Here is a 72,089-nt window from a genome sequence, read left to right as displayed (position 1 = left end):
CTTTGCATTCTGTCTGAACACACTGTAAGATGCATACCATGTCACCGCAAGGTCCTGACTTCAATTCTGAACAGGGATCTTGTATATCTGTTCAGTTATAAAAATAGAAAAAAAATATGTTGCTGCGCACACAAAAAATGCGGTTTGCTTTTCAAGATAAATAAAAAAATATATTATTCTGTATGAGAACAAACAGAAATATGTTCTGTATGGGCTGACAAAGTGTTAAATGGATTCTTGTCTAGAGGCAACACACGCAATATCAACAATATCCATTCTTATCTATGTAAACTTGATTGCTGGCGGTATCAAAACACACATGTTGACACTGCACAATTTACCTGACTCCTCTGCTGATCATGGCAGTAATTCACACCATCATGTAACATCATCAACCCCAGATGTCTACTTCTATTATCATTTATTATGGATGGAGTCCAGTTGCAGTCTCACATAATCATAACCAATTGTTTCTACCTGAGCTTTGTGACCACCAGAGAAAACAAAAAAAGCCTTCCAGTGCAGTTCAGTGCCACATAAAGTGACTGTCAGAAAAACCTTGTGTTTTACTTCACAGGTCCGTTGAGCATTGATTAATCTGGTTGACATCAAACTGTCCAGTGAACATTAAACCCTTAACAGACTAGAATTGAAACCCTCAACAATGCATATTTTTGTTCTTGTGACCACAGATGTAAACACAACATAACACTGATTAAAACAAGATAGAGTGAGAGGAATCTTTCACCATACTGCTACAGCTGCGTATGCCCAAGGCCAAAACATACGGCTGACGAATACAATTACAAGTTTAACAAACAATGAGTCAGCTAATTAGTTTGCTGTGGTGTAGTGGGTGATTCATTTAAAAGCTTAGGTGTGAAATCAGTGTCTGAATAGTAAAAGTTAGTCACATAAACAATCAGAAGGCGTTAAGGAGACCTTTGTTAATGTTTCCTACAGTAATGTCGAGGTTAGACATTCTTGTGAATACAGAGTTTGATGTAGGCTTTGTTTTCACTATATTACTCCAACATGTACTTTTGCGTAATCTTTTACAGTAAAAAAAGACTTTTATAGTCATAGTCATAGTCCTCCCCTCTATATCTTTCCCTCCCTCTGAGAATTATATGTGTCTGTATCAGGGTGTGTGTTTTAAACAATAGGGAGAGCAGATGTGGCCCAGAAAACAAGACAGAAATTGAGCTTGTTCTGTTCTTCTCATACTGCATAGAGCCATAAGTTCCTCCTCCCAGAGGCATATGCCAGATTCACAGAGTTTGAAACAGCTGGAGCAGTGTGGGGTATTCTCAAATTAGAGGAGGAGATTCTTAAGACACGTTGTACTGCACAGATGATGCATTTTTTCTGCAATGCTTTTCCTTTAGTGGCAGGAAGTGTTTGTAATAGTCGGGTGATTAGAATATTGTGTAGACTTATTTTGTGATTACTATGGTGATGTGTTTATTTACAGTTCATACATTCTCTTCAATCAGTGTGTCATTTTCATACCAGCAGGGAACTAATGGAAGTTCTTGGGGCTGTAAGATTTTAAATGAACAATACATTTAACTTGGAAATGGGCTGCTTTTGAGAACAACATGAATAAAATTAAAATAAAAGTTTTAAAATGGACTATTATTTATATTATTGTCATCATTACATTAATGTTGTTACTGTGACTATCGTTGTTCCTCCTGCCTAAAGGTACCATGTGGAGTTTTAGACCTCTGGTAGAGCTATAGAGCAATGCTTGAATGTTTGAGTCCCCATTTTCTCTGTTCTTGTACATGTATGATGCAATTCTCGCCAAAGGTTTCACACTATTCCACTGACATACAAGTGGCGCTAATGTGCCATGAATTGCATCAATGCGCAAGCAAAGGCAGAGAAGAAGACAGCTAAGTAAAATTTTCTGTAGAGGACACCTTTAAGATCCAGGGAAGAAACACAAGGTAGGAAGCATTAAGGAAACTCATACAGATATGGCTGAAAATATTGGTATCCTTAACTTAATATTTTGTAGCTCAGCCTTTGGAGGCATTAACTGCAGTCAGGTACTTTCTGTAACACTGAATAAGGTTTCTACACTTCTCCACTCGTAATTCGGTCCACTCTTCTTGAGCAAACTGCTCCAATTCTCTCAGGTTTGATGGGTGTTGTCTCCCAACTGCAAGTTTCAGCTCTTTATACAAATGTTCAGTGGAATTCAGATCAGGACTCATAGCAAGCCACTTCAGAACAGTCCAACATTTTCTTCTCATCCACTCGTGGGTACTTTTTGATGTATGTTTGGGGTCATTATCCTGCTGGAAGACCCATGACCTGCAACTAAGACTAGGCTTTCTGACACTGGGCTGTATGTTTCGCTCCAAAATGCCTTGATAGTCTTCTGATTTCATTGAGCACAGGACCCACGGGATCCCGAACCCAATGCAGTCCACTACTTCAGACCACTCTCTAGTTTTCCTTCTCTTTTCCACATTCAATGTGATGCACACAATGGCACAAAACAGCTCAGTGAGTAATTTTCCCTTTTAAACTGGCTGCATTATTATAAGATTGAAAACATCTGTGACAGTAGTTAAAACACAATAGTCTGTTTAAAGTATCACTACAAATCCATTATTTCTTACAACTTCTAAGGAGTACTAATAATTTTGTTGAGGCTGTTTTAGAATGACTTTGTAGAATAAACATGAATTCAGTTATTTTCACAACTTTTTTGTGAAACTTTTTTGTTCCACTGCAAAGCAAACACAGACATGCATTGGTAATAAAATATAATTTAATTTTAACACTGTTCAGGACGAATGGTGCATTATTTTAATAAAATGCAAGGGTACCAATAATTTCAGTCATGTATGTATTTAGTGAAATGAGATCCTTCTGAGTCACCATCTGAATGTGAATCCCTCAGACTAAGGTAGGCAATCTGAATCCAGTGGGGGAATGGCAGACTCTGCCACTGCTAATCAACACTGTTAAATAGGATTTGATTTCATGAAAATTGTAAGGATTTTAACTATATTTTGTTCTAATCTTTGATTGTTTTTGATCAGATAATGTGATATCCCCAAAAATAATAACAGAAGACAACAAGAGTTGACTGACCTAGCTTTCTAACAGCAACACTGTCATTGGGTTTGCAAGCCACAGTTTATGGACGTAATGAACTAAACATATAAGGTGAAAAGTGAGAGCTGTAGGAGAAAAGTCAGACACGTTCACATTGAATGGCTGAAAACTGCTTGCTAGTTAGTTCCCTTGCTATCTAGTTAGTTCCTGTAACTTAGTGGAGCTTGCTTACTGGCTGTGGAAACTACTGGCTTGGTTGCTTAGCAGCTAGCTTTTATTTTGTATACAATGACAACCTTTAAGGCATTTTATTTTATGGGAACTTAACCACCTGGAGCTGCCAGTCCTGCTCACTCTCTGCTACCATCAAACCAGCCAACCTCTTGATTATCTACTTCACAAGATAATCAAGAGGATTGGAATCAAGGAATCAAGAAGATTTTTTTTTTTTTTTTTTTTTGCTTTAAGAGAAAATGAAATATAAATACAAATAAAAAAAAAATAGCTCACTAATGTTACATGATTTTTTCCTAGCATTACAAGGAAATGTTTTTAAACTAGTAGTCTACTCCCCAACAGTGAGCACATACATCAGATATTCTGAATTAGAATATCACCTATATATTGCAACACACTTCCTTTCGGTGCTTAGCTAAACAAATGTCCTGGTTTTCAAGGGGCAGGGAACATATATTGTTACATATTGCTGTAACCTGTATTGACACTGTGACATTATCCCTACTCACTATACCTCACACACATTATGTGACTAACCATCTGGCTGGATGACTCACTAGCAAGGTGATTCAATATTTATATGGAAGCTACTTTTTCTCCTATTCTAACTCACGTAGCATACAACTTGAGAAAAAAAAAAAAACCTTTCCCCAGCGGTTCCCTCTGCCACCACAACAAATGTCAGATATATCAGGATTCTCTTCTCCTGCACACAGAGCCAACATGAGAATAACACTAGTTTTGCTAACAAATGTCAGATATATCAAGAATTCCACTCCCCCAACCAGAGTCACACAAATGCGTAACATATTGTGAATAATAATGGGGTATTATATAAATCTCATACAGCCTCTATGAGATTGACATGTCTCAGGGAAGATGCTTGGTGGCAGAAGCTGACAGGAGTGTGTGAGTGTGTGAGTGTGTGTGTGTGTGTGTGTGTGTGTGTGTGTGTTGTGTGTAAGGCATCGCTGGCAGGTATGTGGGGGGGTGTCTGTAAGTGTTAGTTGGTGAATTTTTTTGTATCGTGATCCATATTTGTCTACATGCATTTGTATACTGCAAGTGTCATGTTATGCCAGTGTCGGTGTGTGGTTTGTGTTGTTGGAGCACCAGTGTATATACTGTATGTGTCATAGGTGTCAACTGGCAGTGCTTCCTGACTTATTGTGGGTGTTTAATGACACTGGATTTCCTGTATCATTTTCTTATCTCATGAAAAAGAAAGTAAATCCAACAACTGACTTGTTTTTGCTATTAATATCTGAGCCATGTTTACTACTCTGGGACACAGGTGGGACAAAGTCATTGTTTTGCATGTCACAGGTCTCATCTTGGTGTCTTCAACTTGACAATGAAATCACAAGTCAAGACCAGCAAGTCCCAAGTAAAGTTCCAGATCAAGACCAAGTCCTAAACTTTGTTTTGAGTCTTACACAAGTCATTAAGCACCCTTCACCAAATGTAATGCCATGTGAAAAGTAAAAACAGTGTAAAGAATTTACAGAACTATTTTTCTTATTTGTATTTACAAAGTAAAAGTGAAGTTTCACATCAAGACAAACTAGTCTAAAGTTAAGCTCCAAGTCAAGACAAACATGTTCCACATCAAGACCAACAAGTCCCAAATGAAGTTTCATGTCAAGACCAATTAGTCCCAAATATTGTTTCAAGTCAAAACCAAGTCCTAAACTTTGTGTTTTGAGTCCTACACAAGTCATTATGCACCCTTCTCTAAAGTGTAAAAACAGACAAAGAGTTAGTGCAACCATTTATAGAAATAATGAAAGCTTTTTACTTGTATTTAGCAAAATGATCAGGTGTGCCATGACATAACATTCCTGTGACCACATATAGGGTTCAATGGAATTTTTATGAAATATGAATCTAGTTTTAATCCCATATTCGATTCATTAGTCTTCAGCTTTTAATATTTGTGAACAAAAGTTAAAAATAAAATTGAAATCTGTACTTTTTGAAGGCAGATTGAGTTTTGTGTGGCGGTGTACTTTTCAGTCACAACTCATGGGTATAATCTGAAAATGAGCTGAGGAGCAGAAAAGATGAAATCTGAATAAAAAAATATGTGACTGACATATTGAAGTAACAGCTGTAGGCTTGTTATTTGACATACTTTTTTCATGAGCTACTTGCGCTAATGTCCTGATTCAGAACTACTGAGCTGATCAACTTAAAATATTGATATGAATGAGTTTTACTGGGAGATTCCATCAGTTTAAAATGACATGAAGCAGCTAGATTGTTTTACTAGAAAAGGCTTGTCAGTCTTTTAGTCTTCAGCAACAAAAACAAACTGTTTATCAACTTGTAAAGAGCACACTAACCAGGCAACAGCCAAAAGTTTTGTCAAACAGCTTACACCATTAATGATAACTAAACTACAGCTGATACTATTTGCGTCCAGAGAAGGTTGTCATTTAAACCAGCAAAAGATTTTTTTTTAAAATGTAGTCTGCTTTCTTTTTGTACAGAATTAAGTTATCCATGTGTATTCCTCCATGATGAATGTGCATCAGAACACTGTTTATGTAAAGTGGATGATAAGTGGAAGGTATTTATTCCTCGAGTCATAAGAAGGCATCACGTACTCGAGCCACAGAGCAAGTAAAGCTGTCTGAAAGGTTTCCATTGGGATACCTTCATCAAGGTAAGAATATTAAAATGCTTACAGGTCATGCATATTTGAAAGAGAAAAACAGATAAAACGGGTCCAGTTCCAAGGACAAGTGTCCTCAAATGCATTTGCATGATTTTCAATCTATTCTTGCTGTCAGATGGTCAAGTCAATATAATGTTTCCAGCATACGAAATACAATATGAGGAGCTGTGGTTATTTAAAAAATAGCAGCCACAAATACTACGAAATAGAAGAAAAATAATGTCTAAAATAAATTATTTTTCTAAAGATGCATTCGAAGAGCTTTCAAACCAAACTCAATAAGCACCAAGTGGCTATCTCCTCTGTGTATACTGTAGGCCTATATCCAATATCTATCTTATTAGTAGATGCATATTCAAGTTAATTCACCTTTGGGGTTGAGATACCTTTTCTCTCACTATATACAGGGGAGTGAGTATTATTATATCTTATTGAGATATTACAAAAAAGATGTTAATCTTGACTGCACAAAAAGGTTTGTCCACACTATATTTCCTTCATTCCTGTCAAGATGACACCATTTATGGGAGACTTTGTGACTGGAGTAAGAATAACATCTTGATTTCATCAGACAAGGCTGCATCGCGTTCTGGCTGTGACATGGTTTTGGTCCGTCCTCCACACAGCGTCATACCTCACCAGGAGCATTTTAGAAACAAAGTGTTTTGATCTGAAGAAGACAAGAGAAGAGAGCCACGCCTCTATCTGGAGAGGAAGTCAGGGATCGGGGCAGTCATGGCAGCAGTGGTGTTGTAAAATCTTGTGATTTTCAGCTCCCAAGATGAACCTCTCATCATCCATGGTGACAAATATCCTCTGACTGGTTGACTTCTGGCTAGGTGCCACCAGTTATAACGTAATGTTGATGTACTGATGTGATATATGATCGGGAGTCTGCACAGGGGGGTTCATTTTGAAAATTGACTGGATGCTCTGTGCTGTTCCTGTGTCTGACTTCCTGCCCTGATCATCTGCTCTGTGCAGCTTGATGCGGCTTCCGTCAAAAATAGACTAGGCGCATACGTTTAGCAGAGCAGAGAGCTGCTCCTGAAACACGCTGTGGCATGTCGGTTGGAATCAGAAGCATTGACTAGAGTGGCCACGATCAGCTCTGGTGGAATCAAATCATAACTGAAGTCATAACATTAACAGGTACAAGAAGCAGTGATAGCAATCCAACAAAGCACAGTTCATGGCGAATACTAGAGACTACAGAATAAGGCAACGGTTATAAGGCAAAGCCTGCGAGCCAGTTCAGGCGGTCAACTCAAGCTACACTGCTACATTGACACATGACATTCCTCACTCTCTGCATCACCTATCAAACGCACCCTTTCAATCTGGTGGTTTATTTCAATTGTCAAAAGTTCCCAGTTCTCGCTCTGCTCTGCCAGTGTTGCTGCTATTCATTGCACCACAAGTATCGATGCTTGCTTCGTTCTGCCCCACCACCCCAGCATCCACCTGCACGCTCTGACTTTAGTCCTGGGGGGATAATATCTGCTGTCACCACGCCCCAGTCTCTCTGTTTGCGCAAGTGTATGCTGCAGGGAGTTACGATGTCTAGATACCAAACATTAAATAATACTGTGCTGTATTTGCATGTTAATGTCGGATTTACATCTGTTCTGAATGGCCACACTCAAAGACAGGGTGAAAAGCCTTCTGTCATAAAGAGGGGCGACATGTGATTAATTGCACAAATGCGAGACAACTGCACACACTTTCTTCGCAAAAACGTTCAAATCCTACCTTTCTCACCTCTGCACACCTGACCAATCACTGCATTAAATGGGCGTATTTGTCAGATTCTCAGTTTCAGAAAGTTACAAAAGGAACACACACCTACCCCAGTGTTGGACAATCAGACAAGTGCACTGTTTGTAGAGTGCTGAGGCCCTCACTTTTTATTCATGTATATCATGCTGAGTGATAGTAGGCTTATACTAATGGTTAGTATGCAATTAATGCTAGTATTTTAGCATCTAAGTTCATTACATTCACTAAAGATCCATAAAGCTACATAAAACTATTTTGGTATTCTATTGTTAAATGTTGTGAATAATACAACTTTCATATAATTTACAGTGTTTTCAAACATCAGTTTAGAGGAACAGTCAACAAACTAAACTTGACATTACCAGTCAGTGTTATAAATAAAAAGATCTATAATATCAAAAATAAAGCAAAATACATAGGCTAGTTACAATCTCTTTTGCCTTCAAAGAAAACTCACATTTTCCATTTTCTCCATTTTCCATTAATATAGTCTGAGTTCAGAGTACTGCTGCATTAATGAATCCTCATTCAGTCCATTAACTGAGCTAGTGTTTCCACTTAGCGCACAACTACCTAAGAGAAAACATTACTATTAAATGTAGAATTTCGATCTTCTCACATGTTCCCTTATTTAACCTCACTCATAATGCAAATGAAAAATAAAAAAATAAAAAACCAAGCACATTGCTAGTAATGACTATGTCAGTTCAGTAAGAATTAAGGAGCTGAAGACTTGCACAGTCTAATTTTTCAAAGTGCTTAAAATGTTCAAGAATATATACATCACACTGTAACACCGATAACATATTAATTTAGAACAAGCTGTTATACCAAGAAAAAAAGTATTTAACCCAAAATGAAATGTGCTGGAGCCAAAAACTACAAAATGCTTGGATTTATTTTGATCTCAACGAAAAGTTTACAGCCAGCGCCATCTTGGCTCACACACAACACAAGGAAAACCATATTTCCTCTACTTGTTGGCAAAACCATATAAATGTACTGATTACCCTTACAAAATCCATCTAACATTAATTTAAAAGTTAAACATTGTGTGTATGTAGTTACACAAGTTTTAAAACTTTTAAACTTTTAAAACAGCTCGCAAAGAGTCCATTGGAGAAGCAAAGCACCACACTGCCTCCTGCTGGCAACACTGACATGCTCAAAGTGTATCATAAAGAAGCCTTGTAGTTTGACCAAGAGGAAATATTTGACCATTATGGTGAATATTAGAAGATCCCTCTCACAGAAACAACATTCCCAAAATAAAAACATAAGCAAAATTACATCAAATGTGACCATACATTTTATGTGCTTCACATTAGCTCTGTGTTAGGTTAAGCAATTGCTGTTCTCATTCTTGATAAAGTCAGAGAAATGGTCACTTCTGTGTTGTACTTAGTCAGAAATCAGACAGAGGAGGGTTGCTTGTGACTCAAATTATGTAACTGTTGACAGACTTTTGACCAGACTGATCAACTAGTAATTATTGCTATTACTATCTGATTAAGCCTCAGTGCTCATATAAAGAACTATTATGTCTGGATGGTATTTGGGGAGCTCAGTAGAAAACACTGCAGTCAATTTTTCAGTGAAGTAAGGCTTATTGTATTGGTGAAAATGTGAAAAGGATCCCCTCTCATTCAGTGGCTGTTGTGCTAGCCTCTAGATAAGGTTTAGGTTAAGCAATGGTTTTTTTTGTTATTTTTTCCTGCACAAAGTGAAACATGTTGTTTCTAGTTGTTTCATAAAGTCTGTGCAATACGCACATAACTTTTGGAGAGTCCAATAAATAATCACTTCAGAAAGTATGTGACCCTGCCTAACCCTCAGGTGTGCATTCACAACATTTTGAAAATCTGGTGAGATTTTAAGTGTTTCAGAATGTGTCCTCACAAAGACCTGTATAACACATAATTGGAATTCCATCAAAAGAAAGTAGTCTGTTAAAGTGTTTATGTGGCAATCAAAAAGGATTATTCTCCTATAACACATAAAGCTTTAACCATCCATTTCACAGCAAACCAACTTTAACTGGGTATGGGCTAGTCTGACTCTGATTGGCCTATCATTATGATTATTCATGGCCTATTAGTCTTCATGTAAATCCAGATTCTGAACTGTGCAACTTTCTCATGTAATTCCAATACATAAAGCTTAAATGTGTGGCTTTGGAGCAAGGAGAGCTGGACTGATCAGGTAAGAGTAATGGTGTGCTGGCGACCTGTGAGTGGAGCGTATCAGTCATGCAGCGTGGTGTTGGTCCTCCATCAGAGAGATCTTTCGCTTCATTGCCTTTCAGTGCTCTGATCCCGCAGGGAGCAGCAGCAGGGCAGCGGCTGGCCAGTGGATCATTGCTCTCCAGTGAATTTCATTAGTTTCTTCAATGGATCCTCCCACTGTCTCAGCATCAACAAATCCCGCTGCCTTTGCAATAACAGATTCTCTTTGATTCTCTTCAGCTCTGTGTGAAGGTCAATTTTTGTTTCAGCTTGTTGAGGTAACAAGAATATAATGGATTGCTGTACCTGCAGTTTAAAGTAAAGACTATTAGCTATTGTCTCTAATTTAATTATAATTTCTATTCTTTCTTTCTTTGATACATGTATTTTTAAATGTTTAGTTAACTTTTTGATTACTCTTGGGATTTGACTTGATTTTTCATTTAATATTGATTTTCTCAACTTTGTGCTGACTTTCAGTTTGCTATATTTTTGATAAAGTTATACAGTTGTAATTTAAAGGTTCACCACAATAGAAGCACAGCAGAAGTTTATTGTGTTTATTGTGTGTGTGTGTGTTTTAAGATATATATTTAAATTTTTTTGAATGCATTAATAATTCAACTAACTTGAAGTTGGAAGTTAGTAAGTTACTACTGTATAAGTTAAATGTAAGGCAGGGGGGATTCCAGCAACAACAGTCACCTGCTTGAATCAAATTGGGGACATAGCACTGCAAATAAACAGGTTAGTGACCCATGTTCTAGTCTAACAGGACTAGTAGGCTACAGCCAATGGCTGTACTAAGGCACAGTGGTGCTTTCAGCTTAACAGTAATGTCAGCATGCAAACATAACTAACAATGATTATAAATAGCAGGTAATGTTTACCATGGTCTCACCATCTTATTTACGCATGGTCATAAAGCAAATTGAATAAAGTCAAATGTTGTCTTGCAGGTGGCACTATATAAAAAGTCAAGAGATAACCAGAATCATTAGCATGTATCTTCTGGGCACCATGGACATCTGTACCAAATTCCATGGCAATTCATCTGATAGTATTTATTTAATAGTATTAGTCATAATTGATTTAATAGTATCAGTAGTAATAGTATTAGTTTTCATTTAATAGTAACATTTCTGTTGTCTTCCATTGCCTACAGTTACAGCTGAAGCACAGGTTTAACTATTTCCTCTGCTTCATATGCATGCACCATTACACGAACATTATTAACACATTCTACCTGTGACACAGATTTCTATTTCATTACTAAGTGTTTTCTTCTCAAAGCGTCTCTGCATGAGTCTATCAAATTACAGTGGAGAGTGACAGGAAAGACTGTGGAAAGTCAATTACATCTGACAAGCCATCCAGCTAACGGCCTAACACTGCAGGCTGCCACACTGAAATGTGTTTCCAGTTCATTTCAGGTTATTTCTCATATGCATGAATTAAATCTGTGTTATGACTCCCTTAGATTTTTGAATGATATTGCAAAAATCAATTGAATACAGTCTGTGACTCGTTGGGAGATGGAGAATGAAGAGTGACAGAGAAGTTGAAATAACTTTAAAATTCACCATATAAAAGAATGATAACTTCCAACATATTTGGCTGTTGAAAATGTAATAACATGAATACTTCTAGTAAAGTTTACTACTTCTATATAAAGACAGGAATAAGGAGTGGAAGTACAGTGCATTTGTCCACTTGTTAGGACTCCTTGAGCGAATGCCTCCATGCAACATACTGTTGCAAAACAAGGACATGATACCCCCTCAGTCACATTATGGTGAGTCAGATAGGGCTAGCATTTGTCTGGTTGAATACATTTCCAATTATCTGACAAACATCTTGGAGCAAGTGTAATTGCAGCCAAAAAAACCCACTGCGGGGCAGAGATCGGCATGTCACAGCAGTGGACAGGCGTGTTGTCCCAGCATGTCTTCAGGGGCTTTTAGGAGACCAAATTCAGCAGGGAGGACAACATAGTAACATACTAAATCCCTTTAACGTGCTGCCATTGCTGGGCTCTTTTGCTTCAGGCTCAAGCCGAGAAAATAAATGCTGTCTGAAAAGGGGAACATTCACTTGAAGTCTTGAGGCAAATTGTATCCTTGCCTGAAACCAGGAGTTCCTAGGAGAGTCCTCTGGCTTGCTAGGCTGTGCTGCTGGCTCCTACTTTATTTTTATACCCAGCAAGCATTTCAAGGAGGGTTACCTGCAGGTCAAAGTCAACCAAAATGAACATTTGTATTAGTGTATTACTTTTATTTTAGAGCCAGATATTCGATGCTGGTGCAGACTGTTATAGAAGAAGTTGTGTTAAAAGACCAGTGTGTAGAATTTAGTGGCATCTAGCGGAACAGACTTTGCAGAAATGGAATATTCAGAATTATGTTTTAATTAGTGTATAATCCCATGAAAATAAGAATCATGTTTAATTACCTTAGAATGAGACCTTTATATCTACATAGGGAGCAGGTTCTCTTCCACGGAGGCTGCCATGTTGCACCGCCATGTTTCTACACTATCCCAGAAGAGACAAACCAAACACTGGCTCTCGAGAGAACCTTTCATGTTTTTCATGAGTTTCGTGGCAACTGTAGGTTCTCCTACACATTTGGAAGGGTGTAGGATTAAATGGTTAGATGCCACTAAATCCTATACACTGGTCCTTTGAGGCATGTTTCTCTGTACTTGTATCTCTGATGTATTCTGATGGTAGCCTGCAAAGTGTGAACTAAAAATTGGTATCAAAATGAGCCTACCAGTCTGAAACAACAGGCGGTCATAGTAATGGATACATGGAAGGGAAAAACTGACATTTTCTCTGAAGGATATGGGGAAATGGATCACCTTCACTGCAAACAACAAGAACATTGTCGTATCTGGACCTGGATAAATACAAGGGCAAAATGGACACAAATCCAGTAGACCAAGAAATGTGTACCACTTGGTGCCCATGCTTTGTTGGTGTTTCTTTTTTTTGTTTCTTACTTCAGTAAAATATACAAAAATTGCTATAAATAAAAAGTGACAAAAAAGTAAAGAAAATGCAAATGTTTTCTAACTAATCAGAAAAGTGTAACATTATATAAAATGTTATGGGCAGTATATACAGCACATGAAAAGCTCTACACAAGTCTGAGTTGACTTTCCACTTGATTCTGAAATCTGGTTGCAGGGATTTACTGTCATTCATCCACAAGAGTATTAATGACCACGTTATACTCAGCCATGGTAGTACTGCAAACTTTCTCTACTATTTACCCTTACAGAACTGATTTCAGTATTAACTAATATGATAACCAGCATGTACATGCACTTATGTGTGTTTTCAACATTTCACAAATCTGTAGAAACAGGAGAAAGAAAAACACTCTGTTAACACTAAGTAACATTGTCCCTGACATATAAACTCACCGGGTCTCACACACAAACACTCACACATATACATTACCTGCAGTACTGTAACTCAAACCGTTAGCTCCCCCTCACGCCCTCCCCCAACTTTGCTTTCCATGCAGATTGTGAGAAACTAGGAGAAATAAATGGAAACTTTTTGTCCATTACAGAACTTTTGGCCGATATGAACCTGTATTGCAGAGGTTAATTACTAGTGAAAGTAAAACAAAATACTTCTGGGCTCTCCTTGACATGAAGCTGCGGGGCGCTCTGTGGGCTCCTGGTGATCACTGTTTTTACAGTCAGGTAGGCCCGTTTCATCCTCATTGCCTCTGACCTTGCTGCTAAATCTTCCTGGCTGGCTCTGTGTGGCTATAACATTTCAGAAAAAGTTAGGTTAACATGCCGGTTAACATGATTTTGATTGTAGCCTGCATTTTTCTTCATATTTATATTCTATATGTATGATTCATTTGTGGTAGCCTATTTTTCTCACAATTTTTTACCATAGCAAAGAGAAATTCCCTTGTAGGCTATGTGAAAACCTAAAAATATTTATGATTCTGAAAAAAAAACAAAAAAACAAAACCTCTGCATTTTTCTTCTGATGTAAACTAATGTAAACTACTTCATATGGCTAACTTATATAAAATGGAGCAATAACTTTTTAACTGTTGATCTTGTCGGTGTTGTCAGATTGTGGTGATGTCACTGAGTTGTACTGATATGAATTAGCCACCTAATGTATCAATTAGACCAAAAGTCTTTTTTAATTATTTTATTTCTACACCAATATTGCCTCTGAAAATACAGTCTACATCATGCAATTGTTCTTTTTAGTCGCACTTTATTTTACGGTACACTAATAAGACATAATAAGTTGTACTTTGTATCAAATTAGACAAAACTAGAAATAATATGTTCTTTATTAGACAGTAAACAAACACAGTTATAACCTAATTAGACACCACACACCTAAATTATGCTGTAATTAGAAACTGCATATAATGCCCTATTAGACCCAAAATACACTATAGACATTATTATACCAATTAGAAACCAAAGAAGAGATCCTCAAACACTATTAGACACCATTTACAAGATCATAGTCTAATTAGAAATCAAATGCAATGCCATATCAGGTTCCAAAATATGCTACAGTTAGATGCTATTCTATCCTTACTACCAAATTAAGCTGTAATCAAACACCACATTTAATGCTACCAACATGCGCCTATGATAGCTTAATTACACAACACAGGCTGTAATTAGAAAAATTGAATGCCATATTATATTGGGCATAGCTTTTATAATAGTCAGACAAAACACAGAGTTCAGAGGACAATACATTTATTTTGCCTTTATTTAACATAGTTTCTCTTTCTCACAGGGTCATTTGTTGCTCTCTAGAAGAAAACTGCACTGTAAACTAAAGCCAAACCACATCAAGTCACATCTGGTCACTATTTCACATGTCCCTCATAGCCTGGATGTTCTCTGGAGTCCCGTGGAGTTCGTAGGTAGTACATAGCCAATGCTCTACTCCCATACCAGTTATCAGACCATTTAATGCCATGTCACTATCTGACCCAAGTAACATCAGGCTATGGAAGCTGCCAGGACATTGCATCTTTCTTCCCCACTGTTAGACCCTTATTAGACTTTCTTAGAGGGTAATTTGCAATACATTACAAAAGAACTGTACCATAAACTAAAGTGATATCACATATCAAATCTCTAGGATTTGATTGTCTTTTACTATGTCTTAATTGATATTTATCCCCTGTTTTAATATGTGTATGTATGTATGTATACATGTATGTGTGTGTGTATATGTCTGTATATATGTGTGTATGTATATATGTATATGTATATATTTTATATTTCTTTTGTAAAGCACTTTGAGCTGCATTTTATGTCATGAAAGGTGATCTATAAATAAAGCTTATTATTATTATTATTATTATCATTATCTGCTACGTCAGACACATTTTGGATCTGATATGGCATTGTATTTGATTTCTAATTGTATTCTATTTCCTGTAAAATGGTGTCTAATAGTGTATTAGGATCTCCTATTGGGTTTCTAATTAGAGTATAATTTGGTATAATAAAGTCTAAAGTATATTTTGGGTCTAATACAGCAGTATATGCAATATCTAATTACAGCATAAGTTAGTTGTGTGGTGTCTAATTAGGTTATAATTGTGTTTGTTTACTGCCTAATAAAGTACATATTATTTCTAGTTTTTGTCTAATTTGATACACAATATGGCTTATTATATCTTATTAGTGTGCTGTAAAATAAAGTTTGGTTCCTTTTTTGAATTAAAAAACTAAATAAATTCTGATCATAATAGTTACTGACAGGCGAGGCCAGGCCCCTTTGGACCCCCTTTGGACTTTTAAGTATTTTTTCTTTTGCTGAAGGGAGTATAGTGTGACTTTTTAGGGAGAACAGAGGAGGGCCTTTTCATTTTTTCTCATTCTGGATTTGTATTTATTTGGCCTTCCCTTATGAAATGAATTGTAAAACATAAAAGGAGAAAAAAATAATTACATATAGCTTTGGCTCTATGAACGGAACAGTAATCCTATCTCTGTGTCAGGGCTTTGTTTTTCCTAATCAAGACTGACCAGTAGTAACAGTAATTTGAGAAAACAAATTGTTCTTAAAATATTTTTTTTTAAAAGCAGGCAGAGGAGGGAATCATGTCACTGTCATACTGCTTCATTTGTCCCCTGCAGTCTTCTGTCCACCAGCCTTATTTCTCCTTGGCTGGACAGACAGATGTGCCGCAGTCAGCGTCCTCTTTCCTCAAAGCTCTATAACTGATAGATCCAGCCTGCCTTGTGTGTACTTGTGTGTTTACGTGCTTGCGTGTGTGTCATGATGATATATTGGTTCACACAGTTAACGCACCCTGTAATCCGTCTTATTTGTCAGTATCCTGATTAGCAGGTATGTTGGCAACAAGTTTTGTGAGATGATGTTGCAGAGCCTCCTCGACGCTCTCAGACCTTCGCTGCCTCTCCGTGCTCTCACAGTGCATGTTGCTGCTGTGGAGTGTCATTTTTCAAGACAACTGTGTATCTTTACTCATTTTTTATGTGTGTTTGCCTTAATGTTCTTACATGAGTTCATAAAACTGTGATGATGGGTGAAGGTGTGAGAAAATTGAGAGAGCAGGTATGTTCTGTGTTTGAGCGTGATGTGTCAATTTACTGTGACAAACTGTGACTTCATGTTCAGACTGAACAGGAAAAACAGCAGGTAGTGCAGGAAGTAGAGTGCTGTAACAGAAGACACAAAATGAAGGTTGGATATGGGACAAATTTGCTCTGATGTGGGTGATAACAGGTGGTTAGCATTAGCACTGTAGGATGAAAATACAAAAGGCTGTTATTGTTGGCACAACATCAAAACTTTGAGGATTGGAGTTTAGAGAATCTCCAAGGAAGCAAACAGGTGCGGGAAAAAAATTTCTATGTAGTAGCTGTGCTGGATCTTCACCAGCATCATGACCATGAAACAAGAGATGATTCTAAGGTCAAGAATGAACTTTGATCTCTGACAATTCTATGTGTGAATCACTTGACACAGTGCAATGATAGTCAGTGATTTTCCAGCAGAAGTCTAGATAACTGTCAGTTTCCAACTGTGATGCTAATTCACAAAGTGAGACCATGGAAAGCAGGCAGCCCGCACTGCTGCTTATTAAAACTAGACAAAATCACACAGTGAGAGCACAGATGTATGAACGAGACAGAGGGAAGACATCGACAGGAAGTGGTGTTTGCTCAGACTGCCTGACCATCAGGCCATGCTTTCAATTACTGTTATGAAGCCTTTGCGACACAAAGTTTAGCTCTGCAAGGTGCCAAGTTTTATGTTTGAGGCTGTACCCATACATACATATATACATACATACAGTACACACTCTGTATCAGTGTAGAGAACTCTCTCCCTGCCATTCTAATTGTCATTCTAATTGTCTCTAATAGCTATTATCATCACTGTTCCGATCTGATAGTCATCTTAGTTACAGCTTGAAAGACCTAATTACAGTTGGCATTTATTTCTAGAGGTGACTTGCATGTCAAAGCCAAAATACTATTTAGGTATGAGACAAGGGTGTGCAATTTGGATCTGAATCCCATTTGGATTGTTGAAGTGAGAGAACATTAAGTAGTGGTTTAAAGGAGCAATGAGTAAAAAGTTTTACACAGCCTTAAACTTAGAAAAAAAAAAAAAAAAGAAAAAAAAAATTTGTGGGGTTGCTGCAGAGAAGTTTTGACCAGATGCTGAGCTTTCAGACTTTCACATTTATATTGGCAACATGTGCTTTTAAGCAAACCTCACCCACCCCTGCAGACAGGCTCAGACTGGCAATCTGGGAATTCTGGCAAATGACAGGCTGGTCCACCTAGTGGGCCACAAGGACATCAGCAATGTGGAAAAAAATTCAACCTGCCAGCTGCAGTCCACTTAATGTTGGAACAGCCCATCTGATTGGGGGTTACACAGTCCCAGTTGTCAATAGGCTACCTATACTGGCAGGTGCAGGAAGTGCTACCGTCATCCTCCCCCGACCTGAACAAGAGGTCAAGCAGGAACTAATAAAATCAAGACAGAAAGAGTGGAGTTTGAATTGAAAATAACACTAGCCTATAATAATGGATAAAAGTCACAAAAAGCAAAAAGGTGGACGGTCAGAGAGAAAAAGAAAAAAATCTTGTGGCTGATGCTGCAAAATGTTTTAAGTTAACACATTTATTCAAAACATTGATGCCACTGCCACAGAAAATCCTGTTAACATTAGCATGCCAAGCTGCAGTGACAACATTAACCGTCCACCGCCAAATGAGGAGGAGGAGGAAAGAGTCCGGACAGATGAGCAGGCTGATTCCAGTGGAGAGCAGAGGCAAGAAGAGGGGGCTGCTGCCGAGGACGAGCAAAAAGTGCATGACAACCTCCAGCAGGTGATACTGCTAACGTTAGCTCACACAGTGGCAATGTTAACAGTGGAGCTCTGGGCCTTACCCTTTCCATTACACAAGTGGTGTGCAAGCGCAGCTTTTCAACTGTAGAATTCATCAAGAATAGTTTATGGAGCACTACATCTTGAAGTATTCATGCTTATCCCTACAGGAAGAGACATTCTTAAGGCTTTCAGCACTGATGGACTAATCAACATGATTCCCAAAAAAGGTTGAGAACCACTGCTATAGTGCATAACTTTCAAACAATGGTAAATATAATGCACTATGTAGGTAAATAAGGGGGGATTTCAGACTCAGACTTGGTCTATATGCAGATAAGCATTTTTTTAAATACCCTGGCACCATCTATCCTGCATTCACAGTGCTTGTATGAGGTTAGTTTATGCTGCAACATTGAGACCATTAAGTTTGGATCCTTTAATATAGTAAAAGCAGATCCATATACTGCACAATGAACTAAATTATATACTGTATACAGTTATACGCAAAAGTTTGGGCACCCCTTGACAAATAGCATATTTTGATGATCTTTTAATTGAAAAGATGTAAACACAGCCTCTCTAGCATATGGAAAAAAACATTATGTAAACATTAATGCATAGATACTTTTTGTCATAAATTGAACAACAATTAAAAAAAAATAATAAAAGCATCATTGTGGCATGTGCAAAAGTTTGGGCACCCTACATAGTTACACCCCCTCTGGCAGATATCACAGCTTGCAAACACTTTTCGAAGCCAGCTAAAAGTCTTTCAATTCTTGCATTTAGGATTTTCTCCTATTCTTCCTTGCAAAAGGCTTCTAGTTCTACAATATTCTTGGGCCATCTTGCATGCACAGCTCTTTTAAGATCTACCCACCAATTTTCAATTATGTTATAAGTCAGGGGACTGTGAGGGCCATTCCAAAACCCTCAGTTTATGTCCCTTGACGTAGTCCATGGTGGATTTGGAAGCATGTTTAGGATCATTATTCTGTTGTAGAAGCCATCCTCTTTTCAGATTCAGATGATGTTTGCTTCCATTCTTCCCTCCACCCATGCAATGTTTCCTGTGCCACTGGCTGCAACACAACCCCAAAGCATGATAGATCCACCCCCATGCTTAACAGTTGGCAAGGTGTTCTTTTCATGAAATGCTGCTCCTTGTTTTCTCCAAACATACCTTTGCTGATTATGGCCAAAGAGTTCTGTTTTAACTTCATCAGTACACAACACTTATTTCCAAAACATATCAGGCTTATGTAGATGTTCCATTGCATACTTCTGACATTGGATTTTATGATGAGGATGCAGGTAAGGTTCTTCTACTGACTCTTCCATGGTCTTGTTTGTGCAAGCAACAGTATACCACCACTCCTGAATCTGCTAAATCTTCCTGCAAGTTTTTGGAGTCAAAAGGGGTTTTGATTTGCCTTTCTGACCAGCATACAAGCAGTTCTCTCTGAGAGTTCTCTTGGTTTCTTCTTGGTTTCTTCTTGTTTTTTCCGGATCTCATCTTGCTCTCAACAGTTGCCCTAAACTTCCATCTCTTAATTACATTTCACTCTGTGGAAACTGCAAGCTGACAACGCTTTGCTATCTTCTTTTAGCCTTCCCCTGCATTGTGGGCATCAATAACTTTCATTTTCAGTCTTACACAGCTGCTTAGAGGAACCCATGGTTGCTGAGTGTTTGCACAAGGTTTGAAGAGTCAGAGTATTTGTAAAGCTTTGAAACTGGCACCAGCTGACATTTCCTAATGACAACTGTTGACGTACCTCAGGCCTTACGAGCTGATTAAGGTCTGAGACCTTGTAAAAATAATCTGAGACTTCACAACTCTTTGGGTGCCTAAACTTTTGCACATTCCACTGTGATAGTTATTATTTTATTTTATTTTTTCAATTTATGACATAAAAAGTACCTATGCATTGTTTGCAGAAAATATTGTGTTTTTTCCCATATCCTAGAGAGGCTGTTTACATCTTTTCAATTAAAAAAATCACCAAAATAATATTTGTCAAGGGGTGCCCAAGCTTTTGCATACAAGTGTATCATTGCATTTCAGTCTAACTCATACAGAGACATGCATGAAAACCCAAAGAACACACTGCAGCACAGTTATACTTTCTGATTTGGGAAAAATAATGGCTTTTCATTATTTTCACAATCATAGGACAAGTAAATGAGAATTGGATCAAATATATGTTGAGTGAGCGAGGCAAAAAAAAAAAAAAAAGTTTTGTTTTTAAAGGCCCAGCACACCCATAATACACCCACACTGTGTGGTGTCACCTATTTTGGATAATTAAAGCTCTTCTGTGTGTGTGGGAGTGTGCAGATTGTGTTTGGTTGACTTCTTTCTCCCTCTCCTGTTGATTTTGTTGCACCTCCCTGGGTGGGACAAACTGCACCTTTAGATTTTGTGCTGGTGATTGCAGTCCAGTGACATCATGTAATGGCTAGCATAGCTCTGCCCACCTTCAACCTTAGCAGAGGTTCAATGAACCGGGATAAGTCAAAACACCTGTACTTCAACAACTCCATCACTGCCACCAAAATAACATGTCCTTTTTATCATTCAGTCAAAACACTGAACTGTGTTTTCTTGTATCATTTCTCATTGACACATTCGTACAGTGATCCATTAATAAAATCAAATGGCCTTTACAGCTGACTGAATTCATTAACATCATGCAAACACAGTCTTTTCACATGTTTCTCACGGTCAGTGATGTGGTATGTCCATTATTCATGGTGAGTATCTCTAATGTGATAGTAATGGGCTGAAAAAACAATAGAATCAATGCAACAAATGCATACAAATAAGGTACCATTTATAAATGATTAACAAAATACAAATCTCCTCCAGCTCACTGGCTAGCCAAAGTTTGAACACAGGTTGCACTAAAGTTTGAGGATGAACATCTTAATAATTGAATTTCAAGATCCCTTATCAATTGTTTTAATGATAATAGCAGATTAGTGCTGTGATTTACACAATGAACACATCTGAGAATAATGCTCTTTAATAGAGAAGCAGTTTAATCCATTTTAATCACAGAGGCAATGCAAGGCAACACTGGATAATTTGAAGATATTTGTACTATTGTACATTTGATTTCTGTAAGAACATTGTAAGTTGCATTGTGGGAAATGTGGGCTCCAGCATTTTCAGAGCTTGACCCACACTAAGATCTAGAAATCTGGATATCTTGGCCTCTGCTGCTTCAATTTTTACCATTCTTTTGTAAATCTATCTCTTGTTAGTCCCACTTGTGGGATTAACAAGAGATAAGCAATATTAAAGCAATATTAAATCACTGGAGTAACAGAAAATTACTCTGAATTTCAACTAATATGTTACTTGACTCAATTCAGGTTTAGGGCTTCTCATATATCATCCGTATATTGTTGATCAATTCTACCACAAATATGCCATCTATCATGTCCATCTGCACCTTAGCCATCATATCAGAGGCGGACAGCACTGACCGGACCAGGTCTGATTAATTTAAGGCCACATAGCAATCGAATCTTACAGGTAACACTGATGGACATGACTACAGCTGAAAAAAAAAGTAAAGGTAAAGTAGAATTGCACCTTTTGGAGTACAAAAGCTTGTAGTAGGGCAAGTAAATTATTCAAGTACTGCATGTCTACCATGTGTACCTTCAAAAGTCCAACTGTTAAGCTGTGGTGTATAATTCAGTCATGTGCTCTCAGCCTTGCTCATACAGCTAACTGCTATGCTGTATAATTTCCTTGTTAATATATTCCTACAAAAAAATGAGCTGTGATGAGACTGAAAACTGAAATTTACTCTAGCAGACAAATAAAATACATTACTGCCTGGCTGCACCAACTGCTCACTTAGAAAATCAAAACTCAAAAGCCCATGTACATATGCACACCACAAATTACTTGTGAATTTTTGCATCTGAATAAAGAGTTGGTTACACAGCCTTCTCCTGCAGCACTCCCTGCCTCTGGAAAAACATTCCTGCCGTCAGTCAGTTAGTCACTGTCTCAGCTATAAATATCCATCTATTAAAAAAAACACAACAAAACAAATGAATCCCTAGCTGCTGTTCCCTTTCACTTCTGCAGACTGTCCTGGGATTGTCTCTCTGAACCTTTGAAAGTAGACTATTATCTGTCAATCATTTTGCATCAGTACTTTTTGAGACATTGAGAAATTCATCTGTCTAGATTTTTTTTTTTCCAGACAGTAGCAAAGTATTACTGAATAATTACCAGGCTAGCTAAACAGCTACAGGCTTTAATGACTGCTATGAACCCTGAAAGTGAGCTAGGGTGAGTAGGTAACTTTGTAAAGTTAATCTGGCAAGATTTTTTTTTTCCATTTTTTTAAAGATAGTATCAAGAGCTCTAAACTGCGTAATATATCTAATATCACCCCTCACATCTTTGATTTGTTCAGCAATTTAAACAGGTCTGCTGTTGTGCTCATTGACGTCGTCTTCCATAACTAGTGAGCTATCTAGCTACATCCAAGAAAAACTGTAAAAGAAAAATGGCCACAAAATAGCCATAAAAAATGGTGTGGGTGAGAAAAGTGGATGAGATTGATGCAGCTGTACAGGTTAGTCAACCTACAGAAATAGCAACTCCAAAATCTGCATATTTCTTTGAGCATTGTGAAAAATGTTAAGTGAGCTACTCCTTGCAACCACTATTGCAACTTCAGATACAGTATGTCACTACTGATTGGTTAAGGTAAAACAAAATAACTCCTTGTCCTGAACAGAAATCCCTTGTTGAATGAAGTGAAACAAAATGGCAGTTACGTCTGATTATCAGGGTGCAATATATCAGCTACCAACAACTTCAGTCTTTCCCAGTTCCTTTTCCAGCAGGCCTCAGTGTGTTATTACTGTTTTTGGCCACACAAACTGCAGTTGTTTGGCTCTGCCCACTGAGCTTTAGCTCATTTAATGAGATTATTTCTGCCTCCAGAATAACTTTGCCTCCCAGAAATGTTTGTACACTTCAAACTCCAATCTGCATTTACACCAATGAGTTCAGTACCATGGCTACAGTAAGACATGAGTCTCAATGGGGCGTGAGCTGCAGCCACCCATCTAGAAGAGCTCTGTTCAGCCCACTAAACTATTTCAAAATGCTTTCACTGAGAAGGAAATACAGGTCCTGATCAGTATTTTTCAGTAGAAATCATCTGAGCAGAATTGCTCTGTAGTGGATGTGAGCGGTGGACTGGTAGGTGAAAGAGCTGAGAGGCCTAGCTTATAGGCTTCACAGCCGTCTTTTCATTGCCAAGTCAGCGCTGCACGGAGGAGCCTGAGAGGTGAAAGCCCCTCTCTGGCAGCTGCTGCAGTAATATGACATAAGGAGCTGGAGTGAAGAATTATTGAAGCATAAACATCAAAGGAGGTTTTCTTGAGTTCTGTCAGCCTGGGACACCAGTGAGAAATGTAGCATTACCCAAGAACCAAGGCATTTGAAAAAAGTACTGCTCTCTCTCTGGGCTCATTTGATGTCATTTTTGGTGTTGTGATTGTGTATAAAGCTGAACTACATATATGCAACAGGATTAACAGTTTGTTCACTGCATAGAACGAGCTTGTACATTCAGCGTTTCCTCTGGCACCATAACAGTTAAATAAACTTGAAAAGAACAGCAGCTATCACGACCACCGACGAGACAATGCTCCGAGTATGTGTTTCCAAGGGAATGTTCTACTTTTAACCTTATGGCTTTCTAACTTGGGTAACCATGGTGACTGTGGAAGCATTGCATTACCTTACATGTGTCATGGCAACAGCAGAGCCCACGCATGTCACCATGCCCACACTATACACAGGGGGGATATCCTTTCTTCAGTTGAAACTCAGCGACAATAACACCTGAGGGGATGAGATGAGGATGGGTCAGTGTCAAAGAAACAGTCCAAAACAGTTTCCATGAGAGAAAAGTAAGTCGGTTATATCCTCAAATTTAAACACATCCTCAAGGAAAAGCAGTTTTACAGCCATGGTACCCAGTGTTGGAAATGATTACAAAACTGTGAAAAATGTGTTTTCAAATGTATGAACATGAACTTTTCAGAAGCTGTCTTCCAGTGGTCACTTCCTAACTAATTATGTGTTAACGACATCATTAAAGAGTAAGTACACCCTCAATTTCTGCAGACCCTTCCTTCCAGTATATTTTAAAAATGCAACAGAGGGACGAGGATAAATGGGTGTGGTCTGTCTGAGGCATGGATCTGTGGCTATGCAGTGTGCAACAATGTAGGACAGAGGTGGCATGGTAGACACTGACTGTAACCACTGAAGCTGGAATTATTCTTCTCTGAAGATACATGTAACCACCTCTGTAAACCTACACAGAGATGGGTCATGTGCCCCTGCGCTTCAAGTAAGTTGACTGGTTGATTCAGTTCCTGACAGGAGGACCTGCCTCCTGAGTATAAAAAGAAACAGCTATACAAACTTCTCCATGCAACCCCCACCTTTAGTGTAGCATGAATAGCGATGCACTTGCTGGTGGTGCTGGTAGTGTGATGGGTTCTCCCTGTCTGTGCTAGAAAGCGTCTAGCGTTGCTCTCATAGGAGAGTGCTGCAAACTAACTAATAAGTCATAAAAGTCAGACTGTTCTTTGACTGTCTCTCTTGTAGGAGAGATACTAGCTATTAGCTTGGCTGTTTAGAGTACCTAAAGATCCCCTCCATGTTGGAAGAGATATAGATAGATAGATAGATAGATTTTTATCTATATCAATTGATTAATAGTTAACAGTATTATGGGTCTAGTTTGTAAGTAAGTGTGTCATGAGAACACTGATAACTATATTTTGAACTGGGAATATTCCAACCCAAGCAATCAACAGCAATTAACATCTCATTACTCATTATTTATTATTGTTAAAAACACTGTGTAGAATGTCAAATTTTTTCAGACTCCAGTGTCACCCAGTAATAGTATAAAAAAAACACCATTTGTGAAATGGCTGAAAGCAACAAAGACTCCACCATTTTTCACCTGGATTGTTTGAGATTTCATAGAAAAGATTCTACACATAAAGCCATTACTGTCTTATTCCCCTCCCTTAAAGTGTTTTTCTGAGCATTTGATAAAAGGTTTGCTAATAAAAAAGCAATTATACCACACTGTGTTTGGAGCTGTAAGTGGTTTTTCTACATTTTACCAGAAGAAATGAAGCTATTTGTATTGTGTTCATTAGGCCTGAAAGTGCTGCAACAGATCAGTTGCTATGGCAGTGAAGAAGTGTGTCTGAATGTCTGTGGAGTGAAAGAGTTTGTCTGAGTCAGTGGCTTCAATTGACGCCCAGGAAACATTTCTACTTCACTACCTGTCAAAATGTTGCTAGACTGCTTTTCTTTTAGCTCTTGGTAGACATATTTAGAAATAAAAATAAATGAATGCTCAGAAAAAAAAAAAAAATTGGTACAATTGAAGTGAGCGAAAGATAGAGAAATTTCCCTCAGGAGTTGGACGAGACCAAACCAGCTAAAAGGAGGTGAACACTGGACTTACATTCATCAAGTAGCCAGAAATATGAGTCAAATAAATGAATGCTAATGTTTGTCTGTGGCTGCTGGATGTTTAAACAGACAGTAATTTGCTAACATATTAGCCATGTTAACTTAATAAGCCAAGGGAAAAAAAAGATTAATGTAGCTTTAACAAAGGAAGTCAACATTCTTAAATGGTAAATGTTAAACACAAGCAGCCATACAACTTAACATGTTCAATATGCAAAAGCTGACAAATTTTGATTTAAATAAAGGAACTATTTGATCAAAGGATAAGCAAACAAGACTACAAATCTGACCAGGGGCCATATATATAAACCTCTGTAGATCCATGACAAAAACCATATGCACCATTCCAGAAATATGCTTACGCATTGTTTTTGTCAGATTTATAAAGCCATGCATACACATAGTTCTGTTGTGGAACTGAGTATAAGTGCACAAGCCTCATTTCCACTCCCACAATTACAGGGCTACTAAATCTCACGCTTTGACAGTGAGTCTCATGCAGTTAACACTTTTCACATGCTCTCATGCCACACGTTCATTTTCTCACGCAGTGAAAAACAAAGTCATAACCAATAATGTTGTGGCGCAAAAAGAGGACACTGACAATGCACAGACAGACAAGACAGAGCAGCACAGCGCAACAGCAGCACCGTACAGCAGTGAGTTATTCAGACCATCGGGGGAAAGCAAGAAATATACACAAATCTATTGTACTGTAATGTATTCCCATGCATGCTGCTCAGAATTACTATGGTAACGGGGACACTCTGTGTCTCTGTCACTCTGAAACTTTCTTGCGATTTGAAATGATAGGATTTTAGGTAACCTACTACTATTTTAGGCTACAAAGTGTTTCTATAAATATAATTTCAAATATAAAATAGCCATTCTTCTAATCATTTCTTTTCCTGATCTACCCAATTATATACTGTTCTTGATGCATTCTTGGTTTTCATAGCAATCTTCAATCTAATTAATCTTGACTAGTGTAGATGGCTGTTTCTTCACTTAATCCAAGAGGTTAGGCGGTGTAGAAACGTAGGAAATTTGTTTTTCTGGGGGAGGACCCCAAGACCCCCACCCCCCACCACTATCTTTCCAAGTTTGCTCCCCCATTTAAAACATAACCAGGTGCCCATGGTGAGGACCATAGATCCTTCTTTTCCTTTGTTTTGAAGAAAAAGTATGTAATATCTCGAGTGTATATCAAAAATGCTACCCAATAAACACAAATTAGCAAAAAGAAAAAAGTCTTATGTAAAATGTGTTGGTTTATAAGGCCAGAGAGAGGTCAAGTGGGTCAACTAACGACGAATAATGCTCATTTTATCCCATCCCTCTCTTTTTTCCCTAAAACATGCCATCAAGTTACAATGATTCAAAAGAGGTACTGTGGTACTGCTGACCTTCCAGTGGGCCTACAGTTTAAAACTTGCCTCAGAGTCTGCTCTGTCTGAAAATGCTCCTGGTCCAGGCAAACTGCTACCACTTTGGACTTGAAGAGGGTGTAAAGTCTCTCATGTGAAACTCTGCAAATTCTAATCATAAGTGACACTATGTTGATAGGTAAATTCACTGTACTATTAGCCTTAGGTAGGATCTAACCAACAGGCTTCATCACCAAGCTCAATTCAAGTTTGCAAGTTCTGTCATATGTTGGAAAAAAGTAGGACAGATGTGGCAGTCGCACAGAGAAGTGATGGATGATCCGGAAGTGTGACTTGGTAAGAAAAAAAATTAGTGAGATGCCACTCCTTTCCTCGCAGAAAATAAATCAGGTTTAGTGGCTGCATAAAATATAACGTCTAAACTTGATTATGCATGCTGACAAAGCGTACGTTCTGCAGTAAGTGAGCTCTTGAGATCTGAACTGAGAGGCTGAAAACAAATAAGGTTAATAGAGTAAATATGGTGATGTAGTAAGGAGGTTCAACAGTGCAGGTCACGGGAGTGGAATAACATTAGATGGGGAAATACTGCAAGGGGAATGGAGATCACTGAATGAATGCATTTGGCATCTTAAGTGTGGGGAGACTTTAGATTGAAGATCAGCCTCATCCTCGCACACATTAGAAAAATCACTTCCAACTAGTGAAACTCATGTCAATGTATGTTTTGAAATTAACCTCACTTAAATTTAGCAGTTTGAACAGTCAGGTTTGATAAAATAAGATCAACCAGCAGTGGAAGGAACATAACCTGAGCATACTGTGGATTATGTAACTGTGTGAAAAAGACTTGACTGTCAACATTCTCTGATACAGTGACACTGCGCAGCCATTCTTTGTATTGCACAGTCAACAAACATCTGCTGAATGACTCTTCAAGAGAGTGGGAAGACGGATGAAAAATCGCGAGGCAGACAGATGGAAAAAGTGATGAGATAGGAGAGGATCGTCTTCTTTCAACAAACACTGAGCTGGGCCAGATCACACTGAATGTGTTCTGAAGGCTGAACAATGTAAGGAGCTTTGTATCACTTTTGTTGTTGAAGCCTACAAAGGAAAGCACTCTGCTTGGGTATTGTGCTGTTGCTGCTATGGGACCACAGAATCGTGACTGTTAGCTGTCACTTGACTAGCTACTTACTCTGCTGAGTAGAGAAGGCTAAGAAGGCTTTTAAAAAATATACAATTATCAAGAAAAAATCATGAATAAAAATTTATTATACATGTCGAATGTTGCTCCAATTTGTGTCCATCTTTTAGGCACTCAGGCCAAAAATAGCAAAGCATTAAAATTAACAAAGTGCTGCATTGGTTTTACAGTGTAAAACCTAAAACCAGGCTTTACACTGTATAAGCAATCTAGCCTTTTTTCCTTGACGTTTTTTTTTTTTTAGATCTGGTCCAAGGCAGCAGTTGTAAAAAGGTAAATATAACTACTACTTGCAAAATATATATGTTTTTTTTGTTTGTTTTTTTAATTCAGTTGCACAATAGGTATATGCACTAACTATATGAATACACAAAACAGCTCCAGAAGCTTCACATGTAATATTAAATCCCTGTCACCTAAGAGCACAACACACTAACCCCAGTGTCAATACCTTCACTGCAACCATAATAAATGACTTTGCTAACAAGGGGCTGAAGCCTTAACATCAATACACAACATCTGCTCTATTAGTACAACAGCTGATACATGAGTCCTGTGACAATACATCCCACTAGTCCTTGCTCTTCCAATTTTCATGCTGTTCCAGTGAAAACTTCCCAGTCTGCTCTCATGGACTGAACAAGTTTTATGACAGCAGGGCAAATGAAACCTAAAAAATTGTAGCTTTTTTTTTTGTTCCATGTCAATCCGAAAATGCTATTACATTTTCCATTCCCGAAGCGCTTCTCGCCAAGACAGGGTTTTCATTCATCCTTGGCCAAAAATTAGCCCATAATAGGCTTTATTCACAGTCAAAGCTTTTTCTTAAAGTACTTCCTTTGAACTTCCCATTTCTGGCAATGAGACACCCTTCACTTTTCAGTTCCATGTCTTCCACACCTTCCTCTTCATTCTTGCCTTATTCAGGATCCTTCTCTATCGGTTTTCTTCCCTCTCCATGCTTCTCTTCCATCCATCACCCATCTTGTCTCCAGCTGTTGCTGGCTCAGCAGATCTGCAGATGCCTCTTTAGATTTGTTTGATAATGAAACCCCAACTCTTCATAGACAGTTGCAAATTTACTCCTACTGTGTGTGCATGTGTGTTGCCAGGCTGGTAAGTGTGGGCCTACTTTCATGTTTAGTACTTAGTGCTGAACAAGAAACATGACAAGTATTTTTAAAGCAATTCTAATCATGTAGGCAGTTTGAAAAAAGTTAAACTTAAATTGCATTGCAGTGTGAATGACACTGTTTTATCATTGCCTGTAGCTGAAACTGACTAAAAGGTGTCTTCTTTGAGTGCTTATTAATTCTCAAATTACCACCACTGAAGCACGCAGTCTGTGTTCTATTTTCACTTTATTTTATCTTATTTTTATTATTGTTATCAAGTGGGTTTATTTTCCATCTTATGTTACATGGGTTACATGGGTGCATCAGTTGTAAATCACTTTGAGCTGGATTTTTTGTATGAAAGGTGCTGTACAAACAAAGTTATTATTATTAGTAGTAGTTGTAGTAGTAGTAGTACTAGTAGTAGTAATAGTAGCAGTAGTAGTAGTATTCAGACTGAACACAAGACAAAGTTTAGAGGTGGAATAAAAGCATATATAGTATAAAGTCAATGCAAAGACTATAAAAGACACAAATTCGTCCTGGGTGGCAATTGAGGCAAAGGTGCGTTTGTTTTGAGTTGTAGATGTATCATGAGCTTTTATGACCCCACTTCATGAGCATAGAGAGAAAAGGAAAACGGAATGAAAGTTATTTATGGCTAATATAAAGGTGGAAAGTTAAGGTTTTCTCTGAGAAGAACTCAGAAGTCAGACCTGTTAAGTTCAAAGGGACACTTTGTTAGCTTTTTAGAGCAGAACATGAGAACAGCAACAGATCATCTTTGCACTCATATCTGAAGGTGGGTCACAGAACCAATGTACCTAAAACTCAAAGTCTAACCATATTTGCCCCTAATACTGACTGAAATAACAGATCAACTATAGGAACAGTGAAACACAATAGAATAAAGGGTCAAACAATACCAGTAACATGCATAAACAGACTAATATCTATAAACCTGTTGCCACTACACCTCCCTTCCCACATCACAACAGTATGTACAGTCAGTATATTGTCTGTTTGGTACCAATAAATAGAAACTGAAAAAACACTACAGCTGTTAATGAGAACCACAACCCACAGCAGCTTCTTTAGTGTACTGAAAAGTGCTACACTAATGTCATTTTGCAGCCTAGATAGCTAATTAGCTAGTCAACTCTAGCACACAGAACAGCTTAAAAACGTACCGCAAATGTTACCATCAGTCTGTTTAGATGCTAAATGGTGTGGCCTTATTCTTCAACACCACTGCTAACAAAACGTTGTCTGTGACTTGGCTCCTGCAGAATCACAAAGTCTTTTAAAATGTGACCTCAATGTCTTTTCTAAATCGTCGCTTTCTTGACGGTTCAAAAACAACCTCCCTGTTGTTTTCTCACAACATGGCCCAGGTCAGCTTGCCATATGGTTTGTCAGGCAGGTTAAAGCGAACGCCCCTGGAGAACCACAAAGTATTTAACTAACAATGTGACCCTAGTCTGTTGGCCATAAGGTTCTCAAAGCAGCTAGAGTTGTCACCTGTCAGGGGATGGTGCACCCGCTACGCCAGCATCTGTCCCTTTGACACACACACACACACACTCTCACACTCTCACACTCATGGTCACAGACTCTCATTACTCTGTTGCATAAATATATATTTGATCTATAGTCTTGCTTTCCTAATTACGGTGCAATTTCTAAAGAAAATATGTTTTAATAGTATGATGGTGGTGCTGCTTAAGTTCAAGGAAGAAGGGCAATAAAAACATAAGCAGTAAATAACTTTTGTAGGAAGACTTCATCAAGGTTAATCTCCAGAAGAAAACAACTTTCACACCTTTCTGAAAGGTATTATATTCATTGTGTCAGTTAGTGTGTGTTTGTTTTGTTTTTTTCCGGGGGGTCAATCTACCCAGATAATGTTGTATGCATTCAAGATAGAGCCATGACGAACTCTAATGGCCAATGAAGCCTGGAACAAATCATATCCACAGTGTGTCCATGACCTTGATGGGCCTTGGTATTGTCTTTACAGACTGTAATCTTCATACTTTTCAGTGCAGGAGACATACCATTCAGTATCATTCTATGATTGTTTTTTGTGAATTTTTTTTTTTTAAGACCTAAAATATGATTGAATTTTTACATTTCATTTTTGTTTACTTTCAGGTGTTGCATGGTGTAAATGGAAACTAACTTTTTTTGGTACATTTAATGCCCTCATTAGATAGCACAGTGGATATATGACAATAAACAAGGGGAGAAAAAGACAAGGAATGCCAAGCAACACAGGTCCCTGGCAGGACACAAGCCATGGATGCCCATATCCATTGACCCAACCCATAAGCCACCAGTTCCCCCTGAAAATTCATCACCAGACTCTGCAGTTCCCTTTAGCTCAACGGAACACTTAAGCATCTTTCAGCTCATGGTTTTGGTTTCACGGTCCACGACTTTACTGTTTTGGTTCAGTCTCACCACTTTTAATGAGCATCATTTTTGGCCATAGCAGGCAGCCGTTTTCAGCAAAAAGCACAAAAAACCCATAGTGCCCTACATGCCCGGCACCAAATGGCATACATACAAAATATTGCTAAATTTAAAGTGGGTTTAAACAGCATTAAGGCTTTAGCTATGATGTCTAACACTTTTTCATAAGTATAAGTGGTGAAAAAAATGGAGAGTCAGACACTAAATATCATTATTTATGTTCCCCTTTGTTCTCTTTCTTCGACTGTGTCAGTGATCAGACCAAACTGCCAATCAAAGTTTATGGTCAGTATTCAAAGTGACCAATCAAAGGAATGGACTGCTTATTCCATCCCTGCCTCTAAATTCTCAAAATTCAACTTGATGAGCAAGTGAGTGTCGAGCAATCGCGAGTGCGTAGGGAGGGTCGGGCTTGCACTCGTCACAGCCCCATACTCGCAGGACCGCATTTGTGATCGCAGAGCAGAAACGCTCCCTCACGAGAATGCTTTTCCGCTCACAGATACCGTTCTGTACACTTGTATCACATGCACATGCCTGGTTTTTATGTGCGCAGGTTTTGAGACTAATTAAACGCCATGTGACTGTCTCTACATCCGCTTGAGTTGACACTGAAGTCATTTTCACATTATTATGCCTCTAATACTGAGAGAGCGTGTGTGTGGGCTGCAGCACCTGCTGTTGATGGCACTGTTTTTGCCTGTGCTTTTAACTGTCATTTACCGTCGAGTGTTGCTGAAGTGAGCAAAACCCGACTCAGATAAAGTGGCTGTGATCAGCAGCTCCTCACATCTGCACACCGTGAAGGAAAAAGAAAAGAAGAAATGAAATGAAGACTCATTTACTGTCTGTATGATTCTGACATGCGAAGAACAAATGAATATCATTGCCCAACCTTGCCCACTTAAATAATCCCTCTGATTCTTTCTAAAGTCAAAAAAACAGCTTAAAATACTTCTCCATTATATAATTGCTACAACCTACCAGTTTAATAAGAATCTGCTGAGGCAAAACATCTTGATAAAAGTCTGAAAAAGAGCAGCCCATGATAGTGAACCTGCATCTAGTGACAAGGTAACAGTACCTGGGGTGGTTTAGTGGGTGTTGGTTTAATGACATACAGTTTATTGATTTCAATCAAAGCCAATCAATATTGGCTTTGAGGGGTTAGAAGTTCAAGCTGCATTTGCTAAGTAAATCAATAGAAGTCATACATTAATGTAACCTTTGCTGTAACCTCAATAGTCTATATGAGCTCTGCTACTCTCAACTTGCCCTTCATGGGGCCAAAGATCAGTTTAACCAATAAGAGAGGCTCATTTGCATAAAGGACTTTTCTTAATTATTTGAAGGAAGGTGGTGAAGCAGTTAGAAAACTGTGCTGGAAAGGAAGTAAAGGCAAGAAATTATGTTACTGCAGAATATTCAAAAGCCTCTGGTAAAGAAAATGAAAAATCAAGGGTTTACATATGCAGGTTTCACAGTTTTAGCTTGATGTAGGAATACAAAGGTGAGGAAAATGAGTGTCAAAGCAAAAGGGATGAGATGGATAGGAACAAGGAGAGAATTAAGGGATGATTACTAATGTTTGTGGTTAAAAGTTACATATAAGCCTTTAAGAAATGACTCCTGCAGTGGTCCTGCAGTCACTAATCATTTCTTGAGGTATGTTGGGTAGAGATCAGGATGTGAGCCAACAGTTCTGTGAGGCTTAGAGAGGCAAAAATGAGAACAACAGTCCAGAGGTCTCATTTATTACCATTGCGTACTCACAAAACGGGTTGTGATCTATAAAAACAAACTTAACAGAAAAATGTGCGCACCTGTACGTAAACTCTGACCCATGCATATGAACATTCAGAAGACAGAGGAAATTGGCAATGCAGATGTTGAGGTGGTGAATAGAAGCCAGATTGTGTAATAATCCTCTCACATGTTTAATTTCACTTAATATCAAATGTTAATTATAGATCCACATTATCATAAACATTCACACCAGCAGTGTTATCTGTACTTGCACTTGTAGTGAGCCATAACTATTCCACAAGCATCTTTCAATTTGCAAAGATAAAAGCCGACTCAAATCAAAGTCTGCTCAACATTTTCATCAGTACTGTCTCACCCAGAGTGCAGAGGCTGAGTCGTAGAGCAGCACAGCAGCTGCTGAAATACCAGGATGATGTCAGGATATGGCAGGAAAGTCTGGCTTGCCTTTCCCTGATATTACATGTGAATATACTGATTCGTTTTCACCTCAACCACATTAACTAACTAATGGAGAAATCCAAGATGACATCAAATAACTTAGTTTAAACATACGTAACTTAAAAATAATTGCAGAACAGATCGCTAATAGAGTTTTAATAATATCTTGTAACACTATGCATATATACTAGCATGCAGTCACTTCACCAGCACATCTTCACCACCTGCACTTTATAGGGTATATAGACTGTGTAAATCAGTGAAACACCTGTATGCTGGATTTATGAGAGGATATAAATGAATGCAGTGTTTATTGTATTGTAGATGTTGTGTGTGTGGTGTTAAAACTACTTAAAACTGGTTAATTGGGAACTGTCCTGCTGCAGGGTGTCAGGTAAGAATTTAACCAGAGATATCTGACATTACGATGCGCAGGAATGTTTGTTGAAGTTGTATATGGTATGGTAAACAGTAAAAGTCTGTTCACTGCAGTTGCGGTCCTTCCTCTGCATCTGCCCGAGCACAAGTGATGAGCAAGAGGGCACATACACTGACTCTCGAGACTGATTGGTCAGGCGTTTATAGACAGAGAGATCGATCGGTGCGGAGAAAGATACACATGTACGTCAATATTCACGAATACTTTTGCATTAAGCATTGATGGTTGAATGTGGGTGTGTAGAGGGCAGGATATGAGGCTGATCCATGTGTGCACATTTCCAGGTGGACTGTGATTTATAAAGGGAAATATGTGTGCATTTGTGTGTATGCATGGTTTTATATATATGATTATTTTCTGGCAAACAAATTGTACTACAATACACAAATAAGTACGGTTTCCTTTTCTTTTAACCCTTTATTTGAGCTGATATTCTAGATATTTAAATCACTATGTGAAAGAATAGTACTGCTGTCCTGTTTTCCCTTGTAATACAGTCAGAAATCAGAATGCAGTGCAGAACAGATCACTGAATTTTGTTTTCTTATTTTATTTATAATTGAATAATGAACCATCTGTTGTAAATTTTGCTCAAACTGCAGTTTAGCAGACTGTATGCACGCTTGTGTGAGTATGCAGAACAATCACAGTAATATATAAAATGACTGGTTTTGTCATTTAATGACTAAAAAAAGCTAAATAAGCACAGTCTGCTGTTCTCTTTATTCATGAATTTTATTTGTAGGATTCAGAAGGCGTATGGAGATGGAGAGTGAGCTGAGTGCATAGTGTTTGTTTTTATTATTTTAATAATGAAGGACCTGTCAAGGAATTTAGTGTTATCTGTTTTCACACTCCTTCAAGCACACACACACACACACACACACACAGAGTTTTGTACAGCTACATAGATGACAAAACAACCTACTGCTAAAGAAATGAGAGAAAAAATCTTTCATCTACCCTCACCTCCCTCTTTATGAGTGCACCTTTCAAAATTTTGACACTTCAGTGAGTTTTAGTGTTCACAGAAGCTACGAGCACTGCTGTCACATTAATACTCTCTAACCCTTTTTGTCATGATAATATAAGGCTCAACACAAAGTTTCATGACCCTAGAACTCTTTGAAAGCCCACTCAAATCTCACTAAGGTCTTGGAGAAGTATACACGCACCTTTATAAAGATGAGGCGTTTTTATTCTTCAGAAGTTTGGGAAATAAGAGGCTCTCTTTTCTGTCTTCATTTCTAACAGGTTTAGTCATGATGGATTGGACAGGCACATATCAAATATAATCTTCTTAGTGCAGTTTTTTTCTTCTTTAGGAGTACAGAATAGTCTGACTTGATATGAAAAATATACCTGAAAGCGTTCCTTAAGAAAATGAGAGAAGTGAATGAGGTATTTAGAGGCTTTTTAAAGCGGCTTATTGCATTAATAAGGCAGTGATTCTGGGTGGATTTTCTTTTAAACTATAGAGATCTTTTACAGTAGACTGCTAAATGATGTTTACAATGCAGAGGTGAGAAGAAAAGTGGCAGCAGAGTCTTCATGAAAGCTACCGTGAGCTCATATGTCTGTCAGGAGTTCAAACATGGGCACGTTCATGTTCAGGGGTTTTGTAGTCTGGCGGGAATTTTCCAAGTTATGATCTTGTAAATGTGTATTATTTTTTGTTGTATTTTTTTGTTTGTTAAAGAATGTTAAATATTGCACTTAAAATATATGTATGTCCATTATATGGCATTGTTTGAATGTGAAACATGAAATATGGAGTTATCTGCTTTTGCCAAAAACCCACTGCCCAAATGTTGATGCCCAGAAGTGTCCTAAACACAGCAAAATAATAAGAAAATGAGAAAATACAGGAAGAGAACAGAGTCTCTGTAGATACATACACCACCTCACACTTTTAGTGGGTCATATGTGATGATTGAGAGGGATTACTTTTGTATGAGTCTGTACATTTTTTTTTAGGAAAAATCCTGCATAGTATACCTTTAATCAAAACAACCCAACTGCAGTTTGATTAATATTATCTGGAATGCACAATTTAAAAGAAAACGGGATTTATGAAAATTAATGAAAAATAGACATATCTGTTCTTGCAAATGAACTCTTCAAGTGTTGAACTGTTTTTGTATTCTCACTCAAGTATTTTAACTTACTAGGGGGGGATGTAAAAAGTGCTCAACACCCCATTTAACAATTTAATCCATTTGATAAAATTAAAGCTTCTTACTTGTGGCTATCTGTCATGAATAGGAAGGTTTCCCCTGCAAAAACTTCATTTCAGATAATGATTTTATTGCTAAATTGTGCATTTAATCATCTGAGTCATATGGCAAAAATTGCAATATGTACTACTATTCTCTCTTATAGAAAATTTACTTTTTCAGAATAAAAAGAGATATTCTACCCCACTAGAACACTGCGCTCCCAGAATGCAGGCTTACTGGTGGTTCCTACAGTCTTTAAAAGTAGAATGGGAGGCAGAGCCTTCAGCTATCAGGCTCCTCTCTTGTGGAACCATCTTCCAGATTCGGTTCAGGGGGCAGACACCCTCTCTACATTTAAGAGTAGGCTTAAAACTTTCCGTTTTGATAAAGCTTATAGTTAGGGCTGACCAAGGTCGCCTTGGACCAGCCCTTAGTTATGCTGCTATAGGCCTAGACTGCCAGGGGACTTCTCATAATGCACTGAGCTTCTCTCTCCTCTTCTCCATCTGTAAGTATTCTTTTACCATCACTGCATGTTACTAACTTGACTTCTTCCCCGGAGTTCTTTGTGCTTTCTCATCCGCAGGAAACCCCATAAACTGTGCTGATGTGGGGATGTCCTTCTTCTGTCCTTCACCAGCTGTTCCTGCTATTGTTGCTGCTTGTTGCTGCTAGTCATGTATCTGTTGTTGTTGTTGCTGTTGCTGTTCTGCTTCTCTGTGATTACATTTGAAATTCAGTAATTATGTTAACTTACTACAAAAATCTATCTTGTTTGCTATCTTAGTGGGAGTTGGAGATGGAGGATGAATATTGGAGATGGATATTTGCCACTGGACAGCCTACATTCAGAGATCAGCTGGTTTAGTCAGCAGGAGAGTGTGTGTGAACCCCAGGGCTCCACTGTGAGAACAGGACTTCCAGAGTGCTGCATGCAGTCACCAGAGCTAAGCTGGCTATTGATAGTCAGCAAAAGAATACAAAATGTGGGCAGCTGCTTTTTAAAACTATAATGTCTAGTTTTATATCTCTACATGTTAAATACTGCAGGTATAATGGGGAGTGTGGAGGCTTTGGAGTTGTTTAGCAAGTGAGACAGAGCTGGGCTGAGAAATGAAAATTAATGTAATAGTTAATGTTACTAGTAATATAACAAACAACTTTTGCTGTTGAATAACCAGTAAAGTAATGTTATTACTTCTTCAATTAGAGATACTGTAAGGATACTTAAATTATCATGTAATTTGCAAGTGGCTGCTTTGGCTTTCTGGGTGGTTACTGGTGATTCAGTGTGTGATGTATTTGTACTATGTGAGCGATACATTTTGATGTTTTATTTGTGTTTGCGGTGGCAAAGGTGTAGGATTAGTAGTCCGGCAAAAAAGTAGTGTAATAATGATAATAGAAATAAGAAGAAGATCTATGCAGAATTTAAATAAGCTGATGTTGCTTGGATCGCCATAGCAACATGGAAAAAGAAATTACAATGATAGCTTATTTTGCTTGTAAGTAACAGGACTATTGTTACGTTTATAATGAGATACACCACTTGGTTCCCTTAAACAAATGGGAGGATGCTGGTGTTTTACTGGGACTACAAGGTCAGATCAACCTTAACATTAAATGTGACCCAAAAAACTCCATTATTAGCAGCATTAAACCTTTGCTCCATGTCAACCATTGTACACCACGTCCCTTCAGGAACAGGAACAGTGTTCATATTAAAGGTGCACTGGGGTGGTTGTCGTCTTCGTTTCCATTTATAGTCCGTTTGTGGCTCAGCAACCAGCGCCAAGTGATGCACAAATTAAACCTGAGGGCAATGAAGCATGCTTGCTATGATATAAGGAAATTGGCTGCTCCAAACATATTCATTGATTTGGAGCAATCACACAAACATATTCTGCAGCTAGGAGAGCTCTCCATCTCAACTGTCACACTAGAGTAATCAGTTTTCAATGCTTTCTGATTATGTTCGCTGAGACTATGTTTTCCAGACAACTACATGAAGCTGTAAATAAATAAAAGAAAGAATGAAAACATGTCTATCCACTTTCAGCTTTGCAGAGGGATCTGCACACTGACTCCTGGCAAAGGAACTTTTTTTCCACTTATGAACAAGAAAATATAAACAGACAACATATTATCAGCTTCTCTGATAAATGTATAAATGTCATGTTTGCCAGGTTATAAAGATATGTGGCGCTGCGTTTAAAAGAGCATATTAACCATATGTATAAAGAGCATATGGTTAAGTGTTGTGTTGACTACATATACAATTAAGAATATAAATACAACACTTAACTCAGAAGGTGAAACAAGTGAACTTGTTGGTTGACAATTCTATTATTTGTATTGACAGAAGAAAAGTATTATGCTATTCATAATCAACAGGTATTTTTCTAACAGAAGCAAGTTAAACTTGATTAACTCTTGGAACTGATTGAAGTCAGTGTGAAAATTGCTCAGTAGTTTGTTGTCATGACATCAAATCAAATCCTTAAATAATTTTATCAGTGTGAGTGCAGCCACATCATAAGGAATTGTACAATACAGTCTACTTTATATCAAGTACAGTGAAGAGCTTTTTTCTGCTGCATAAATGACACTGGAGATAGATGTTGCTTGCATAAACATTACAAAAATAAAACTCTACAGCAATGCTATGCTATGCCAGGCAGTGTTGCTTTTAGCTAAATGCTAACATCAGTGTGAGGACATCCTCACGCTGACAGTGCTATTAAGTTGATGTTTAGCAGGTATATTTACCATGTTCTCCATCTTAGTGTCGCCTATTAGCATGCTAACATTTGCAAATTAGCACTAAACACAAGCTGATCTAGAGTAGATGTAGGGATATTTCACTGAATAAGTGAAAAATTTGACCTGCTGGTGGTGCTAGATGAAAAGGCGGGGGGATCACTAAAGACATTAGGATGCATCCTTTGGGGACCATCAATGTCTGTACAAAATTTCATGGAAATCCATCCAATAGTTGTTTAGATATTTCAGTCTGGACCACAGTGGTGGACAGGGGTTAAGGCATCAAACCATCTCTTTGGTGCATGCTGTATGGCTGACCAGCACAGTGCCATTTTGAACTGGGTGGGTACGTTGAAAAGATGACATTAAAGTTTACCACAGTGTCTCTACCACCTGCTGCTGTTCGATTATATTTTGAAAGAGACATTTGTACCATGAGAGATTCTTAGCTTTTAAAGGAAGTAATTTAAAGCAGCAGCAAATGAGGACAAGTTATGGTAGTCTATGAAACCTGTGATCCACAATATCAAAGTATCATACATCTATATAACTGACTGTGATTGTAAACATCATTTCTTTTAACGTTCTTAAGGCTACATACTGGAACGACAAGATGATATCAGCAGACGCACTTCTCTGGGGCATTAAGCATTCAAGAAGTCAAGCTATGCTTGCTATTATGATCATTAATATCATCAGTGAGTATGCATGAATAACTGCTCCACCGATCCATGAAGTATAGAGGAAGCTAAATGACTTCTTGCTTTTGTAATTTTGGTATTTTTTACTTTAACTGAAATACAGGCAGATGAAATACCTGTTTAACTCAAAGAAAGGTTAAAACACTCATTTGGGTGTATTTAATGAGGACTAATTACTCTAACATCCATCTGTGCTCTATATCTAAACAAATGAGAAAAGTGTTAAACAAATGTCCCAATGAATTAAATCAGCACTTTAAGGAAAATTCCACAAGAAATAATTCATTTGGCCACAGCATAATTCAAAATATTGAGAGCTAAAATAAACTAAGTTCAATCTAAGTGCAGGTCATCAACAGCCAAATGCCCACAGCATGGGATATATCATTTATAAACTTTCCCTGTTTGATATGTATTTAATTTAATAAGAGCAGCAGAGTGGAATTTATTCAGAGGGCATTGCTTATGCATGCAATTAAAATCAGTTCTACTGGGAATTACACAGTATGCTGTACTTCCTATTTAAATTTCATGTTTAACGTCAGATTTAGGAGAGAGAAAAGCAGATTAATAAAATGTGCATGTGACTTCAGCTATTCATCAAATCAGATGTGACTCAATATCTGAATGCTCAAAGTACACACAAATACTAAATATAAGAGATTAAAGAAATTGGATTGCATGCAAACTTGTCTTGCCTGGCTGCTTGTGTAATCCTTACATAGCCTTTGGCAACTTGTGACCAGCTCTCTCACACCGCTGTAGACTGTGTATTACCTCTTCTAACAATCCCTCTGCAAAGAACAGCAACAATACTGATAGCACCGAATGTTAGCAAGTTTTTGACAGAAAGCTGTAAGGAAATGTTCAATCAAGCACTATAAAGGCTCCTGCAATGCAGTTCATTCACACTAGCATAGATGAGATAAGCTTTTTTGAGTCTTAAAAGTTCTCCTCACACATGCAAGTTTCACAACATTGCTTCCCAAATCTATTCTGAAATGAAACTGGACTATGGCAGTGCAGGCTACAAAAACAGTGACTGATTCCTTGATATAGTTAACATCTGTTTTGTTGTACTGTTTAAACTCAACAAAGTATTCCCATCGACCATCAGTACATTGATATGAAGCTTGGAACAGAGCAGCTTGAGCCGGACTCATAAGTGTCTTCATTAAATAAACTTATGTACGCACAAAAGCAGAGAAATGCATACCCAGTCTTTCCATCAGATTTATAATGCCCAGTGTGCTCATTATTCCATATTATGGATCTTAGTCAGCATTAAATTGTGCGATTGTGCACAAGCCAAATGCTAACTCACACAATTAGCCATTAAAAGATGTCAGCACAACCATATTTAATCTGGTTTAAACACAAATGTCAACCATCAGCAACAGGTTCAAGACAAGAGGGCCAGAGCAACAATTACATTGTTATGCACTATTATATGTATGCACCACAGTGTACTGTAAACCATTACAGCCTCATCATAGCAGTGGGTCTGATTTATGATCCACTGTGTTCCTCATGGCTTATTACTGTACAATCTGGGTGATTAAATGTAAAGTTTACACTGACTTCAGTGTCATGATGCAAAAAATGTGCCTACATTTTGTCACAGTTCAGTCAGGGCTACAAGCTGACATTTTGATGTGTGTTAAAATATAAAAAGATAAAATACCACAGAAATATAGAGTAATAAAAATTTGCAGTAACTACAAAGTAGAAACGCTAAAAACAAAGCAAAGCTGCATTCTGGCTTTCAGTCCAATTCAGCATTCAAAGGTCACAAGCTTAAAAAGCTATATACATTAACAAATATCTACACACACACAATCTAAAAGTCACACAAGGTAATGAAGCTGTACAAAAGCAAAAAATGCATTTAAAAAAAAAAAAAGAGTTCTGCCCATTTGAGCTTCCAGGTACAATATCTGCATGGTGGCAATCTCTGGCTCACCATCACACTGCCACTGGGAGACGGTCAGCTAGACAGCGAAAGTAAAACCTAGCTGGTGGGACAGCCACAGCTAGCCTTAGCTAAAGCTACAGCTGAATTGAATTAATGATTTTATCAGCCTGTGCGGTGCACGCCGGGGCAGGGAGCCTCTCTGGCGGGGAACTCCAGCGCAGAGAGTCAGTGATACATGGAGCTTCTTTTCTCATCACCTGCTGGCTCTCTGTGATATTACTTCAAACTGGGACTCCTGCCTGCTGTTTCACCTGCTTCCAGACAGAGATTTGGTGTTGTTACTTTCCGTATTTGTTGTCAGTTTCCCTCCTGACAGTTAGTTTGGAGGTTTGTTTGTTGGAGTATGTTTGGCTTGTTTAGGGAACTTGTCATCTGGAGGGCTTTGCTTCACTTAGAGCGGTGACAGTGAGGGTTTAACTGGTGGAATAATCAATATAATCAATAAAAAAAACCTGTCTTGTGTAAGGTGTGTATGTGGCTGACACAAAAGTAGCCCCAACCAAACCCCACCATGCCCGTCAGAAAGAAAGCCACTTTCACCTCACATATTTTTTTTTTCGCAATTGAATACACACTTCTTAACCTTTTTCTGTCTAAACTAAATATGAATGAAATTTGTAATGAAATGATATGAAACATTGATGACCATTATCAAAGTCAAACTCTATGTAGAAAGATAGGGCTGGCAGTAGCAACGCTGTCTGTGTGGACACCGCAGATAGAGGTAGGCTGTGTGTCCCAGGCACAATGGAAAAAGTGTTAGACATTATAGCAAAAGCCTTAATGCTGTTTAAACCCACCTTTATTTTGCTAATGAAAACAGAAAAAAGGCTGATTTCACTGATATTTCTCCATCCAGACCACATTAGACCAGGTCTAAATCACTTGTCAAATCTGGACTAGATTACCAAGGAGTCTCGAGGATGTTTTTTCTTCTTTCCTTTCCCATTAATCATCTCACAACCCTTCAGATTTATCTGCTGACCCTTTGGAGGGGCCCCACCCCTCGGTTGGGAACCATTGTACTAAACTAGCTAACTGTATATAAAGTAGTTGAAACTAGCTCCACCTCCAGCAGCTACAACAGTAACATGCTGCTCTAACACTGATGCTTCACTATTAATAATCTAATGATGTCATATAAAATAATATATCAGTCAGAGGGACCAAACCACTACTTTTACTGCAATACTTTAACTACATCAAGCTCATAATACTTATGTACTTTTACTGTAGTAGGATTTTTCATGCAGGACTTTTACTCATGGAGTATTTTTACTTACTTGTATTGGTGCTTTTACTTAAGTAAAGGATCTGAATATCTTCCACCAGTGCTTATATTATACTCACACACACACACACACACACACACACACACACACACACACACACACACACACACACACACACACAGATAAAAATCAATCCCTCCACTCCATCTCCTGAACTCGCTGTTGTAATCTCCAACATAAAATATGTCCTGTCTCCATGTGTGAGAGGCAATCAAATGTATCTGGTCCTGCAGCAGTGAAACACTCTGTGTCCTTGTTTTGTCCATCAGACACAGTAGCTGTCTGAAGGTAAAGCCATGTTGCAATGTGTGGCTGCATCAGTACTGTAATTAGAAAGAGCTACAGAATGCTTTAACATGGAGACTAATCACAGCTGTATAATTCCGTAGATCAAACCTTAGCTGATCATAAGTGAGTCTGAGCCCTTCTCGCCTCATCTTCTCTTTAAGCTTCTACTGCTGACATCTATCACAACAAAAAAAGAGTTCTGTCTCCATTTGTGAGAAGCAATCAGGTCTGGCCAGCCTTATCCACACATTGCATCATGTCTTTGTTGTGGTCTGATATGAGCCTATAGCTGGCAGCCAGCAAGTACTACACTGTTAGTATTAATATAACATGATGGAGGGTGGGAGTAGAATGTTTTCTTCAACCCCTCATGATTTTCTGAAATCTGTCTACTAATGAAGGATTCTCTGTCTGTATGTCTGTATGTTTGTATGTATGTCCTTTGCATTTCTCTTAAATCATTCATCCGACTGACTCAGCACTTGGCAGGTTCATGGCTGGGGACCTAAGGGAGCGCAGTGTCGAATTTGGTGTAATTTGGACACACAACACGTTTAATATTAATACACTCCGAATAAACCAGTGATCAGCAAGCCGCTCAGCTCTGTGCAGGGGCAGAGCAGAGCTTCAGGGCGGAGCTTCAGGGCAGAGCTTCAGGGCTTTGCCGACTGACTCCTGCATGTCAGGGAGAGACCAGAGATGAGGCATGACACAAGTCAGAGAAAAGTAGACAGCTAAAACACCTTTCAATCAGAGCTTTTAATCAAGACTGGCCACTCTTACCCCGTGTGTAGATAGAAGGCATACCATTAGCAGCACGTTTAGCAGATCAGCAGTGAGTGACTTCACAGGAGGCATTCAGGTACATTGTTAAGTGTAGGTCACCCACGTTTTGGGAGCCCTCAGAGACCAATACACAATGACTGTAGTTATGAGCGTTAAACAAGGGAAATACTTTCCACAGGCAGCTCAAAACCAGTTTGTCTCATATGTTCCAAGACCATGGTGATTGTGAAGCCACTGCAGACAAAGCACGAATCTTTTGAGCAAAAATACCCACTCAAATCCAAACTGAAGGCAGAGAAAACAGGAACGATCTAAGAGCCCAATATGAGCAATCCACTTTATTTTAAGATGCACATTATTTTATTTTTAAATGCAGCCTTTATTTTAGTTGAAATGAGAAAAGAACATTTATGTACTATTAGAGTACTTATTATTTATAACATCTGTGTATAATAGAATGTTAGTTTCTTTCATATTGTTGGTAAATATTCTCATTCACACCTCAAATCAACTGTGTTCATTTTTCTGTGTTGAAGCAGCGGCCGGAGGCCAAGCAATTGGCTCATTACAAACAGGCACATTTTGAACAGGAACTGCACTAGTAAAGCATAACATTCAAAACACATTCTGAGAAGTTGAATACTTCATGGTATATTGTTCTTTACTTTTAGATAAAATTAAAGTAATTAAGTAAATGTATTTTCCTTCCTATATAACTCCTTAGTTATTACAAACTGTGTTCCACTTTTTCTGTAATTAAAAAAATCTAATTTTCATCACTGTATGGACGGTTTTCTGCAGTGCGACAATTTATTTGCCTTGAATGGTAAAAACATATTTGGGGTTAGGTGCAGGATGGAAATACATCCGCCATAGATACCAGTGTATTTCCAGTGTAGGATAGACACAACAAAGCTTAGCTGCGACCATCATGACCCTAAACAATGACACTGCTGTAAACAGGCAGAGTGGGTGAACATCACAGCTGTCGCTACGTCTATGCCATATCCTGTATGAATACCTGTACATACCATTTGTACTGCTGCACAAACACACAAAGCCCCAAAAAAACACATGAAGTGATGGTAAAAAGACACAAAATGACAGTCAAGTCTGGGTATTCCCAAATCAAAGCCCCTACAGATCAGCTGCATCTTTGAGAAAAAGGGAGAAAAAAAGAGCTGTTCACCATTACCCATGAAAGTAAAGCAGAAATTATTAATAATATCAGTTACACCTGTGTGTGACAGGTCCAAATGTCAACACTGACAAAGGTCTAATGTTCTTGGTAAATTTCACAACTCATTCTGCAGACTGTGGAATCTTCTTGTTAAAGGAACCCTGTGGTGTTTTTGACCACTTGTAGTGATATGATGCAGTGTTTTCATGAGTGGGTCCCTGCTCTGTTTATATTATGCAAGCTTGCAAGTATGCAGGCAATACAATATATACAATTCACACTATTCCACTGACTGACAGTTGGCAACAGTAATCCTAATGTAGCAATGCACCAGTAAAGCCAGGGAAGAAAACTGCAAGCCAGCCAACATGGATGTAAACAATCCACTATTTAAAATATTAAAAAATAGGCTCTGCAAATGTTTTATCAGGCAGGAAATGTATTAAACATGTTTGTCAGGCCCAAAATGCATTTGGGTGAGAAACAATGAATATAACTTGTTTGTTTACAATAAAAGGGTACATTTAAACTGGAAATTATACAAATATTACAATATATTAACACTTTAATATATATTTACTCATATTTTGCCAGAAGAAATGTATTATTGGCTAAATTAAATTCACTAATTGTCATTTTGTCTTGAATGCCAATTCTGTTTGAACATAAATTAACTGAAGCTTTTTTAGAACAGCCACTGGACTAATGTGTGTAATCTCCCAAGCTGCAGGTTTTATTTCTTGTTAGCTCAGTGTTGCTCCCTAAAATAAATAAATAAATGTAGTATACCGCTGGATCAATGCAGAGTATGAGGACAAAACTGACACTAAAATTGCAAGGTGACCTTAAAGCTCATTAGACCAAGATACATATCAGACCAAGGTGTTCATCACATCCTGGGTTCAAATGCATGCCACCCCGTCTGTCTTTCCTGTCACCCCACCCTTTGTCCCATCTAATGAAGCAGAGAGGCCATAAAAAAAATAATGTTTGAGAAAAGTAAGGCAGTTCAGCTTTATTTATGTAGAGAGGTTTGGTTGGGGTGGTAAAAAAGCCACTCTAGGGTATGAGCCTGCATCCTTGAACCAAAGACCATCACAGAGATGAGAAATGACTTCAGGGAAATTGGCTATTGAGACAGTAACACAGAGATGTGCATTTGCGCTCACAAACACACAAACATTCACAATTACGCTCCACAAAAGTCTGAGACACACCCAGTATGCTAGAAAATAAATCCCGAGTTGACTCGGACACACAGACTGTTTCTGGAAAAGGCCTGCATGAATGCACAAACTTGAGCTCTCTCTCTTCTCTCTCTCACACACACACACATACACACAGAGACACAATACACATAAACTTTTAAGGACATAAACACACACAGACACACTCACTCAATTTGAGGCTCTATCAGGGGTGAAAGAGAATTTAATGGCACTACTTGTGAAGTTGCCCTCAGTAGAAAATGACCAAAACTTTTGTCTGAGTTCAAATGAGGGACAGTATCAGCTGAGAGTTTATAGAGGCAGGTTTGTGACTGGAAGGTCAATTTTCTGAATACTTTGATGGAGCGGTGATATTCCCAAATGGTGAAGAGAATGACTCCGTCTCATTGTGCGTTTAGTATTCATTAGACGTGTGTTTGATTGAGGTTGAGTCAGCGAGGGACATCATTTTGTTTAGATGTTTTTTAAAAGTCTGGAGGCTCAAGTATTGACCTTTTCCCTTTTAATATGGAGAGATGCTGGCATGTTTCCAAAAATACTTTTTTTTTTTTTTTTCTAGTAAGACAACACTGTTCAGTCAACTTGTTCTGACTTAACAACCCTTTAAAGATGTACGTGGCAATTTTGTATTTTGGCAACCTTCAGTGGAAGTGACAGATATCTAATGAATATTCTGAAACCATGAAGCCTTCTTTACATCTAGAATGTGAGCTGACATCAACAAACTAAATGTATTCATAGGGTAGAGGTGATAAAGGGCTTTAGTAATCATTCAGTCCAGCTTGCTCTCAATAGACCGCTCACTTGCTGCTATTTAAAAGAGTTTGGTTCATTGTGTGGCTTCGGGTTGTCAGTACTTTTCTGGAGAAGATTTACTGATAGTGATGCTACCAAAAAGATGTGAAAGACCAATTGAAGGCCATCTCTGAAATGTGACTTGCAGTTGTGGTAGTGCACAGAAGAGACGTGGAAATGTAGGAAATGGCCACTCATTGTTGTGTGCTGATCCTGGTAAAGAAAATACTTTTCATAAATGTATGAATATACCAGTTTCTCTCATTGTCCTCGACAGCTTGCAAGTGTTGGCAGAGACGGTATCTATTGTATTCAGCTATGACAGGCCATGTGAAAGATGTGTGTTTAGCAGTCTCATTGTTTACCATGCTGTTGGTACACATGGCATGCCATTTTATTGCTCCTCAAGCTGTCAATCGCAGGTCAGCGCAAGCAGCATGAGACGTTTGGTGTGCTGGTTGTAATCACTGCTGTTTCTGCACAGACCGGCACTGTGTTGGTCACATCTCAGTACCTTATAAAGAAATCTGATGTAGAATCACACTTTTTTCCCATATCTATAGGCGTTGTTAAATTTGGTTGTTAGTTTTGATGAAAATGTATATTATTTTTGTCAAATTTGAGATTTTTCTTAGTTTCAGGTCAAGAAAAGCAAGACATTCTAGTCTAGTGTTTGTCAGTGACATGTTAGTCTCATTTTTGTTATGCAATTTAAAGCTAGTTAGCAAATGCTTGGTCATATTGGTCATATTAGTACCATTGAGCCCTGTTACATCACTGTGTGCTTCTTTTTTTGAGCAGTTTATAGCTAGAGAAAATGCACCTTAAGCCCTACGTAGAATTAATACCTGTGGTACCCTCCAGGCATAGTTCTACATCTGAGACTAAATCTTACACCTAGTCAAAGGTAGGTGTAAAATGAAAAGTGTTGACTAGTTTGCAACCTACACTGAACTGAGTAGTGGTTTATAAAACTTTGTGCAAGTGTTTGCTTTGCCACTAAACAAGAATATATTTTTTGCTAGCTGTCAAAATATGGTGAATTTAGAGGACTTAAGCTATCCAGTCAATTATTTATTTGTGAAGTTTAAATCAACTGATGCTGTAGGGTGAGATTTTAGGAGGGGGTCGCACACCTGTTGGGGGGTTTTAGAGCAGAGTCTTTCCTGGCTGCCTGAAGAAGGTCTTTCCATTTTTTCTTCACTTTGTCGACTGTCCGACTTCCTCATCCACCTTCTGCTCCACTGACTGCGGCTGTTATCATCTGCCAGATGTCTTCTTTTTTCTTTTTAGTTATGACATTGTTTTGTTTGCATACTAAAATATGCTTACTGTACAGTTCAATAACTTTTCTTGTTTCAAAATCTGAGTAATTTAATCTTTGTTTCTTCAGCTCAGCAGTCATTTTTAATCTATTTGTTGGCACTAGTAAATGTAAGTTTGTAACCATAGCAGCGTGAATGGCATGGCAACTATCACTCTGGTAGAATGTGTCAGCGTGGACGTGCATTGTCCATGTTGAGCATAGCTGAGCCTAGTGGTAGTTACATGGTGCAACAGGTGTAAACATTTATGACAAGGCTGGTTGTAGCTAAGCCCAGCGCACGGCTTACTAGTGAAACCATCCCCAGCAGTGCAGGGAAAAGTGGATAGTGCATAATAGCTAACAAGTTATGATAGTTTACCTTGTTTTGGACTCTCCAGTTGTTTTGTCAAGAATAAGCACTGTCAAGAGAATTATGACCATAATTTGCCTGACAGAGTTCACCAAGGTTGAACTTGGCACAGAGGATTTGTGTAAGTTTACTTAATTTACAGTGTACAAAATTTTGGTGTGGTCTTAGCTGTATGTAAAAAAAAAAAAAAAAAGCTAATAATTTATTGAAGTTCTTAATTTGAAGTTTTAGCAATGGTGATTAAGTGCTGAGTCAACCTGCCTGAATAATAGATCACAATACAGGCTGGCATTGGTATTTCACATTGCCTCGATACATTACTCAGTATGTAAACAGTGATAGCTCTACAAATCAATCTCATTCTATGCACAGACACCAGCACATCAAAATCCAGGAATATTTTGATGCACTGCGGTCTGCCAAACTTTTCAATTTTTCAACAAACAGACAGGCAAACATATTTGAAAAGTATGATGAATGTCTTATCTCCTGCTTCTATTTATCTGCCAACCTGTATATTTATGAGAGATTTGTGCGCTCTAGTTCCTCCACACACAGCAGCAGCAGCAGATGAACAAAGAGCAGGACAATCAGGTAGCTTGGAGCTTTGGGGTTACCTCAGGATCAACAAAATACTTTACTTTATTCATAAGATGCAAAAGCTAAAACATGAGTGTCTACAGATATATATATATATATATGCATCTGTGGATCTTTGTCTGTCTGGTTATTTGCATCATCGTCAATTTGCTTCGGAACACCACTTCCACCACACCAAGAGAAAGACAAAGGCAAAGACAGAGAGAGAAAGAGAAGCAGCTCTCCTTCCACACCACTGGGAGTGTCTGACAGATGCTGACAGCTCATTTCCATGAACTGTCTGGCTGTGGGAAAAATATATACTGGAGCGAGTGAAAGGAAGTAGGAGGCAGAGAAATATGGAGGTCCGTGTCGAGGTGAGGCCGAGTCGGAGACGAATAGAAGGAAGATGAAGGCGAAACGAAGACAGAGGGGAGAATATAAACAGGTAGCTTGAATGTTAGAGGGCATGAAAGGACAAAGAGAGACAGAGAAGACAGAAAGAAAACAGGAAAGGGGAGCTAGAGCAAAAATACCCTGATGTAAATAAAAAGATGTCTCCATGACCTGCTAGAGGACAAACAAAAATATGTATGTGTGACACTCGCACTCTTTATATCCAGGCACTGCTGTGTGCTGGAGATGATGAGTTGCTGGTGAGCTCTTAACATTTCATATAACTGAGAATAGACTGAAAAAAGTTGCATTTCAGCTGGCATGGCATCTTTCTCCTAAGTATTCCAAGGTGCAAGCTGAATCTTATGTTAATGCAGAGGTGGTGTATGCATTTCAATTGCAGCTAGTCAGACTAAATGCAGGTAATCAAGCCATATAATTTTAAGGATATGGCCTCGTCTTTGCATTTGATTCCTGCCATTGACACAATAATGTAGCTGGCAACACTGCAAAGATTGCACTGTCTCATTACCTGCTTTCAAGTGTACTTAGGTTTGTTTTTCTTGTATGCAGCCAACTGTTTAACCACAAGTAAGTAGCAATTTGCATTTGAATGATCATGCAACAGAAAACATCAGTGTCCAAAGGCAAGTATATTATTTTTAATGACTCTGAAGAAGTAGACATCGAAGCAGAACAAGCTGTTAAATGCTGCTGGAGTGATGGGGTGATCAAATGCGCTGGATGTTACAATTATGGTTGATTGTTTACTAGTTTAGTGATTAAAGATAAGGAAAGGCTGGAGGATGAGGCTCCAGTCTCTATGAAGGCATGGGTTCAAATCTCACCACTACCATCATTCTACATCTGAACTTGTATATTGTAGACATACAGTAACTACCAAATTATTAGAGTGAATTTGGGAAATTTGGAAAAACTCAGAAGAACGCAAAGTCTACCAGAAACTTAACTTTGGAATCCATAAATGAGAAGATGCTGAAATCTTTGTTCTCAGAATAAATGTCTCTGCATCAGAATTTTCAGAATGAATTCCATTAGTTTTATCTAAAAAAAAAAAAAGTCACAAATCCTTTGTTTGTTGAGTTTTTTTTTTTTTTGTTTGAGTTTTCCTGATTTCTATACTACAGATGTGTAAGCCCCAAGGCCTGTTACTGACAGCAGAGTGGTGCCACGTGTAGCACTTTTGACCACTTCCTCAGGTCCATTTCTTACCAATCAAATAAAATCGCCTGTCTATTTTTAGCCAATCAAAACAGACCTCCTCTCCATTACTTACCAATCCAAAAGCTTCGACTACCTTCCCGCTGGTTCAACTAATCAGATTTCAATGGCTTTCGCTCCCTCACTACTGGCTCTCATTGTTCACGATAAATAAATCAGAATTTATTCACATTTCTGATGTAAACTTGTCAAATGTTCATTAAATTAATTTATTTATTTGCCAGTGATCTTACTTTATGGTTCACTTTGCTAGCTGAGATCATTAGGATGTACTGTAAACATTATGTGTACAGTAGCTTTATACAGTATCGCTGTATACGCTGTATAGCTAGCTGTGATATGATATAGTTAACATTTTACAATATAGAAGATAATAAGATAATATAAGATAATAATTATAATAAGCCTCATTTCAACCTCAAGTTCCTTCCTTAAGAAAGTTACAAAGTACTTCTCAATAAGCAAATTGTAGATTAGATTTAGATTTTAGAAATTAGTCATTTGTAATTTAACCCAAGAGGCACTATGCCATGGGGGTTTTGCCACACTGATGACCTTTATCATAAGATATAGCTACTTGTATATGTCAGTACCAACAATTAATGCCATGTATTCTGATTAATTTTAAATTTGGTTTGTCACAGATAGGAAAGTGTCCACTCCAGCATCAGGGGCAGATGTTTGTTTGGTGGAGCACAGGGCTGCATGTGTGGATTTCACACTAAGAGGGTCAAGATAATTGGGATACTTAAATGATAGAAATAGACTAAAGATGCAACCATAATATATGTTCTTAAGATTGACTTGTATTCATGGGTGTGGGTATCTTTGTTATTTTATCAGACACCTCATGAGCAGACAGCCACATCTGCTGCTGCAGCTGACCCAGCTCCTTCAACAGCTGCTGGCTCTACTGCAGTTTCTACCAGTGGTGCTATACCCTCTGCTGGTCAAGTGTGACTGAAACTAAACCTTGGAATGGTACTTAGCACTACTAAAATCAAAACCTGCAAACTGTAGCACACAATGATAAAGTTCCAAAACACTTTTTATTTACATGTTAACATAGCACAAAAAGTAAGGAAATTTGTGTTTGGTAGATTATTTATATATTTATATAGATTACACTGCCTCCACCAAAAGATGTTACTCTGTCGGTGCAGCAATCAGCATAGCGTTCTCTGTGTCTTCTCCACACTTTGACCCTACGATCCAACTGCCGTGGGCAGAATCTGGACTCATCACTGAACATAACGTTCTTCCACATGTTCAGGTTCCAGTGCACGTGTTGCCAACACCAGCGCAAACCGGCCTGATGTTGAAGGGCAGTCATGGCATGCCTCCTGGCAGCCCTATGAGACCGGAGATAGGCTGAGTGCAGTCTGTTCCAGATTGTCTGGGCAGGGAGCCGTCAGCCATATCGTCCTTCAAACCTTGACTGCAAATCTGTAGAAGACAGCCTACAGTACCTAAGTGCTGACAGGGTGAGGAAACGGTCTTCTTGGGGTGTCGTCTTCTTGGGACGCCCACTTCGCGGCCTGTCTCTGACATCCCCCATTATATGGAACTTGGCCTTCACTTTCGAGATGGTACTAGGGCTCACTCCAAATAATGCCGCAACTTGGTTTTGCAGAGCTTGAAGTTGCCCTATCACACAGGCCCTATCCAGATCAGTCAAACTAGGCATGCCAATTCTTGGTGCAGACACCTACTGACCACTGTAGCAGGGCCTGATTGGCACCTGATTGGCAGCACCTGGGGGTACCAGAAGCTCAAAACAAGAGTCAATAGCAACAGCAAAATAAGCTGTTTTGCATTGGCAGAGAAGATTTGGCAAATTTTTCATCGGCACAACCCACATACTCAGCTCTGCTGCTCATCCCACAAATGCATGTTCCTTACAAATGTGGCACCATTAAAAAGGGGCTTTCAAAACAGGCTTTCCAACAGTATAAGATCTATTGCCAAGAAGCATTGTTACAGCAAAGGAATAATCTGCCAAACACAAATTTCCTTACTTTTTGTGCTATGTTTATATAGATTTGACCTGTACACCTCTATGATCATTTAATTTGTGACATTTCATCCTCCCCCAGTTTGGTAGCTCACATAGCTCAGCACTGAAGCCTAACCTCAGTCTCGCCACTCAGCCTGAGGCCTTCTCTGCCTCCACACAGCTTGCCGCCTTCTCTGCATCCACACAGCCTGCAGCCTTCTCTGGCTCGACACAGGCTGTGGGCCTATCTGTTTAACCCACTGGCCCTACCCCTGAGGTGCCTGAAGGACAGCTGGTAAGAGGGCTTGAACAAGAGCTGAAAAAGAAAATACCCAAAGGGTAATGATCCCATAGTATTGTTTACATAAGTGATTACATTACTTGTAATTGTAGGTCTGTTGTCCTTTTTCCTATTTTGGGCTTTTTCAGCGCTGCAGGACTGGCAAAAACGAAGTGGCGTGCTGAATCTCCTGTCACTGCTGCCCCACAGGCTATCAAGCCAAAGCCATCAGCCCAGAAGCAGCTTTTAGCATCCTGCTTCTGGTCCTATGTTTGTCTTCCCCCAAGCAACCTCTGTCTGTTCTCAAGCCCCAGCCACTTTCACTTTGTTTGCTGTTATGACACTTGCATAATGTGCCCCCCATTCTCCTGTTGCCCCTTTTGCTCCATCAGCACCTCCCCCTCCACCTGCCAGTGGTCGCCCTGCCTTGAAGGCAAGGTTTGACAAGAGGAGGGTGGGGTTCAACACTTGCAGGAAGTGTGGACAATTCAGGACTGCAGAGACTGGGCAGAGCCAATATCAGGGCATTATCTACTACCCCAATACAGAGACAATGCCTAAAGAGCTGTAGTTGGAACAGATTAAAAAAATTGTAAATAGGTAATTATGTTCTATCAGCTGTGTTATGTATAGTATTTTAAGTGTTTTTGTTTGTTTGTTTGTTTTTTATTTATTTATGCTTTAACAGGTATTTTATACTTTTTCAGCTATTTTAAGTTTTACACATTTTGTAGAATGTATTAGTTTGTTGTGTTGTTTGTTGATTCTCTCTCTTTCCTAATATATATACTTGTATATGACCCATGGTTTTGTTCAGATCAATAAAGATCTGATAAGTAAAATCAGGGTGTCTGTGAGTCTAAAAAGTAATTGTATTAAATTCAGTTTTACAGATGTTAAGCTTTAGAAGTCATTACATATGCCAGTTGTTTATGAATGAATGAGGTCTTTATTTCAATATCGTCCAAAATAGTCAAGTCTACATATAAAACTCTAAACTGCTGAGCCTAATACTTGCCTTTACACTTCTTTGTTAATGACCCTCCATACTTAACTGTAGAGAAGATAGAAAAATCTAAGAAAATACTTGGTTTTACCTGTCAGACGAATTCCAATACTCCCTTGATATGTGACCTAAACCAAACTACTGTTCATACACGCACCTAGTTAACAGGCAACTGAATACATACCAAACTACTTTTAATAGCATCCAAATATAGTAGGATTAATAAACATATTCTTACCTGCAGTGCAAATTTAAATAAGAAACTTTACTTTGGATGATTTGTCTAATTTGTCAAATTTATTTAGAATTTGTTTCACAAGCATCTTAAAAATATCAAAATAAACCAAAACAACATTGTTAGGTACAACTACACAGTAATGGACAGTGTTTCTTTCTAAGGACTCTCAGGCAGGGTCAAGATAACAAGAATTCCTAATAATACTAAGAATAAATGCAAAGGCTCATAGATCAGATGTCATTATCCAGATAGTGTAGCCAGATAGAGATGACTTATCAATGCCAGGTGGAAATGGGGCCTGAGGGTTTGGGAACAATGGTCAACAAAGCAGAGACAACTTTGAATTCTGCTTCTTGTGACTGAGTGATCAAAGACTAGATTCATGCTGCAGTCCTACTGGCATGGGTTCAAATTCTACCAACACAATCCTTCCTGATTTGAACTTTGAACTTCTGGACTTTAATTTTCTGGACTTACCTTCAATATTCCTGGAGAAGAAGAGATGTTGCCAGTCTGGTTCTCTATTCTGCAGCTCCACTTGACTTGGCATTCACTCCAACTTACAGTTAAGTAATTGATTTGTAAACCAAGGATGTAGGTGAAAGCCCCAGGCTGTAAAACAGAGAGCAGAGTGGTGCAGCTGAAGCTGTGCTTGTAACCCAGAGGTCAATGGATCGAAAACAGCCTTTGCTAAATGTACATGGTGTCTACAATGCTTTCAGCAATATCCACATTTGAATGTTTTAGGAAGAATAGGAACTCATTGCCATTGTGTCTAAAATTAGACACTCCAATAATCTTAACAGGAATTGGGAAAAGACAGTAGAAAGTGTTACTGCCAGGTCCAAAAAATACTTCACCTTGGAATCTTTGAACTAAAGATGCTGAAACCTTTATTCTCAGTGTAAAGCTATATAATGCCACTACATCTGAATTTTCAGAAGGAAAGTATTAGAGTTCTTTTAACAACTGCTGTTCTTCCTCATATGTACTTTCTACAGTATTACTGAAGAGAATTGAGATATGTCAGCAAATAGAAGGGCCATTGCCAGGAGTACCCTATTATCTTTACAGATGATGAAGTGGTTTGTAAACCATGGATATTGATGGTGCTATGTCAGCACTTTTATTTTTAAGAAAGTATGATTTGAAGAAAAATAATAAATGTACTCCTTGTGTTCTGGTGGTAGTGTGGCCAAGTAGTCTAAGGCACTGAATTAAGGCTCCGGTTTCTCAGGAGGAGTGGGAGTGGGTTCAAATTCCCCCACTGCTATTTGACAATTTTAGCCATGTGGCTACCAATGTGATGGACTCATCCAATCCAAATGTGCTTATTTATTAGCAATATTAAATGTATTAGGAATGTTGTATGCAGCAACCTATACTGCCAAAAGTTGAAAGAGAAAGGAAACCGGTAAAATAAGAGGCAAATTCTAAAACTGGATTTTTGTGTTCCATTTAAATACTTGACCTTTGACTAGTGTTGCATTGTTGATTTTCAGTGGGCTCCTCCTCAATGCTACTGAATCACCATTTTCTAAATGAAAAAACTTGAGTTCTTCTAATAAGGTTAGCTGTCAGAAAAATAAAATTCAACTTTCCTATGTTGTTACCAGTAGTGTCATTGAAGAAGAGTGTTTGTCGGTCTGGCTCTTCTTTATGCTGCTGCACCTGATATAATATTTACTGATAAGGGATCATTTTGTAAATCATGGATTGTGGGTGAAAGCCACAGGGTATGTAGGTATGAGCAGAGTGGCACACTGGAAGTGTACTATACTTATACAGATGAGACACCTGTTTTACTCTACTGTCTCAAAGGAAATATGGTGTAAGGAAGTTGGTGGTGATGACTGATGTTGACAATTCATGAACTTTTCCAGAGATAATGTTCTTTTATGGTGAAATATAATATATATAAAATATAGCTTCAGGCAAACTGCACAATCCCCAGTTGCTCAGGCATTCAATGACCTACATTTAAAAAACTGTGGGTGTTTTGGTTTGGCTGTATGAGTAGGAAGCAGCAGTTTAATACACCAGGGCAAGTCAATGTCAAATAAAATGGAATCTGTCTGCATAAACTGCTTGTGTCTTGTTCCTGTTCAAAACGTGCCTGTTTGGAACGAGAAATGAATACAGTTGATGTGAAGTGTTGATAAGTATATATACCATCAACATGAAAGAAACTAACATTCTATTATACACAGATGTTATAAATGATAAGCACTCTAATAGTAAATAAATGTTCTTTTCACATTTCAAGTAAAATAAGGGCTGTATTTAAAAATAAAATAATGTGCATCCTAAAATAAAGTGGCTCGATCATATTGGGCTCTTAGATCATTCCTATTTTCTGTGCCTTCAGTTCGGATTTGAGTGGGTATGTTTACTCCAAAGATTTGTGCTTTGTCTGTAGTGGTGCTTCACAATTGCCACGGTCTCGGAATATATGAGACAAACTGGTTTTGAACTGCCCATGGGAACTATTTCCTTTGATTTACATACGTTACTATAGTCATTGTGTATTGGGCTCTGAGTGTTTCCAAAATGTGGGTGACCCACTCTCAACAATGTACCTGAATGTCTCCTGTCTAGTTACTCGCTGCTGCTGCTGATCTGCTAAACGTGCTCTTAACACTACGCTTTCTGTCTAGATATGGGGTAACAGCGTCCATTCTTGATTAAAAGCTCTCTTCCAGCTGTCTACTTTTCTCTTTTTAGAGCACTTCTCTGACTTGGGTCACACCTCGTCTCTGGTCTCTCTGCCCCAGCCACTGTCTCCCTGCACAGAGTGGAGTGGCTTGCTGAACACTGGTTTATGCAAGGTCTATTAATTTTAAATGTATCATGTGTCCAAATTGCACCAAATTCAACACTGCACTTCCTTGGGTCCCCAGCTATACACCCACCAAGTGTAGAGTCGAACAGATGAAAGTTTCTCGGGATATGCGAAGGACATACATACAGACAGACAGACACAGACAGAGATTCCTCCTTTTAGTGGAGAGATTATCTTTTGGTCTTAAATATGTCCAATAATTAAATAGCTTTTTTAGTCATGTTTTTGGTATTGAACGTTTTGATACATTTTCTTCGTATGAACACTTGCCTATGAAACTGCCAATGATGGTTAAGTTATCTTACCTAAATCAGGTTAAAGGATTTACAATGCAGTCTATGATTTGATGTCAAATGACCTAAAATCCACACACCCTGCAGCCTCCTGTCACTGATGCCCCACAGGCTGACAAGCCAAAGCCATCAGCCCAGAAGCAGCTTTTTCCACAGCCTCCTGCCTCTGGTCCTATGTTTGTCTTCCCCCAAGCAACCTCTATCTGTCCTCAAGCCCTGGCCATTTTCACTTTGTTTGCTGTTCTGACACCTACATATCATGCCTCCCATACTCCTGTTCCCCCTCCACCTGCCAGTGGTCGCCCTGCCTCGAAGGCAAGGTTTAACAAGAGGAAGGTGGGGTTCAACACTTGCAGGAAGTGTGGACAATTCAGGACTGCAGAGACTGGGCAGAGCCAATATCAGGGCATTATCTACTACCCCAATACAGAGACAATGCCCAAAGAGCTGTAGTTGGAACAGATTAAAAAATCTAAATACATATGTAATGCAAATCAAATGTTAATAGGTTATTATTTTCTTACTCTTACTGATTCTGTGTTTTGTATGGTGTTTAAATGCTTTTTTTTGTATTTGTTTTTTTATCTATTTATACTTTAACAGGTATTTTATACTAGACATACAGACAGAGATTCCTTCCTTTTGGTGATAGATATGGCCAATGATTAATGATAATGATAAATATTTTTTAGTCATGTTTTAGTCATGGAAAGTTTTGATACATTTTCTTTGTATCAAAACTTTCTCTTGAATGACAGTGAATGAACAGTTGCCTATGAAATTGCCAGTGATGGTTGAGCTATATTACCTAAATCAGTTTAAAGGATTTACAATGCATTCTACGCATGTTATGAACAAAAATCACTCCATGTGACCTGAAAAAAAAATTCAACATTTTGTTGTTTGCAGCAATTCTTTAGTGTTCCGGTCCACCATCCAAATGATACATTTTAGGTCCTGGTTCATTAAACTGAAGAACTACAACCTGCAATACGCCCATTGCCCATCTTGGACCCTGTCTGTTATTGGACCCTGGACCCTTGGACCCTGTTGATTTATTAAGTTAGGCCAAGTAATGTTGAGATTGTGGTTGAATACATTTGGGATGACTTATGAAATGACAGGTCGCACTCAGTAGCACACTGATCACAATCACTATGTCAATTTGTCAGTCAATTATATTCATAGTGGCTATAATGTCTCTGCATCATTCATCATTCTTATTTCTGCTCTGTCAATCAGTTAAAATAGTCTGTGATGACAGATCATCAGCAGCCTGTTTCTTATCTGATTAGAAGGAAATAACTTAAGAATGGACAACGCATTTATGCAAACACAGAAGTCTGTAGTTCTGCATATAAACTATGAAAGTTTTGCAGAGGTGAACAATAGCAAACGTGGTTTATTTTAATGTGAAACAAGCCAAACCAAATCAAGTTAGTTTGGAAAGGTTCATGTATCCAGTTTGATGTTTCACACAAGCCATTGTTTATACTGAACATTTTGGGGATAAAGGTATTGTAATTCCAGTAATGCTTCACTGTAGGGCTGTGATGGTAATAACCCAGATTGAAATTTGATATTACAAAAGCGTTCCCAATAATGTAACCTAGTTTAAACTGTGTTAAACCCTATGCCTATACCAGGATGAGTTGTTCAAAATTACATCTTTTTTTAAAAACTACAAAGGTACATTTCCTTATTTTGTTACTATCCAATAACATCCACAAGTCTCATGTGAGAAATGTGAGAGGAAGTGAAAGGCATGTGAAAATGTTTATTTTTCTTATAGCATCCAACAGAGAACCTGTGAAGGTTATTGTTGCTTTTATAAACAGCCTCCTTTGCAACTGGAATGACTTTGATGACAACAATGACTGCGGCAGTGAGTCAGCAAATGTTTTGTATGTGGTTTTGAATATTTAGCTGCTCTCAGTGTGACTTCTATTAGAGTGTCAAATATTCAATCGATCATCAGCACAATGTGTCCCCACTACCTGTTCATTCTCAGTAAAGGACCTACTCACAAACCAAATGTTGTCTTAAAGCTGTTCATGAACAAAGAGGAAAAACATTTTTCTATTGTATGATGTAGGGTCACCAGATGAGAATGAGTGAAATTCAGGACAGGGGAGTTGGGGGTGGGGTGGTCACGTGGCCTTCAGTACATTACATTCAGGGGCGAATTCACAAAAGGATTGCACGACTTTTGTGGCCGCTAAACCTGCGCAAACAGACAAAAAGAAACTGCAAAATTAGAACCTTTCTATGCAAATGAGCCTCATTGCAAAAACAGTCCAATTAACAAAGAGAAGCGCTAATAGCCACACGCAGTTAGAGTGAAATTATTAATGTCTTCTGAGAGTTGGTGGTAACTGCAGCTGTCTCTCCAAATCTTCAAGCTTGTGAGACTTGAATGATATTGAATTGACATTGAATGATAAAGGGCAAAATTTCCAGTCAGACACTGGGGGGGAATCAAGTGGATATGGGGTGGTAGGCTTATCTCGAACTTTCAGCTATTTAAAAATAAAAATATCCTACAGCACTGATGGTGCTCAGGATTCAACCATAAGGACTGCTTGATTACAAACAATTCCACCATATAAACCTGGAATGTGTGTGTAACAACCAACCTGTGTAGAACACAGAGCATTAATTACCGTCAGATCCCGACCGATCCAGCGTTAATGAAGTTATGGCGCTTGCATAAATGTGCACAGCCTCTTTCTCAGTTTGGAGACGCACTTATGGTTTCAGCTGCTGTGTGATGCTTCAGCCAGCTGTGACACATGGCCAGCTGTGGGCACCAAACAGAACATCAGCACCGATGTTTCCCCAAAATCCTGATACATTCAGTGACACCTGAACAACATTATTGTAAGATTCAGACATTATTCTAACATGTTTCAGACCTGCCTGAGTGACATTAATAGCTGTGTTTTGACATTTGACTTTTCAGTAGATTATGTTATAGATGCAAAATACAAGAGAAGTAAAAGAAGCAAAATATATGAAAGTTGTTTTGTGATTGTGGAGAGCTCTGTTTGTGCAAACCTCCGTTAATTAAAGACACAAATTCAAGGCTTTTGTGCTCTCTGCAGTTTTTGACAGCTAGCTCACCAGGCTAATGCTAATGCAATGGCTACGCATTAGCATTAGCCTGGTGAGCTAGCTGTCAATAACCGTTAAAATAAAGCAAAAATGTGCAGAACTTCTTAAAATCCCAAATGATTCAGGAAAGGCCATTGCATTTTGGAAACATGAGCTTGTGACAACAGATAAAAACCTCCCACCTTCCTCCACAACTTATAACTGACGTTATAATGCTATGTTCTGGGCTGGTGGGCCACCATGCCATATTCGGTATTTGCTGTTGTCAGAATATATATATATATTTTTTTTTACATGTGAGAAAGTCTTGCCAAAGCAATCACATAACTGTCTTTGAAGAAATCATATTAATGTTAACAAAAACATACTGTATATATTTCTGTATTAGGTTGTTTTTTCTGTGTTTGTAATGTATATTTATATTTGGTGGTGTTTTCTGTATTTGCAGCATATTTCTGTATTTGGTCAGCATTTTTTTTCTAAATGCTATGCATGTATTGTCAAATTGTTGAAGATTATTTTATCTTTTTGCATGTGTTTTCTTGCTGCAGAGCATTGAACTTTTAGGGCTTCCGTACCTTATAGCTGATTTTGCTGTGGCTAATAATGGGACATTTGGTACTAATGCCTGCTTGGAACAAAGTGATGATCACCTTGCTAGAAAAACATCACTGCCATGGCTGCTATTTCAACTGTGAAGTACTACTAATAAATATCCTCAAAACAATCATAATAGTAATGATAAAAACATCAACAGTAAAAATATGTGAAAAGTATTTGCAGTTTTATACAAGTATTTCGACTCTGACCAAGACCCTCTGGACTCAAACACAAAGCCTTATTTCAAATGCAAACGTGCACTGACTGAGCAGCCTTCCTCTGTACAGTAAATCCATACAATCCTTATAGTAAATCCAAGGATGTTTTTTTAAGTTTTTGAGATGTCCATAAATGATTAAAAACAGAGGGAATGGAAAATGAGCAGAGGTTGTGCCATGAGCATTAAATCTGATTCAATCACAAAGCCAGAGCTGCTGTCTGGGGTTACATTGAGCTTTTTCTGAGAGCCAGCAGTGATAAGTTGTTTTCTCTGTAGCTTGTAAAGGCTGCAGGGAATACCCAGGGGACTCAAACACACACACACACACACAGAATCAGACACAGACAGACATGTAGGCATACAGACACATCCACCCACACATATACAGTACAAGCGGACTCACACACACACACACAATTCATACATACACATACATGCACACATAGACACACTAGTGTACATAAACAACAAAATTAAATATTCACAAAACAAACACACACACACACACACACGTAATAATATAGAGAAATAAAGCAAACACATACATGTTTGATTTTAATATCCTGTCTGTAAATAATAATTTAGGATTAAAACTCAGTTCATCAACACAGATTGGTGCACACTGATATACACAACACATGCACAAATTTAGTCAGTCACACCCTGGCAGAATAATAGACATACATAAATGAATGCAGAGTCACAAAGTTACAAATGGACGTAAACATGACTAACTCGTACATGCTTGATGACCTCACGTGCTCTTGCTTGTTCCCTCTGCCACGCACACGACATGCACACAACACGTTGATTGACCTGACCTTTGCTAATGTCACGTCTGCCCTATCCTAAGCCCTCCTGGGCTGCCTCTGATTGGCTTATATCGCTGTTATGCTCCAGTAGGTTGAAATTTTAGAGATAACCTGCCTCCTTCTGGAGACAAGGAGAAAGAGGTAAGGGAGAGGTGGAGGAGAGGAGAGATGAGGCGCATGATTGATACATGGATGGTTCAATGAAAAGAAGGTGAAAAAGGTGACAGTTTGGCATTGTCAACACACACACACACACACACACACACACATAAACACTCACATTCACACCCTCAAGGTGTTTGTGGACATTATGCACATAAACAAAGCCTCTATGCATGCCAGAGTGATTGATGTGTCAGTGTTTGAGTGTGTGTGTTTGTGTACCAGTGTGGGTTTTTGGAGGTGTATCTTGGTTAGTGCATCTTGGCATTAGTGTGTGTGTGATACATGTCATCAACATCACAGCAGTGTCCCCAATTTGGTGCTAATCTTACCTATCCATCTCTCTTTCTCATGATCTTGCAAATTTGATCTTAGTTGTACTAAGCAGATACTCTCCTATTATTTTACTTTAAAGGAGACCTATTATACTCATTTCTAGCTCTATATTGTTATATCGGACTCCACTAGAATAGCTTTACATGATTCACAGTTCAAAAAAATCCTTATTTATCTTGTACTGGCCCTTTATGTACCCCTTCAGTTCCCCCTCTTTCTAACACAGTCTGTCTTAGCTCCCTCCCTCTCCTTGCCCCTCTCCTGATGAGCCCACTCTGTTCTGATTGGTCACTTTCCTGAAGCCTGTCGAGGGTCAGCACCCAGTGCTGCTGAGCACCACCTCCTCCTCTTGCTGTTGTGGAAATTCAGAAAGCAAACAGTAAACATACAGAGTAACATAATTTCTCGTTCTTGATTGGAAATGTCAACTTCTCAAATCCAACTGTACATGTTGGAGCCCAAATCCGATCTGAAAAATGAGACTGGACAGTACAAACATCTGCAGGAACAAAGATTACTGCAGGACATCTGTATTTGGTAAATACTAAGCTCATTACCTGCTCACTGTGTGACATAACAGTGGATTTAATTTTTTAATAATAAGCTATAAATACAAATTTTCCATATAGTCCCCTGTTACTAGGTGTGTGAAATGCATTAAAATGCCACCTGAAGTGGAAATCGTCTGCTCTCAGGAAATACCAAAGGCACCATAGCTGGTAAAATGTCATTCTGCTGTCATCAAACGACTGTTTAGTATCTCCTTGCACCACTGTTTATTTTTTATGTTGGAGTACATTAAATGCCTAAATGCACAAAAAACATATATATTCTGTTACTTCCCTGCATCATTAGTTGGCCTTCATCACTTACATTGAAAGCACATTTGAAGGGAATTGTTTAATAGCCAGTATGAAGAGGAGGAATGATTATAGCGAGGAAAACGTCTTTCACTGTTCATATGGACACCTGACTGCTGTTTTAAGACAGACTGGAAAAATTGTGCATCTATCCTTTAACACTCAGTGATTAACTTTCTTGTTTCTTTTGGCATTGATTGTTTCTTTTAGTTTAAGCTCTGTAGAGGGTTCTGATGATGCATATGCACTGCTGCCCAAGGGTTAGGGTTAAAATAAATTGAAGTGTAGTTACTACAAATAAAGCATTAGCTCAACGCTATAATCTTGAAAATAAGGTGACTTTCTCCTCAATCATCAAACCCTCTCTGGCTGAGTGGAGGGTCCTGTAGATCTACAACTGGGGTGTAACCATTTAGGCCATGACATACCATGCTAACACATCATGTTATGGATTGATGTTGTCCTTCCATATTAAAAGCTCCATTGATGAGAAATCTTGCTGTTTCATATTCAGACATCTGGAATACCTTTACACTGAAGGCCATTAGTCTCATTATCTGTACGTCTCATCACATACTGCCATAAGAATAATGGAACAATGTCACTCCCAAATCCTTGGGGTCCTTTTATTTGTACAGGTTGTACTTCAATGCTGCTGAGTCAATTCAGGAAGTTCCAAAGCCTCCCAAAGTCACCCACAACGCCACTATAGAGTCCCAGTTGGGAAATGCACACACCAGCTTTATAAAGCTTGCCAAAACACAAGCTACACTTTGCTTCAAGTCCCTGGTTGTCATACTCAAAGTCAAAGCCAGAATCTACCGAGTACTGAGGAAAATACCTCTGGGCACTGGGTCCTCCGGTCAGCCAATTGTTAAACTTCAAATTCTGGATTTCAAATTCAATTCATCCCTGGGGCGCTCTAAAATCTACATTTTTTATTGAAAGAACACAACAAAAAAACGTAGACATCTCACAATTTTAAACTAATACGAATATGTTTTGCGCTGTGGACCAACGTAGCTATTATACATTTTGATGTGAGACTGGGTTGCTCTTACACACTGCAGTAGATGGAGCCAGAAGCACAGACCAATTAGACTATTTCTTTTTCCACCACAATGAAGCCAGAAGGATCTGGTTTTGTGACTGAGCAATGGTCTATCCATCCATCTTTATTATTTACCATTTCAAACAGTATCTCAGATGGTGCTGGTCAAACTTTCACAAACCTTGATGAAGCAGAATTTGAAGAAACATTTTCATGAAACTTCACTGCAAGCCTAAAAGCCTTGTTTACTCTGGAAGTGATTCAGCTACAGTTGTACTATATCAGCAGAGGAGTGCTTTCACTGTCTGTCTACACAATATAGTACTGCCCGGCAGTCCAACTCTATATTCTTATCACTAAAGCTTTATTTGATGCTTCACACAAGCAGCTTCTGAAAGAGTTTTGACTCATACAAAGTGAAGGTGTAAGCAGAGAAAAAGTTGTATGCTGTGCAGATTGTAAAGACCTCTGTGACATAATTGTGATATTGGGATATAGTTGACTGTCTGCTAAACCCTCCTCTGAACAGTGTCTATTAATCATAGCTTAGATACTGTAACTAGACAAGGCAGGCCTGCTAATGTTTGAATTTCTCTAGTGCTCTAGTCAGAAATGCTTTGCATCTAAAGAGTTTGAAGTATCATGTCTTTTTCAATTGACTTTCCAAAACCAAATATGCATGAACAAAGGAGAAGGACTGGACTAAACTGGATTTGTCTGCTCTAACATAAGTCACTTCTGTTAGCATGCCTGGCTAACTAGTTACCCAAAGTAGTAAGCGAGAGGTTAGAGTTACTTCCAAGGCTAAGCTTGCATACTATTAGCTAACTACATTAATGTGTGAGGTTTTAACTGTATTTTAGTGAAAACAAAACTGTTGGAACCATAGACTGTAAAAAAATATCTATGTAGCCACTGTGGCATCACCCACTGGTTTCTGAAGAGCACTTTTGAAGGTCAAAGCGGGTGGCTCTGGCCGTCACCATCTTGGCAGTGCCTGACTCCGTCCAACTCCCTAATAATCCAAATAAATTAATCCAAAATAGGCAAAGAGCTGAGGCTGGCCAAATGAAGCCTGGTTGCTGAAAGAAACCACCTAGCGGCTAGCGACCTTGTCACTAAAAGCAGCCATGTCCTTAATTATGCATAACTTAATGGCTTAATAAAATTTAAATGGGTGAGTTATAAAAATATTCACCCCCCGTACAGTTGTCATGAAAGGGGAAATAAGCTATAGAGACCAAAACCGTTTTTGTACCAGGCTGTAACCATGTTCTGCTGTAAAGTTGAGCATTTTAACATTGGGGTCTATGGGGATTCACTCACTTTTGGAGCCAGCCTCAAGTGGCCATTGGAGGAACTGCAGTTTTTGGCACTTCTGCAGTGGCTTGATTTTTCAGCCCTGGAGGTTGCCGCTTGGTTGGAACATACCACGAAATACTCGTAAAGAGTTGGCTTATGTTGCAAGAGTAAATTTCATCGTTCATACCACTATTGGAATCCATTATAACCTTCATGAATCTAAACTGAACTCTGAATAAATTCTATATGTTGTCCATTTCCATTCCATCCATCATTTGGTATATTTGGAAATCTAAGGATTAGAATCTCGACTAGAATTCATTATAAAAGTCTCTGGGTTTGAATAGCACTTCGTCATGCAACATGTGTTTCTAATAATGGACCAACAGGTGAGTTCAGTAGGGTCAAAGAGGTTAATGTGAGGTCAGCACCCATTAAAATCTGTCTGTAGAGTCATCTTGGAAAAGATGACACAAGGTCGACATCTTTGCCTTCTGCACCACAGCTGAGCAAATTGTTCTGACTGAACCACCTTTACCATCAAACATTCACCTCACTCTCCCTGGACTTGAATGGCAACTAGTAAATTTTCTGCTCTACCTGAAAGCACCGTTACCTTCCACCTTCAGTCCCTCTGCCTCTGCCAAAAGGAAGACAGAGGGCATTTGGGACATAAACGATGGAAGGAAGGAGGGGGGGGGGGGGAGGGATGGATGGAATAAAGAAGTTAGGTTTTTAATTTTAAGCATGAACACACACGCACACATACACACACATACACAGTTGTCATCTACCATGGTATTTGGTATTAAGCCCACAACAGCAATGTCCGTATGAGTGAAATGTGTGTATTATTTTTCTGTGCAAGTAAAATGGTGTGTATATGCATGTGTGTGTGCAGGCATCCACTGTTTCAGTGCTACACAGCAGTCCCCCCCATCACACTTACATTTCCCCCATCCATCTCTCTCCTCTCTCTCTAATCTTGCCCATACATCTCTCCTTCCCTCTCTCTCTATGTCATTCATCCGATGTGGAGGGCAGCCGTTACGGCTCAGGCTGATCACCACATTTCATCACAACACATGGGTTTGGAAGGAAATTACTATCAGTCACTGTGTATGTGTGAACGAGTGTGGGAGAGAGTGTGGGTGTGTGTCCACACATTTAAGCAGCACAGAGCTGAAGTTGCATTCAGATTGTACCACAAAAATGCAGCCTGATAGTGTTAGCATTCACACAGAAAAGTGAATTATGTTTTTCATTTTAAATTAGTCACATTTATTGTTTTGAATGACACTCTCTACAGGATTCATTCAAGACAATAATTCTTACCAGATTTGCACAGTGACCCTGTCCAATTCAGTTAATTTTATATTCTGTTACAAAATTAATATAATTAACTGCATGCACCGCAGGGCTCTTGAGCTTAACCCACAGGCCTGTTCTAACTTTTGTTTTGTTTTGTTTTTTTTGTCAAACACCCATTGCAATTTAAATATACTGACAAGGCTAATCCACCAACTTGTATCCTTAATATGCACACAATAGAATATTAAAAAAAACTATCATTTCAGACATTATTTTCCATTTGATAAGGTATATTGGACAACTTCATATTCTATTAGTTGGTGTGTATAATTTACACGGAAGTTATTGCAGAGTGAATTTGTTACAATCTGTAAACATATAATATGTAAATATACATAATGTATTTGTTGATTGTTTTATACCTCCATATACCTCACCATCCACCCTAAAGGCACTTTGATATAACTTTTTTTAACCTGCCACCCTGGCTCAGAATGAAAACAATGCTGGAGGTAATTTTACTGGCACTTGATTTCACCTATTCACCAGTAATGGAAAAACATAACAATAAGCATCTGGTCAGTGCCAAAAATAAATAAAAGGTTTCTGATTGTTAAACCTTCAGTAACTGATTTGGCCACTCAGGGGCAGCAGAAACACAATAAATACTGTAAACACAATACTGACATAACAGTAATACAGGAGTATCACATGTATAATTAACAGGGATGTATCAAAGGATATGAAAGGAAAAGTTGTTATGATGATCATGTCAGGAAAACAGATGTCTATTTATACACACATCAGACATGGAGTAACATTAGCATACATATGGAGTTGTGTTTCTGAGCACTTCATGAATATATGTCCAACGTTCACTCTTCTTTTAGCTCTGTTTTGGTCTCAAACAACTCCCGCAGGGTTCTTCATCTAAATGCTCCGCTGTGTTCACCAATTAGTTGCTAACTAGCTACAGTAATTCGTATGACCACAAGATCTCCTGACCTCTTGTCAGGAGAGCATATAAACTGTTTGATTTAAGCATTTGAACAAATTTAGTAATTTTTCCAGTGACAACAGTCGCTACAGATGATTACACTGAACAAACAGTAGCTGTTTATACAGTATGCTTAAGTTGTAGAAGGCCCCAACCCTGCTACTACTCAATATTAGGAATGCAGTTATATTCATTATAATAGTCAGTTTTTACTATAGGCAATTTCTGGAATTAATCACTTCAGCATCGCTAAGATCACTGATATTGTAAAACTTATGCATAAACTGAAATTACAGTAAACTTGGAAGCAGAGGAAATGTGGTTGTTATTAATGTGGAACATTTTTTCCATCTAAAAACATCCCTCTTAATCTGATATTTAGCAAAACTGTCTTTCTACCTGTGTTCACTCCCAGGCCAGTACACCACATTTAAGTGGAAAATCACTTGTGACTGTTAACACGGTAAAAGCTTGTCTCCAGTCCCACAGATCTTTAGCAGCAGCAGCAAGGCGTTAAATAGAGGAGTTACAGTAGCACCAAAAGCACTAATAGCCACGTCCCTCTCTGTCCAAGTCTCTCAGTCCCTGATGCAGTCTCTTTCATTCAGCTTTTCAAACATGTTCCCCCTGTCAAAAGTGGACCTATGCTTCTTTTACTCGGTTACTGGAGAAGGTCCAATGCCCTGAGGACTATACAACCTTAGACTGAGGAGCTCCGACTACTGTGGACCCACAACAAATATTTGATTATTGCACAATACTCATTTTGTCCAAAATGAAGTGTTTTACACCTGTATTATCATTCACAAGTAGACTTATCTACAAATATAAAATGCCCAGATACAGTACTTGGTTATGAGAAGTTCTATCTATACCATACATAAGCAATGTAAAGTACAATCACATCAAGGAAACTGCAGTGGTTTCAACTATTTACCAGACAAAATGTATCTGTATATTAAGACAAGCAAACACACAAGCCTGAATTTTATAGTTCCGTATTTTTGAGTGATAGGAATATGATGAGTAGAGGATGAGATGCTGAGGACAAAGGACACCGCAGCCAGGATGTTTGGAAAGTCAGCTGCCTGGAGAACTGCCATCCACCTCTCAGTTGTTCCCCTGGACACTCACTTCTAATGTTCTGAGAAGTGCTCTAGAATGCTGTTGGCATCATTGTAGAGCTCATCCATGGAGATGACAAGCCTGCCAACCAGGTGAAGCCACTTAGTGATCTTCTTCATGTCATCATAGGAGATCCTCCCAGATGTCAGAGAGAGAGGCTGCGGGTGAAAGTGCCAACTGCCCTCTGAAAAGTCAAACCACTTCTGGATGTAACTGATGGTGGTGTTTAAAAAGGCTGTAAACTCCTGTCTGGCACCGTCAGCGTCAGATGGAGAGGGATGCTGAAGCTTGTGTCTTGTCAGGAAGCCATAGAAGCCAACATCTGTTCTCTGAGTTAATCTTCTCAGAGAAGAGTGCATAATAGCATACAGGTCAGCTGATGTGGTGTCATCCCTCTCCAGCTTCTTGACCACCTCTTCAAAGAGAGACAAGACATTATTACAGAAGAGGAGGTACACCTCCACAAGATCAGCCCCCTCCTCAATTCCAGCAGCATCCCCTTTCAACCTCAGCAATACCTGCAGGTACCTTGGACAGTCATCACCAATGCTGATGAAAGACACAAAACTCCTTCAAGAGATCAAAGATATAACAAGACACCCCAGCCTTCAACACAGGCAATGATGGCAGAACCTGATCAACCAGTAGCAGAAACAAACATCTAAAACCAGACAGTACAATGAAAGCTACCTTCAGTATGGCTTCACCTGGACTGGGGATCCTGACTGCCCCACGCCAGAATGCCTTGTCTGCAGAGAAATCATCCAATGAAGCAATGGTGTCAAGTAAGCTAGCGAGACATTTTAACCAAGCATCCTGCCTATAACTCCAAAGACACTGAGTATTTCAAGAGACTGAAATCACGAAATGAGAAGCAGAGTCAACATATGCTTTCATGCGTATCTGTCTGTGACAAAGCACAGGAGGCAAGCTTTTTGGTGGAGTTAGTAGCCAAAGCAGAAAAGCCCCACACCATCACTGAATCCCTCAGTCTACCAGCAAGAAAGGAAAATTGTTGGGGTAATGATAAGGTAAGACATTGCCAAAGAAATTGACAAAATTCCATTATCTGACAATACAATCGCACTGACATGTCAGCAGATATGGAAACTGTTTCGTGAAAATACATCAAAGTGGTAAATTTGCTCATCGATGATTCGCAAATTGATGTTTCAACAAACATAAGTGGCCTCTGTCAACTTATTACCAACATGAGATATGTTGATCGAGAATCCATTTAAGAGAACTTTTGCACTGACAGGGCTGCTTTAGTGACAGGGAGGGTGAAAGGCTTCGTAACTAAAGTGAGTTAAAGTGAGAAAATCTAGATGTGCAGCCACTGTATTCTACACCAAGAAACCCTTGTCACCAAAGCTATGCCTCCAGACTTCTGCAGTATTGGATCAAGCTGTGAAAATCGTGAACCACATCAAGTCACATCTGCTGAGGTCGTGGTTGTTCAGCACATTGTGCAATGAGATGGGGTCTCAGGGCCTCACAGGGCCTCTTACTGCACACAGAGGTCCATTTGCTGTCATGGGTCAAGGTGTTATCCCATGTCTACAAGCTCCAAGAGGAACTAATGGCATTTGCAAATGAGCATGACTTGTCCTACAAAGAACAAATGGATGATGAATTGTGGTG

General features: G+C 38.6%; 1 protein-coding gene across 1 annotated transcript; it reads left to right on the top strand.

Annotated features, from left to right (window-relative positions):
- The first annotated feature begins 18,234 nt into the window (after positions 1-18,234).
- LOC121902277 lies at positions 18,235-54,745 on the top strand. The gene is made up of 4 exons (XM_042419539.1): positions 18,235-18,407; positions 52,744-52,854; positions 54,027-54,191; positions 54,326-54,745. Exons 1-4 carry the CDS (start codon positions 18,235-18,237, stop codon positions 54,618-54,620), a joined length of 744 nt encoding a protein of 247 aa, XP_042275473.1. The 3' UTR covers positions 54,621-54,745.
- Positions 54,746-72,089: the final 17,344 nt, after the last annotated feature.

Source organism: Thunnus maccoyii, chromosome 8 (genome assembly GCF_910596095.1).
Source record: "Thunnus maccoyii chromosome 8, fThuMac1.1, whole genome shotgun sequence".
In the NCBI taxonomy this organism is placed as follows: Eukaryota; Metazoa; Chordata; class Actinopteri; order Scombriformes; family Scombridae; genus Thunnus; species Thunnus maccoyii.
The sequence above is the reverse complement of the archived record's forward strand: the minus strand, read 5'-3'. Positions and strand labels throughout refer to the sequence as shown.

Excerpts from the sequence above, each read along its gene's own strand:
- LOC121902277 (XM_042419539.1), top strand. The coding sequence starts at position 18,235 with ATGCCAAGCTGCAGTGACAACATTAACCGTCCACCGCCAAATGAGGAG. Across the intron at positions 18,408-52,743 it reads CAGCAGGTGATACTGCTAAC|ACACCTCATGAGCAGACAGC; the intron begins GTTAGCTCACAC and ends TTATTTTATCAG. Across the intron at positions 52,855-54,026 it reads CTATACCCTCTGCTGGTCAA|CCTAACCTCAGTCTCGCCAC; the intron begins GTGTGACTGAAA and ends TCAGCACTGAAG.